The sequence below is a fragment of the Xenia sp. Carnegie-2017 genome, unplaced genomic scaffold (genome assembly GCF_021976095.1).
Source record: "Xenia sp. Carnegie-2017 unplaced genomic scaffold, XeniaSp_v1 HiC_scaffold_14, whole genome shotgun sequence".
NCBI lineage: Eukaryota > Metazoa > Cnidaria > Anthozoa > Malacalcyonacea > Xeniidae > Xenia > Xenia sp. Carnegie-2017.
In genome coordinates this window covers 45,942-116,328 of record NW_025813447.1, presented here as the reverse complement: position 1 = coordinate 116,328, position 70,387 = coordinate 45,942, and the positions used below count along the sequence as shown (strand labels likewise).

Below are 70,387 nucleotides of genomic sequence, written 5' to 3'. Positions count from 1 at the left end.
TATAGATCTAGGGGTTTGTACAAATAAATAATTGAAAATAAAAATTTAAACAGTACTTTCGGTAACTTATATTTTACAAATATATTATTATCATAACAAGAACTATGGAATGAGCTTTATGCAGGCTACAGCTATTAGATAAATTTTACATCTTACATATATTCTAGCCTAGTAATAACTTTAAGAGCCTGATTTATATATAAGAATCGAGTTGAGAGGTACATAGTTTGTAAGAACAGTCATCATTATCTTTTAATAATGACACTGTATTTTTTACACCTGTTCACATTGTATTAGTGAAATCTCCATCTTTCACATTATGTATGTAGTTCAGTACTTTTCTAGTTTCTTCTCTCTAATGACATTGGATCACTTATATGCTATTTCTGTGAAACTATTAAAAGCATCCCAACAAAGCCCAAAAACTCAAACAAGATTGAGTTCAATGTGATTTTCCTGTAGATTCTCCTTTAAACATTCACATAAGAATGGTAAGATTAATAGAAAAAAGACCAAAAAAAATCGCATGGATAAAGAATCATCATGCCATTCTTGATTTGCAGTTCAGCCATGTTAGTGGTCTGATACAGAAGAATACTTTATCAGAGTTATTGTTTGCAATAGCCGGCGTGCGCGAGCAACATTGTTTCGCAAATCTCAAGAGAATGATTGCAAGTCAAGAATATTTTAAATCTGGACTGCTTGCACAACGGATAAAAGATTATATTACTAGCCATTTGTTTCTAAAAAACGTATTTTAGCATATTGTAAAAAATAATTGAGAAACAATCATTTTCCAAGCATGAAAATAAAAAAAACGAAGAAAAATGTGGCGTCGGCTATATAAGTCTATAGTTGGTAAACAAAACATGTTTCACTTATGACGTCATAACTTACTAGCATCGCCACTTGAAAAGTTCGCACATTAGTTGCGTATTCAGCGGTAAAATTAACTAACTTCTACTCAACAGAAAATGCTTATTTAGTTAAAAGAAAAGCTTTTCTATTTCAACAGATAGTTATCGTTTGCTGATACAAAAATATTTTGATCAGACATGTTTACCAAAGTTTGACAGTATTTTGCAGCAGTGGCGAATCTAGGGTTAGTCAAAATAAATTACTGCTGTACAATTTGGAATATATTTATAATTCCAAAGCCCTTCAGAGACAAGTCCATTGGGGAATATATATTCTTTAGAAATTCAAAACCAATATTGCTTTTCTGAAAGTACTTTGAATTTAAAATTAAGCAGCTTCAATATATTTTGCTTGCTGCTGCTCGCTTGACTACCTCTAGATCCGCTACTGTTTTGCAGCACAAACGATTGCTGCCGGAGTTTTGCAGGAGATAAAAAAAATCCGGCTCCAGCATGCAAAAATAGCCTGAGCTCCTGCCTAACTCCGGTGCACAGCACTAGCTGCCAGGTAGATAAATCCAAGACAGATTTACTATAGTTTTTGGTGTTGTCTAAAAGCATTCACTTGACCAAGTCTTCGTGCCAGCAAAACGTAAACAAGGCAAGTCATCTATCTATTAACCGCTTGGAGCTGCATTATAAATCAGGAGGGAAGGAAAAAACTCTAGTGGAAGTTTTTAATCAAAATTTCCTTGTAGCATCCACGTTTTTTTGACAACAGGTTCCAGACCTTTTTCCGCAAACCGGTAATTTAATAGAACTCAATGGGCCCGTCTCATATGAACAGGCCTTAAAAGGTAGAAAAAAGAAGTTATGTCTTCATTTATCTCCCTCTTTAGTAAATTAAAATATCACCGGGAAATTGATAAAATCAACTAAATGAATTTATAACAAACTAATTAAGCTCTATTCATTGTTATTCAGTAAAAGGGAATGGTAAACCTCCAACTCTCCTGTGTGACAAAACTAAGATAGATTCCACAGGTCTTTTAGAAGCCTCTTGTCACAAATCACCTTCTCTGCAGCAATATATGCTTGTGAAGTAGGAGATAACCACTTCTTCTGCTTGTTTCTCTTTCGGTTAATTGTTGGTGGCAATATTGATGAAAATATGTGTTCCCTCTCTAGAAATGCTTGTCATTGGTTAAGGATAGACTTCTAATTTTCCACCAATTCTTCTGCATTCTTGTTACAACTTGCATAGCACTTTTCATTTAACCATGAAGTAACTTTTCATTCGTTGAAGGCAACTCTATAAATTCTGTACTATCCAAGGTGAATATCGAACTTAGGAAATTCTACAATCATAAGTACATATTTATCAAATCTTCGTTTTTCTCACTCGTTGAAATAAAAAGATTAAAATAGAATGCTTGCACAGTTTTAATATCCAATCATTAAAGCGTTTAAATTACATATAACATCATAAACTTAAACGCCGTATGTCAACAAAGCAACTTTCCTTGATTATTAGCCTTAACATAGATGAAAATTATAAAAATTAAAAATACGCTGGAAGAAAATTTTCAGAAATTGTACTCATCCTTGTTAAAATTTACTTGTATCAATGTTTTAAAACATCCAACTCTATGAAGTTAATCGTCAAAAATCTATATATCATTTGATGCACGCCAAATAAGGGTGTTTTCTTTTACAAATTATTGTCGAAACAAAAACATTTATCATAATAGTAGCAAAGTAGCTACATCTTAGGAGAAAGCTTATTATTCACAGATTCTAAAAATTATGATTACCCAACAAAACAACAAAATCACAAAAAATTTGTCACAGCAACAAGGTAGCTATAACAAGGTATAGAAAAGACTACTATCAAACTAAAGTTTCATCTTTATAAACTTCATTTAAAACAAATTAAGTGCAATGGTTTACTTTCACCAATTATGATGAAACTATCACAATCAGGGACACCTTAAACTCAGTAAGGCAATGGTGTCTTTGTCAATGTGAACGTAATTGGAAGTTACTTTTTTCCGTACAAATCTCTACCAAGAAATTTAAAAACATAAATCAAAACACAATCCGCTTATTGTAATCACAGCAAATGGAACGTTTTATAGTATAACTGTTTAATGTTTGTGATTAACCATTGATTGCAGTCAACTACATTTAAAAAAAAAACACAAGAGATTCTAAATTTGCACAACCGAATCAAACAAGGCGTTACCATGCAACAACTAATGAGAAGGACTTTATGTACATAGTATTGCATGTCACCAACTAACTTGTAACATTGGCTATTTCTTCAAGTCGAGATTTCTTTGCTGTAATCAAATTTTTTTTGTAATCATTCAGTTCTCCCTGTTTCTTTATCTACTTCATTCTATGTAGCTTGCCAAGTGAATTATGTGAATACTTTTTAAGAATTCTTTTCCTCATTTTTTGTAAAAATAGTGTTTCATTGTTTTATTTAAAATTACTTGAAACCTATTAGAAAATAAAATGCGAAAAATTACTTATTTACCTGATGGTGCCCTTCGTTTTTTCCCAATTTGGGATGGAGGATTGGGAATTTTGAATAGAGTTGGCTTACTCTGAGGATTTAATCTCTTTTTTTCCATGCTGGTGATTATGCAGTCCTCAAAATGATCTGCACACAGTTTACAATTCTTGTAAAGATATTCTGCACTTTTGCGCAAAAGATCTTCACGACGACAATTGTTTACCCATTCATTTGATCTAAAATACAAAGAAATGCTTAAAAACTTTATTGCCCATGCATTATTAAATAAAACATCCTTAAGACTTGCAAACAAAAAGTACCCTTACCTCTCCATATCCTTTGGAAACCGAAAATAAATTAAATCAGGACGAGTTCGTTTGCTTTGTGTGCAGTTGATGGCAGCACAATGAGTTCTTGGCCCACCCTTTAGTTTGTTCTCTTTTGCCATGAAATATTTGTGTATGAATGACACACAGAGAGTAGCACATAAAAACCTTGCAACAACTGTATAGCTTTCCAGCACAAAATGAGTGATGGTCCTGGTTACTAATTAAACATGCAAATTTGCACAGCAAAAACTTTCCAAGTTTTCTATTAAAAAATGAGTTAAAAAACAACTTTATTGTTAAACATATACAGATTTGACAAACAAGATGAAATTACAAAGTTTCATTTACAATGATGCAGATGCAATGCAAAATAACAAGTTAAAAAACTTGAATTCAAACATCAAACATAGAAGTACTTTAATGTTTTATAAAGATAGTCATCCACATTCTAAAATAACTGCGTCTTCATCACAACAGCATTCTTCGTGTACAGTAGGTCATGTAATTTCTGCTATTTAGTAATAAATCATTGACCATTCTATTATGAAAATCTATTGTAGAAAATAAAAAGAAAAATAATAAGGCAAAATACATTATAAAATACCTTTATTAGTCCTAAACGACAAATCTACTGGGAAATTGTGTTGAGTTCTAGTTACTCGCCATATCTCTTTCTTAGTATACTCTATACCTTCTGATTGTGTAGTGTATGTTGTTACGGTTTCTCGATGTTCTTGTAGCTGAAAAAGTACTTCAAAAAGTACTAAATAAGTATTATAAATAAGGTGATAAATAAATAAGTACTTTCAAAAAGTATATGTTTAGTCAGTACTGTAAGTGATGCATTTTGCCGAGTCCCAGTCAATGTTGTGCTTTGTGATTCGGTGATGTTCGGCAATGTGATTAGTTTTGTCTTGTTTCTTAGTAGCTCGTTTGTGCTCAGTAAGTCTTATGTTTAAGTTCCTGCCAGTTTCCCCGATATAGGAGGCGTGGCAGTCGGAGCAGTTTATTTTGTAAACTGCACCTTGTCGTTCGTTGGGTTGTTCTTTGTCCTTTATGTTCGTTAGTACTTGTCGTAACGTTGTGATTGGTTTATGTGCGACACGTATGTTGTATGGTCGTAAGATACGCGAGATAGTCTCAGACGTACCTTTGATGTAAGGTATCGTTGCTGTTGTCACTGAGTTGTTCGTTTCGTTGGGTTCGTTGGGTTTGTAAGTGTTGCGTTTGATAAAGTCAGAGTTATAGTTGTTTTGTCAAAACACGTTTGAGATAGTTGTTTTCGTTTTGTAGAGCGTCCGGTGAATCACATATGATTTGTGCACGTCTTGTTAATGTTCTGATTGTGGTGGCTTTGTGTGATGTAGGGTTGTAAGATGATTGGTCTAGTAGTCGGTCAGTATGTGTTGGCTTGCGATAAACTGTTGTTCCTAGTTTTGATTGTCATGTTTTACCAAACAGTCGAGAAAAGGAAGAGTTCCGTTTTCTTCGACATCTTTGGTAAATTGTATGTGGCTGTTCTGTTTGTTGATGTGAGTATGGAAGTCATCAATCTCGTCTGCATGTAGTGCTGTGATTGTGTCATCTACGTAGCGAAACCAAAAAGGTAGTGCATGTTTGTAAGTCATGAGTGCCCGTTCCTCTATAGATTGCATTACAATTTCAGCAACTACAACAGAAACGGGCGAGCCCATTGCTGTCCCATGTAATTGTTTGTAGTGTGTTCCTTTGTATTGGAAGTAAGTCGAGGTGAGGCAGAGCTCTAGTAACTCCATAATGTCTTCTGTCGGTAATGGCAGTACGTCCGTGGTGTTTGTAATGAGGGTTTTTGTACAAGTAAGTGCCAGATTAAGTGGAATACTGGTGAACAGTGATTTCACATCAAAAGACACTAGTATATAGTTGTCTGGTATTTGTATAGTGCACAGTTTTTTAATGAAAGTTTCAGTGGATTGTAGCTTGTGTTTTGATTTGTTTGTAAGTGGTTGCAGTATGTTAGTCAAGTACTTTGAAAGTTCGTAAGTAGGCGAACCACAGAATGATACAATTGGTCGCATGGGTATTTGTGGTTTGTGAAGTTTTGGTAGTCCGTATAGTCTGGGTGGTCGTGGTACTGAACATCTGAGTCGATAGTAAATACGTTCAGATATAATGTTAGATTTTCTCATAGAGAAGATCTTGCTGTTAAGTTTGCGTACTAGTGATGGTGTTGGGTCTCGTTTGAGTTGTTCGTACGTTTGTCTGTCGTTAACAAGTGCGTCCATTTTGTTAAAGTAATCATTCCTGTCCATGACCACAGTCACGCGTCCTTTGTCTGCTGGTAAAATGACGATGTTGTTGTCGTGTTTTAGTCGTTTGAGTGCTTGTTGTTCGTCTTTTGTCAAGTTGTTGTCACGTATAGAGGACGATTGTAAAGTGGAGGCTATCCTGCTTCTGATCTCGTCTTTTGTTGTCTCTGACAAGTCTCTTTGATACGCTAGGACAGCCTCGACACTTGATACTATCGTCTCAGTCGGGATTTGTCTAGGTGTTATGGAATGTTTTAGTCCGTAAGATAGTAGTCGCGTTTCAGTTTCGTCTAATGGCGGGAAGAAATATTCCTCACCCAGTTATCGTCATGTTTATGTCTTGCACGTGTTTTAGTTTGTTTTAAACGTTCAAGTTTTGTTGTTGTTTGATTTGGTGTTGTGTCTCTGTCTTGTTTGCTCGTTTCTCTGCAATAGTTTGTATGGTAGAAAGTAAAGTATCACTTACTGTCGTTGGTATGAGTTCCTTCAGTTTGTTCAGTCTTTGTTCTTGTTGTTTGATGTAATAGTTGATTCGTCTGTGACAGTCGTTAATCCGTGCTCGTATCAGTCGTCTGCTGGTGGATTTGACAATCTGAATAGCCTCTTGTGTGTTCAACGGAGACTTAATTCTAAGTCCTGCCGGAACGAGACCAAAATCCTTGCAGCGGTGGTTGAACCAGAGTTGTTGGCGTATGCGTCTGACGTTGCTTGCAAAACGTATGTAGTCGTTAGCAAGTTGTTCGCTCTGTCGTCCAAATGATCGTAATAAAGTAAATGGTTTGAACCCGGGAGTATCGTTATATGTTTGTAAATGATGATCGTCCAGGTTAATAAAGTCCTGAGAAGGACTGTTTTTGATGTTTTTGACTGACGTTTCGACAACTTTACTGGTATTCGCTTTTTGTTGTTGTTGACTGACGTTTCGACAACCTTAGCGGTAGTCATCTTCAGAGTCAAATGAGGAGTAAACGTCAGGTTAGCCGTATTTGTTGTCTGGTTCTTACGTCATTGTATTGTGTGTACAGGAAATGTGCAGGAAATGTGTATTGTCATTGTAGATTAGTGTGAAGTGAAATATTTTATTTTTAGTTGTGATGTGTGATTTAGTTGTGACGTTTTTAGTTGTAGTGTGTGGGTGTCAATTGTGTATTGTCATTGTGAATTAGTTTGAAGTGTAATGTTTTTAGTTGATCGTTTGTTTGTATTGTGAATAAGTCGTTTGTAAGGTGCCGGTAATTGCTGTGATCTGTTCAGGGGGGTTTGTTCCAAGTTGGTATACCAACTTTCTAATGTAAGCCGTTGTCTATAGTCAGTACTGTAAGTGATGCATTTTGCCGAGTCCCAGTCAATGTTGTGCTTTGTGATTCGGTGATGTTCGGCAATGTGATTAGTTTTGTCTTGTTTCTTAGTAGCTCGTTTGTGCTCAGTAAGTCTTATGTTTAAGTTCCTGCCAGTTTCCCCGATATAGGAGGCGTGGCAGTCGGAGCAGTTTATTTTGTAAACTGCACCTTGTCGTTCGTTGGGTTGTTCTTTGTCCTTTATGTTCGTTAGTACTTGTCGTAATGTTGTGATTGGTTTATGTGCGACACGTATGTTGTCTGGTCGTAAGATACGCGAGATAGTCTCAGACGTACCTTTGATGTAAGGTATCGTTGCTGTTGTCACTGAGTTGTTCGTTTCGTTGGGTTCGTTGGGTTTGTAAGTGTTGCGTTTGATAAAGTCAGAGTTATAGTTGTTTTTGTCAAAAGCACGTTTGAGATAGTTGTTTTCGTTTTGTAGAGCGTCCGGTGAATCACATATGATTTGTGCACGTCTTGTTAATGTTCTGATTGTGGTGGCTTTGTGTGATGTAGGGTTGTAAGATGATTGGTCCAGACTATACGGACTACCAAAACTTCACAAACCACAAATACCCATGCGACCAATTGTATCATTCTGTGGTTCGCCTACTTACGAACTTTCAAAGTACTTGACTAACATACCAAAACCACTTCACAAACAAATCAAAACACAAGCTACAATCCACTGAAACTTTCATTAAAACTGTGCACTATACAAATACCAGACAACTATATACTAGTGTCTTTTGATGTGAAATCACTGTTCACCAGTATTTCACTTAATCTGGCACTTACTTGTACAAAAACCCTCATTACAAACACCACGGACGTACTGCCATTACCGACAGAAGACATTATGGAGTTACTAGAGCTCTGCCTCACCTCGACTTACTTCCAATACAAAGGAACACACTACAAACAATTACATGGGACAGCAATGGACTCGCCCGTTTCTGTTGTAGTTGCTGAAATTGTAATGCAATCTATAGAGGAACGGGCACTCATGACTTACAAACATGCACTACCTTTTTGTTTCGCTACGTAGATGACACAATCACAGCACTACATGCAGACGAGATTGATGACTTCCATACTCACATCAACAAACAGAACAGCCACATACAATTACCAAAGATGTCGAAGAAAACGGAACTCTTCCTTTTCTCGACTGTTTGGTAAACATGACAATCAAAAACTAGAACAACAGTTTATCGCAAGCCAACACATACTGACCGACTACTAGACCAATCATCTTACAACCCTACATCACACAAAGCCACCACAATCAGAACATTAACAAGACGTGCACAAATCATATGTGATTCACCGGACGCTCTACAAAACGAAAACAACTATCTCAAACGTGTTTTGACAAAACAACTATAACTCTGACTTTATCAAACGCAACACTTACAAACCCAACGAACCCAACGAAACGAACAACTCAGTGACAACAGCAACGATACCTTACATCAAAGGTACGTCTGAGACTATCTCGCGTATCTTACGACCATACAACATACGTGCACATAAACCAATCACAACATTACGACAAGTACTAACGAACATAAAGGACAAAGAACAACCCAACGAACGACAAGGTGCAGTTTACAAAATAAACTGCTCCGACTGCCACGCCTCCTATATCGGGGAAACTGGCAGGAACTTAAACATAAGACTTACTGAGCACAAACGAGCTACTAAGAAACAAGACAAAACTAATCACATTGCCGAACATCACCGAATCACAAAGCACAACATTGACTGGGACTCGGCAAAATGCATCACTTACAGTACTGACTATAGACAACGGCTTACATTAGAAAGTTGGTATACCAACTTGGAACAAACCCCCCTGAACAGATCACAGCAATTACCGGCACCTTACAAACGACTTATTCACAATACAAACAAACGATCAACTAAAAACATTACACTTCAAACTAATTCACAATGACAATACACAATTGACACCCACACACTACAACTAAAAACGTCACAACTAAATCACACATCACAACTAAAAATAAAATATTTCACTTCACACTAATCTACAATGACAATACACATTTCCTGCACATTTCCTGTACACACAATACAATGACGTAAGAACCAGACAACAAATACGGCTAACCTGACGTTTACTCCTCATTTGACTCTGAAGATGACTACCGCTAAGGTTGTCGAAACGTCAGTCAACAACATCAAAAACAGTCCTTCTCAGGACTTTATTAACCTGGACGATCATCATTTACAAACATATAACGATACTCCCGGGTTCAAACCATTTACTTTATTATATAAATAACTATTTTATAACATTGAAAATTTGTAATCCAGGCATTTAATATATGAAAGATAAAAGTTTCTCCGGATTTTAAGTGATTTTTATTGAGCTTTCGACTCGTTGCTTCGAGCCTTCATCAGAATGAGGATATTTATTTACACGTGCTTTTAGCTTGGAGACGTTTAGAGACGTTTGGAGACGTGTAAACAAATATCCTCATTCTGATGAAGGCTCGAAGCAACGAGTCGAAAGTTCAATAAAAATCACTTAAAATCTGGAGAAACTTTTATCTTTTATATAAATAACTATTTTATATAAATCCCTCATTACTTGTAATTTAATGTCTGGTGATGCCTTGAGAGTCAAGATAAACGTAATCCTTAGATTTGATTGCATGAAAAGTGGCCAAATGTTTGTCATCGTTTACCACAGAAAATATGGGAACTCAAATTAGCTGGATTTGCCTTGTTGGACTTTGCATGCCTATCCTTTGCCAGAACCTAGAACAAATTTTCTGCATAAATCCCATTTACGTAATTCACATACAAACAATGTATATATTACGTTGTAGTAGTGTGCAATGGGAAAAATTGAAATTTTGTTGCTTTATGTCTTCGAAGAGTAAACGAATAATAACAAGTGATATATTGCAAGGAAGAAAGTGTCACTTTCGCTTGAAAAGCATTTTTCATGAAATATCAGCTTCCTCCTGAAAAGTATTTTTCTATGAGATATCATTTCCATTAGCTGCAAACTCAGTCGACGATCATTTTTATAAACAATGTATCATCTTTGATATACTGGCGATTATTTAAACTTTCCAATGGCATGAAGAGTGGTGATCCAGAAGCGATATTCATATCTGACTTTGGTCGTTGAAATGAGGAACTTTGAGGATCTGAATGAAAAGCATCAATCATGTGATCACCATTTCCTTGATCCATTAACATCATTGTGATCTTCTTTTGAAATGGCCATGATTGTAGCGCATCGTAATCACCTAGGAATAATAAAAAAACTATTAAAACAAAAAATACACAAACAAAAACTAATTAAATGACTTGTCTTCGTAAATAAAGTAAGTTCAGATGGCATTTTCGAACACCAACGTTACTAGACACAAAAGTTTGCATAGTTCCCGAAGTTTTGGATAAATTATAGTTTAGTTAACAGGTAGGAATGACGCAATTGCACAAACAAATTTCCAAAACGTTGTTAAACCGTTTTATCGGTATTAATAAGTAATGTCACTTGCTTATACAATTCAAATCTTGAGTTTAAAAGACGATGTTTTTTTGAGTGATATTTTGTATTTTTTTTATAAGTTAAAGAATACGTAAAGACCAATATCAATTTTAACTCGCGAATTAATGTTAAAAGTTTAGAAGATTAAGAATTTTATCAAGATAATCGTCTTTCATGATCAAGGAGTTTTATACTAGAAACACTGATATTCCACCAGAATGAACATGACAAAAGTGTACTGGGCAGATTTTCAGTTAAGATATATGAGGTTGTTTGGTTCATTGATATGTCTAAGAAGTTTCTCGTCGCAGATAAAAGAGATGCAAAGAGTAGTTCAAAGTAAATGACTTGAGGCTTTGAACATTTGACGCAAGTTACAATCAAGGACCATAGGCATTTTACTATTGACAACTGTTCCCTCAAATGCATGTGTTTTGAGGAGATTAATGTAGAGTTTATATGAAATGCAGGATTTTTCTTGGAAAAGTTACGTTATTTTTAAGCCTTTACTGGCTTAGCTGGGTTCTATCGCCAGTTTGGTTTGAGATCATTTCGTGAATGTTGTCATATAACAATGATGGAAGAGAAAGGATTTAAAAAGTAACAAACTGTTTTATCAGTCAGATTCATGAAGCTCGCAAATCGTATAATTCAAAGTAATTAAACATGATTACATGATAAGTTAACAACAAACTTTAAGCGAAATACACTTAATTTACTTACTTCTGTCACGAGCTTTGTAATTTACATCGAAAAACCACAATATTACTCATAAAACCTTTCCTTAATGTGGCTTTTGCGCCAAAACATAACAACTAAAATCCATCTGTCAAACAGATATGTTACGTAATATTACGTAAGCTATGTAAATACCCTCCCCCACCACCAAGTTTGTGTTCTTTAAATGTTCGAAAGGTAACCTTTAATTTTCCTCGTAACCCTCTGCTGGTAATAGTACCACGATCTTAGTGAAAGGCCTTTCGTAAGTTGACGAATTCACTATCCGTCCAATGACCTATTTTCCAAGCACAGCATTTATATCTTGCACTATAACTACATCGTCTACCCGAACGTTTCTTTTCTCCGTAGTCCATTTCTTTTTAGGTATCAGTGACGGAAAGACATCTCTTGACCAACATTTCTAGAAACTATTTATAATCTTCTGGACAAATTCCACTCAATGTCGAGGGTTTTCAGTTTCCAAGAACGGACCCTGTAGTATTGATGAGGATGATCCACCGAGAAGGATGTCATTTGGACGCAAATACGCTCCGTCATCGGGATCATTTGGGAGTCTTCCGAGAGGTCGTGAATTCATTAAATTTGCGGACTCCAACAAACACGTGTGGAACTTGTGTGCGCTCTCTTTGCACTTTTTACTAACGACTCCACACAGGTTAATCGGTGCCTCTTGTGTTGTTTGCGGGCGTTTATCTGGGTCAAGTTTTTTCAAGAGGTCCCCTGCGCCTGGATCATCACGTTGCAGTCGTGCAGGGGCTTAAGTACTTCACTGAAGGAAAACTAAGAATGATCCAAACCCGGTCTCCGAACTTCGATGTCGAACTCTCGGAACCACACCTCGAAACTCACTTCTCTTACTAATCTTTGGGCTTGGTCGACAGAACGCACTGACTCACAGATGTCATCCATGTATGTATTATCCGTGATGACTTTCGATGCTTCAGGGTGATCTTTTCCAACTTCTTTGGCAGTTTTTCGAAGTGCTGTCAATGGCATAGCTGGAGCTGGCTTGTCGCCAAATGTCAGTACTATTTTTACATATACGTCAGGCTAACGTTCAACTTCCATGTCTCTCCAGAGATAACGACGAACATGTTGGCCTTGTTCTGGTATAAGTATCCTATGATACATTTAGGAAACATCGGCAATGATCGCGACTTCATTTTCTCTGAAACGCAACAGGACCCCAAATAGATTTATTCAGAAGATCCGGAGCTTTCATCCAGTAATCATTTAGCCTATGCCACTGATATGTTGAAGATGAGTTGAATACGATTCTAACTGGCGTAGATTTCTTCTCAGGTTTTACGACTTCATGGTGTGAAATGTAGTGCACACGTCCTTTGTGGGACTGCAACTCTTCTTTAGTCAACCTCCGCGAAAAATTCATTTCCTTCATTTTTTTGCATTTGTCGATTATAGGCTATTGCACCATCTGGAATTTTCGCTAAACGACGCTCAGTGGCCTCCAGCTTGATCTTTGCTTGTTTCTTGTTGTCCGGTAGTTCAGACGGATCCTTAATCCAAGGATATGGAATAAGCCACTGTTTACCGACTTTTCGACACGAGTCTTCAAAGATCTTTGCTTCGCATTCATCCATAGAGCTCACTTTGACTGCTTTACATGAACATCGTTTTCCTTCTACGCCCATTGCCTCAGTCGTCCAAAAGTCTGTCATGTCGATAGGCTCTCTTGACATGAAACTCTTGACATGAAAGACTTGGCTGACTTCGGTTCCCACTGTTCTACCCACTACAAAAACAACCCATCCCATTGGTGATTTCCTTGCAATCAGCTTGCCAATTACGTTCGTTCCCAGTATGCAGCTTTTGGTGGTCTGGTGGTTTTCTTCTGATTTTTCTTCTATCAAGACCAAACCTGAGTTCTATACTTTCCAGCTTGACATTTACCATGTCATTACTGATATATGGTACACCATATGAGTGTATTGGTTGATGTGTAACAATGGGTGGTGAAAGAACTTGCATTGACTTCCATTTACCATTTCACTGCATTGGCGCCTGCGCGAGCAAGTGTAGGCATTATGACTTCTACCAGGTGGTTTTAAATAGACGAAAACACATCGCTTTTCTTGAGCTAGATTGAAGTGTTCTTTTGGATTTATCTCCAGAAATCTTTCACACTGATCGATCCAATGTTCAAAAGTCTCACACAGCAAGAATTTGTGACTAGAGCTAATATTTTCTTGAATATGCTTTACTTTTACTTCGTATGAGACTTAATACTAAGTCTTGCCGAAACGAGACACAAATCCTTGCAGCGGTGGTTGAACAAGAGTTGTAGGCGTATGCGTCTGACGTTGCTTGCAAAATGTATGTAGTCGTTAGCAAGTTGTTCGCTCTGTCGTCTAAATGATCGTAATAAAGTAAATGGTTTGAACCCGGGAGTATCGTTACATGTTTGTAAATGCAGATCGTCCAGGTTGGTATAGTCCTGAGAACGACTGTTTTTGTTGTTGTTGACTGACGTTTCGACAACCTTAGCGGTAGTCATCTTCACAGTCAAATGAGGATTAAACGTCAGGTTAGCCGTATTTGTTATCTTGTTCTTACGTCATTGTATTGTGTGTACAGGAAATGTGTATTGTCATTGTGAATTAGTGTGAAGTGAAATATTTTATTTTTAGTTGTGATGTGTGATTTAGGTGTGATGTTTTTAGTTGTAATGTGTGGGTGTAAATTGTGTATTGTCATTGTGAATTAGTGTGAAGTGTAATGTACACGTCTTGTTAACGTTCTGATTGTGGTGGCTTTGTGTGATGTAGGGTTATAAGATGATTCGTCTAGTAGTCGGTCAGTATGTGTTGGCTTGCGATAAACTGTTATTCGTAGTTTTTCATTGTCATGTTTAACCAAACAGTCGAGAAAAGGAACAGTTCCGTTTTCTTCGACATCTTTGTAAATTGTATGTGGCTGTTCTGTTTGTTGATGTGAGTGTGAAAGTCATCAATCTCGTCTGCATGTAGTACTGTGATTGTGTCATCTACGTAACGGAACCAAAAAGGTAGTGCATGTTTGTAAGTCGTGAGTGCCCGTTCCTCTATAGATTGCATTACAATTTCAGCAACTACAACAGAAACGGGTGAGCCCAATGCTGTTCCATGTAATTGTTTGTAGTGCGCACCTTTGTTCTGGAAGGCGAGGTGAGGCAGAGCTCCAGTAGCTCCATAATGTCTTCTGTCGGTAATGGCAGTACGTCCGTGGTGTTTGTAATGAGGGTTTTTCTACAAGTGCCAGATTAAGTGGAATACTGGTGAACAGTGATTTCACATCAAAAGACACCAGTATATAGTTGTCCGGTATTTGTATAGTGCACAGTTTTTTAATGAAAGTTTCAGTGGATTGTAGCTTGTGTTTTGATTTGCTTGTAAGTGGTTGCAGTATGTCAGTCAAGTACTTTGAGAGTTCGTAAGTAGGCGAACCACAGAATGATACAATTGGTCGCATGGGTATTTGTGGTTTATGAAGTTTTGGTAGTCCGTATAGTCTGGGTGGTCGTGGTACTGAACATCTAAGTACGTTCAGATATAATGTTAGATTTTCTCATAAAGAAGATCTTGCTATTAAGTTTGCGTACTAGTGATGGTGTTGGGTCTCGTTTGAGTTGTCCGTACATTTGTCTGTCGTTAACAATGGTGTTCATTTTGTCGAAGTAATTATTCCTGTCCATGACCACAGTCACTCGTCATTTGTCTGATGGTAAAATGACGATGTTGTTGTCGTGTTGTAGTCGTTTGAGTGCTTGTTCTTCGTCCTTAGTCATGTTGTTGTCACGTATAGAGGAAGATTGTAAAGCGGAGGCTACCTTGCTTCTGATATCGTCTTTGGTTGTCTCTGACAAGTCTCTTTGATACGGTAGGACAGCCTCGACACTTGATACTATCGTTTCAGTCGGGATTCGTCTAGGTGTTATGGAATGTTCGCTCTGTCGTCCAAATGATCGTATTAAAGTAAATGGTTTGAACCCGGGAGTATCGTTACATGTTTGTAGATGTAGATCGTCCAGGTTGGTATAGTCCTGAGAACGACAGTTTTTGTTGTTGTTGACTGACGTTTCGACAACCTTAGCGGTATTCATCTTCAGAGTCAAATGAGGAGTAAACGTCAGGTTAGCCGTGTTTGTACTGGAAGTAAGTCGAGGTGAGGCAGAGCTCCAGTAGCTCCATAATGTCTTCTGTCGGTAATGGCAGTACTTCCGTGGTGTTTGTAATGAGGGGTTTTCTACAAGTGCCAGATTAAGTGGAATACTGGTGAACAGTGATTTCACATCAAAAGACACCAGTATATAGTTGTCCGGTATTTGTATAGTGCTCAGTTTTTTAATGAAAGTTTCAGTGGATTGTAGCTTGTGCTTTGATTTGCTTGTAAGTGGTTGCAGTATGTCAGTCAAGTACCTCGAGAGTTCGTAAGTAGGCGAACCACAGAATGATACAATTGGTCGAAATGGTATTTGTGGTTTGTGAAGTTTGGGTAGTCTGTATAGTCTGGGTCTCGTTTGAGTTGTTCGTACGTTTGTCTGTCGTTAACAAGGGTGTCCATTTTCTTGAAGTAATCATTCCTGTCCATGACCACAGTCACACGTCTTTTGTGTGATGGTAAAATGAAGATGTTGTTGTCGTATTTTAGTCGTTTGAGTGCTTGTTCTTCGTCCTTAGTCAAGTTGTTGTCACGTATAGAGGAAGATTGTAAAGCGGAGGCTACCCTGCTTCTGATCTCGTGTTTGGTTGTCTCTGACAAGTCTCTCTGATACGCTAGGACAGCCTCGACACTTGATACTATCGTCTCAGTAGGATTCGTCTAGGTGTTATGGAATGTTTTAGTCCGTAAGATAGTAGTCGTGTTTCAATTTCGATTAATGAGCGGGAAGAAATATTTCTCACCCAGTTATTGTCATGTTTATGTCTTGCACGTGTTTTATTGCGTTTTAAACGTTCAAGTTTTTGTTGTGTTGATTTGGTGTTGTGTCTCTGTCTTGTTTGCTCCTTTCTCTGCAATAGTTTGTATCGTAGAAAGTAAAGTATCACTTACTGTCGTTGGTATGAGTTCCTTCATCTTGTTCAGTCTTTGTTCTTGTTCCTTCATGTAATCAATGATTCGTGCGTGACAGTCGTTAATCCGTGCTCGTATCAGTTGTCTGCTGGTAGATTTGACAATATGAATAGCCTCTTGTGTGTTCAACAGGGACTTAATTCTAAGTCCTGCCGGAACGAGACCAAAATTTTCGCAGCGTTGGTTGAACCAGAGTTGTTGGAGTATGCGTCTGACGTTGCTTGCAAAACGAATGTAGTCGTTAGCAAGTTGTTCGCTCTGTCGTCCAAATGATCGTAATAAAGTAAATGGCTTGAACCCGTGAGTATCGTTACATGTTTGTAAATGTAGATCGTCCAGGTTGGTATAGTCCTGAGAACGACTGTTTTTGTTGTTGTTGACTGACGTTTCGACAACTTTACTGGTATTCGCTTTTTGTTGTTGTTGACTGACGTTTCGACAACCTTAGTGGTATTCATCTTCAGAGTCAAATGAGGAGTAAACGTCAGGTTAGCCGTGTTTGTACTGGAAGTAAGTCGAGGTGAGGCAGAGCTCCAGTAGCTCCATAATGTCTTCTGTTGGTAATGGCAGTAGGTGTTTGTAATGAAGGTTTTTCTACAAGTAAGTGCCAGATTAAGTGGAATACTGGTGAACAGTGATTTCACATCAAAAGACACTAGTATATAGTTGTCCTGTATTTGTATAGTGCTCAGTTTTTTAATAAAAGTTTCAGTGGATTGTAGCTTGTGTTTTGATTTGCTTGTAAGTGGTTGCAGTATGTCAGTCAAGTACTTCGAGAGTTCGTAAGTAGGCGAACCACAAAATGATACAATTGGTCGCATGGGTATTTGTGGTTTGTGAAGTTTTGGTAGTCCGTATAGTCTGGGTGGTCGTGGTACTGAACATCTAAGTCGATAGTAAATACGCTCAGATATAATGTTAGATTTTCTCATAGAGAAGATCTTGCTGTTATGTTTGCCTACAAGTGATGGTGTTGGGTTTCGTTTGAATTGTTCTTACTCGCCTGAGTTGGCATCTTGTTTAATCTTAGATTATTACATAGATATTGTAAAAAAGTAAATGGTTTGAAACCGGGAGTATCGCTACATGTTTCTAAATGTATATCGTCCAGGTTGGTATAGTCCTGTTATTGTTGTTGTTGACTGACGTTACTACAACCTTAGCGGTAGTCATCTTCAGAGTCATTTGACGAGAAAATATTGAAATGTAACCCGCAACACAAGGCCCCCGACAAACTTAAGGCGGTAGAGATTAAAAATACTGAAATGCTTTTACCTTTCATGACAACAAAGAACAAAGATAAATGAGTTCCCTTTCCAAAACCATCACCATTCATATAGATCTTAGCACACATCTTGTAACCATATTGAGAACTGTAGAATGGTGCACTGTACAATACTGTTTTGATACCATTAATGGCGTCCTGTCTTTTCCTATTGTAGTTATCTATTTTCCAAAGTAACGTACCATTGTAGCTGTGTATGGCTTTATTCGACCCCAGTGCACGCGAGCCACGTTGCGCTTCAAGGTCCGTAATCTTCACCGTGTTTCTAGCTAGTGATTCATCAATTTGATCTAAGCACTCACGATATCGTAGTAAAGTTGAGGAATTTTCTCTCACTTGTCGTTCGAGAGTTGGAATTTTATCACGCATCGAAGAAACCTCTAATGACGAGTTGGCATTATTACTATCGTTATCACCACGAGCCTCGAGACTCTCAATCCTTCTTTCAAGACCTGTAAGTTTACCCACTAACATAACAAATTTCTCTGAAAGATTTGCACGAACAGCAGTAACTTGGTCAGCCATGTTTTGAACAGCAGTGGTAAACTCTGGACGTGGTACATATTTACTTAACTGTGTAACAAATGCCATAACATATCGTAACAGGAGGCTCACATGATCAATTAGATTGTCATTCAAATGTTGTCGGATCTCCTTCGTTTTATAGTCTGTGAAAAAGACAAAGATAATACCAACATATTCCTCACACAAAATTACAAATTAGCTACAATAAATCGATGTTTCAAAACAAATATAATTAAATATAAATATTGAAATATAGTTAAATCTAATAAAATTATAACAACCAGGGTGTTAATAAAATCAAGTATGCGAACTTGTAATTCAACAGTACAAATGTAGAATCATGTCAAGGATTCTTGATGAAAATTTTGTTTAGAAACAGTTTCAAAGTTGAATACTTCAGTGCGGACATGTGATAACAAATCACTTTATATTCTCTTACTTTATCAGGGTTACATCCAATAGCTTGAAATTCACATTTAGTCGGCACTTCATCACAGGTCGTACTTTGATGTTGTTCAATATCTTTCCTTGGTATCTTTTTCTTACAATATTTACAAACCACAGGATAATACTCACACACATTTTCCATGTGATCCTAAATGTTAAATGAAGTAAACAAAAACTTAGAAAGTAAAATACGGTATAATGTCTTGAAATATAGAAAGATGGTTGGTAAAAATGATAGACAAAAATATAATGACGTTTAAAGTCATACAATTTTATAAATATTGAAACAAGAGAAAAGCGCTCATTTAATTTACTCCTGTATTTTTGTGCAAACAGTCCAACGATATGACCCAACGGGTATAAATACATCGTAATGAATACAGATTAGCACTTTTGGCTATATCTCAATTCTATTTTCCTTTAATCCGCCTGAGAATATTCCGCATACCTTAAGTAAAGCATACGGGACATCTTTACCACAATATTCACATTTTACATTGCGATATTCACATTCATTCTTCAAATGTTCACCAAGGAGAGAGCGAGGTAACTGAATGTTACACTGCTTATGTACGCAGCTGATGAGCGCATGCTCACAAACTTGATAATGACCCTGACAAAAAAAATTAATAAGTAAAAATACCAAACTTTTTTAATAAATTTATCAACTCACTTCCAATTCTTCGTAGGAGCCAAACCATTCACATTGTTCAGAAGGACAATGTAAACGAATACTTTTCAACTCACGTTTCGTAAAAGCATCAGGGAAAACCTGTATATAAGTTTCATAGAAGTTCAAAGATTGGTGTAATAATTGCATATTAGTAGATGAAGAATATTTTGAGAATGGAAGAATATTTTACAGGAGTTTCTCAATCAACAATTGATAAAGCTGTATGGAAGTTTCCTTTTAAAACTTTAGAATATTTTCCCCTACATCATTTCGGCTCAATTTTTCTTGATCTTCAGGACATTTTAGATCAGGATCTCTACAGATTAAAAGAACATGAAAATAAGTAGAAAAAATGTTAAATGTAAAACAGAGATCATGTTGAGAAACCGAACAGACAATCTTCGGTAAACTGCTTGAACTATGATGAACGTAAATTTAGGTTCTAATTATCATGTTTAAATGAAGTATAACAAGTAAAAACGAACGCTGCTGACATCCTCGATGTCAGACTTTTGGGATACGTCGTGTATAAATGAAATGTAAGATACCACATAGAGATAAAAAATCACGACGCCTAGATAAGAGAAACTACATAGGGGCATTTAAATTTTGCAATTTAGGATATATGATCACACTCATGCTATATCAGGATATATCATCAGCTCATACTTGTGGTTGGAACACACGATACAACATTGGATGAGATACAACATTGCAAATAATCTATTTAATCGACAACTTTAAACCACACTTTCAGTTGATAGTTTTGATAGAAAATTATCTTACCCAAGTATAATGTTAATACAAGATTGACAAAACAAGTGTCCACACATTGTCTGCATTGGATTGACAAGGAGGAGATGACTACAAATATACTTCGCGTTGATTTTTTCTCGATCTTCATCACGTATTTTGATTCCAGGCATCTTGGATGAGGGTAAATCTCCTCACACTGCAGAAAAGAGAGCACTCCATGTTATTGTTTGTTACTATTTGTATAATAAAATAGAGACTTTGTCGTGCTTTTCATTTAGCAGATGTTGACACCTGAGGAGTAGTCTGCCGAAATGCATTGTGTGGTTTAGTTTCATAACAGTTTTTTTAGAACTATTGGGTTAGTTTTCTGTGCTTAAAACAGTTCTTTTAAGAACTATTGACTTATTACTTTTGCCATTCACCATGGTATTTGCGATCTTCAAAACAATTTACTATCCGTGTCCAAGTGCTTTTAAGCATGCAGTGTCATTTTAGAGCGCAAGCAATTCTTTTAGCTGTGTCATTCTAGAGATTCAACACAGAAAATTGACATGGTACGACCAAACTTGCAGGCTGGCTGCCCCACTGCATGCACGACGCACCGAGCAGATGCGAAAGCGTCGACATTCACTCTCGATTGATCTGTTCTCGAGTTTTGTTTTAAATTTTGGAATACTCTCCAGATGATTCGAAAGCGTCGACATTCGCTCTCGATTGATCTGCCTATCGAGTTTTCTCAAAAATGTTCTTCATTTGCACAAGCCAGTGCAAACATGAGACATATCTTTTATTATTTAAGTTAACTGTCTTCGCAATACTTTATTTTGGAGTAGGATAAAGTAAACCGGATGTTCAGTTCCCCCAAAAGTCGAGTACTACAGTTAGCATCTCAATAATCAGCGTTAAATTTGCGAGCAAGTTAGTGCACCTCACGTTACAGTAAGTATTAGCCAACATTTAACAAAATTTTATGAGGTCAAAAATCACACAACAATTCGATACACAACTGTTTTGTCAGCATATAAGCAATTATATGATTTACAAAGCAAGACAATATTCGCGGGAAGATTCCTCGTGTGACTTCCTAGGTAATTTACCAATGCAAGGTGTTTGATTTACTAAGCTCTGTAAAACTGTTTAACACCTCATTCACTCTATTTAGCACTAATCATTTGGATGGTTAGGTGTTAAATGGTTTGACACAGGTGTGGTCTGGGTGCCAAATATCTGTATATCTGTTTATTGAGTCGAGATTAGGATTCATGTTTATGATGTCCTAAGTTGACCACACCATCAGATCTCAATTAACACCTTTATACCAATAAGGTGGTTGTACGTTGGACATAAAGAGAACAAAATAAAAAAAGCATCTTAACCCCTTTGGTGCATGCATTTGTTCGCTGCGAGCTCCATCGTGTTCGGTGATTGTTGCTTCGAAGCAACACCATGCAGCAAAGGGTTATTTCAACAAAAGTCGCTTGCAGCCTCATCTGTAGTAGACTGCAGCCCTCACAAGACAGCTGCCGTATGTATTTTGTCGCGCGTGTTATGTGTTGAGGTGCAAGACTTTGGTGCACGTACACATCACGTACGCCACTGTTTCTTATTCCATTGACCCTTCGCTTCATGAATTTTTGCGCCGACCGAGCTCCTTCGTGTTCGGTGATTGTTGCTCTGAAGCAACGCCATGCAGCAAAGGGTTAAGTTTTACTGTTTTAGCATTACGGTTTACTGTTATGTGCTCCATGTAGGTATTGATTGTCAAGTCTATGCTTCAAATGTCTGTCGCTAACAAGCTGTTCCCATTTGAAATATACAGGCATGTAAAATTGCGTGATCGCAGTATATTACTTTTTCTTATAGAACTTGATTGGATAACTTTACAAACAATACACTGGCAAGACATGCAAAAAGCTAATGTTTCTAATATAATTCACAATGCTTTTGCCGTCTTGTTCCGCCATGTTGATTTTTCAATTAATGCAAACCCCAACTGTGTTACACAGCAATCTATAGTTTGAAGACCTTCGCAAACATCAACAGCCGTAAAATTACTGATATAGAGAAGACATGTTGTTCATTTGTTATATTGCCATAGATTGGTCGAAGAATGGCCTATATTTTCGAAAAATATCAGCCTTGGCGGTAGGTTATTTTATTTTAAAACTACACATCTTACGAACGCTTAGAATACAAAAATATAATAAAAGATAACCGCTATTCGTGAATCGTAAACATTTCGAGAGTTTCACATGGCAACTGTAAGACATGATCATTTCAAATCTTTAACGCTCTGAATTTTCGCGTTTTTCATACAAAAAAATCCATGAAAAGGATTTCTAAGAAATAAGCTCTTGCTCTGTCACAGTGTTATCCAGTAAAATATGTTTCACATAGGAAGAAAGCGCCTACAATACATTATTGGCGAAAGAACCATGTCTTTTACCAGCAACCTACTCCTTCCTTTAGTAAGTTAGTATAATAATATAATATAAATAGTAATCGTTTGAGAAAAACGACGATTTTTTTGAGAGCAAACATGTTTCGACATTATCAGAATGCCATCTTCAGTGCAGAATGGTTAGTGTTAGGTAATATGATACGTAATATGATATAAATACATTAATTACAATGAATAGGATTATGATTCAGTTACTAAATATAAAATATTTACAAAAAAGGAAAAGAAAAATAAGTATTAAGAACTTATAACAAAAAATATTATTATAAAGTAAATATAGTGTTGTAGTGGTGAACTTGGATATTTAAATCGGGATTAGTTTTATTAATGTGTAGAGCTTCCTTGATTTTGAGTGAGAAAGTGGATTGATCAGTGTCGATGATTTTAAAACAGGAAGGTGAGAATTTGATTTTACATGAAGGAGAGGCTTGAAGATGTTTGTAGATAGTGGAGTTTTTGTCTGTGTGAGTATGTTCCTTTATCCTGGTAGATAATTGGCGAGAAGTTTCACCAATATAGCGGGAATTACATCCCGCACATGAAAATTGATAAACTACCATAGATTTGGAAAGTTCGGGAAGTGGGTCTTTAAACGAAAATAAAGATTTTATTTTAAAAGGTGTGAAAATAAGTTTAACGTCAATGTCAGTGCAGTAGCGTTTAATGATTTGTGTGAGTTTGCGTTGTGTGTCGTGAGTAATCACCTATGTAAGGTAGTTTGAAATAACGTTTATTGTCAGGTTGTTGTATATCGTCAGTGTTAGTTGTGGAGTTAGATGAGTCAGTGCTTTTCTTGTTGTCCAAATAGTGTTGTATAGTGTTGTTGATGAAATGAAAAGGAAAAGAATTACGTTGGAGAGTGAATATTAGTTTCTTTAGATCACGTTGAAAGCCGATATCTGTGTTGTTAAGTTTCTGTGCTCTGTCGGTCAGTGTTCGTATCAGTCCAATTTTGTAATTTAATGGTGTGAAACTAAAAAAGTTAGTCAGTAGTCCTGTATATGTTGGTTTGTGGTACGTAGAGGTCATACAGTTTTCATGTGATTTAGTTAGTAAGATGTCCAGAAAGGGTAACTGATTGTCTTGTTCGGTTTCGTATGTAAAGTTTATGCTTGGATGTTGTTTGTTGATGTATTCGTAAAAGAGTAATGCTTCGTCTTTGTTATGAAAATACAAAAATGTCATCAACGTATCTGCGGTAAAATAAAGGTTTGTTGTTGCTGTAGTTATTTAACCAGTTTCGTTCGTGAAAACCCATGAAAATGTTGGCTAGAATGGGTGCCAAGGGTGAGCCCATACTTACCCCGTCAATTTGGTCGTAGTACTTACCGTTAAATAAAAAGTGAGTCTCGGCCGTAGTGATTTTAAACAATAGTTTTAGTTCTGTTCTGCTCATTTTGAATGTAGGGTTGTTGGTAAAAATTAAATCAATAGCAATGTCTATGGTTTCAGTCAGTGGTATGTTGGTAAAAAGGCTTTCAACGTCAAAAGAAATAAAGAATTTGTCATGTGGAGCGTTAGTGTTAAAGGTCACCTGAAATGCTTGATATAACTTTGCTTCATATGAAAGCTTAGCTAATGATTAGCCTATTCGCCAAATTTGAAAGTCCAATGTTTTATATTTTATGAGATATGGTCTTCTGAATTCATGACATTGACGATTTCCGAAGGCCGAATTCAAATAGCGCGAGCGAATTTGAATTACCAAGCTGGGGCGAGTTTGACGTAATAGTTGCCATTGCATGTTTTTGCTCAGTGCAGCCAGTAGCAGTAAAATTAAATTTCGCCAATTTTCTTTTTGTTGTTGCTGCTACTATTAATGCGTGTTTATCTCGATGTCTTCAACGGAGGAAGAAGTCGAATTTGACATCGAATATATTGCTACGGAGGTCCAGCCTTACATGTTTGAACCGCTAGCTAGTAGCAATAATGTTGAAACTGACGAAGATCTGTCTTCGTCGTCGTCAACGGACAGCTCATCTGACGAATATACTCACAGGATTGGAAATACAAACTGGTGCGTTGCTTTTTTTCATGATTAACATTTCAGATCGCGTCATAAAATTCTTTTCTTTATTTTAATGGCAGGTGTGAGTGTGGACACTGTGTGGCGATGACAACCGGCCGGGAAAGCATTTGTTGCCATGAGGAACCGAAGACAGACCCTAAAATTCATGGTGACCATTTATGCATCACAGAAGAACAAGAGTTTCACATGGTCTGCATCAACGAAACAGTCGTTAGAACAGCTATGGTTGTATTCGTTCACGATCACGGGGCAATACCAGACGCTCCAGAAACCGAGTCAGTTTCAGCTTTTGATATCTCCTCATATATCGACAATAATTTGCTTATGTTTGATTTTGTTTTGTTTCCCAGAACTTTGCGTTACACTGCCTATAGGCAATGGACAGCATGGATACATGGAAAGCTTGGCAAGAAATATCGACTTCCTATACCATCCTGTGCTGTTAAAGAAATAAGGAAAGCATTTCCTTCACCTTCTGGCATATATAAAGGCTTTGAATATGCACAGCATTTATAAATACCTGTGAGTGTTAGACTTCAGTTTATTTAAGATTGAATCGTGAAGTATGTTGTTGCACTGCTGTTACTTTATCAACTTTTCAACTCTACTAGTCAGTGGATCTGGTATTTTTTGTTGTCTTTCTGTTGCAATTGCTTGGTTTAAACTGGAATTAGCATGTCTGCACCTTATCACTTCCTCCATTAGTTGTTTCACATAGTCTGTAAAACAGGGGGAGAAGAATTAAACTGAGAAGTGCAAGAAATGTACCATCAGTAGAACAATTATTTGGCTTTTGAGTGCTAAAACTTGTCCTTACCATAAGTACTATCAATTTTAACACCTTTGATGACTCCACATGACTGTCTTGATTTGGGGTGAGACACTTTCCACATTAATTCCCATTTTCTTTTTACGCCTTTGTTCTTTACTTCCATTTTCATTGAAATGGAGAGCAGCAATCAGTAATCTAAAAATTTAATTTTACTTTTAGTGTGCCACCTTGCAATCATTTTCAGTATGAAAACAACATTGTTTATTGTTTGTTTACCTAGCTTGCATTGCCTTGTAAAAGAAATGTGTATGCTTTGGTGCATATAGTATAACAACTCGATGAAAACCTTCAAGAGCTGATGTTTGTTTCTCATGGCTGAGCTTCCCAATATCTTTCATGAGATACCTGCTTTCAACAATCGATGCCAATTCAGTAAATGCTCTAGATCCTTGGAAAAAAGATAGAAAATTTTATGGTGCCCATTTATGTCATATGTTGACAAATAACACCACATTGTGGCATTGGCTGGCAATTGAAGTTTGTTGATAAAGAAAGTATCAATTACTGTAAATAACTATTATGTCTTATACCAGAGCATTTAGGATTAATTTGTACCTTTCTTTATCCATAAGCGAGGCTCAAGAGTACCATGCTCACATTTTGGAAATAATTCACTATGACCATCATGAATGTTGCAAATGTGATTCAGCAATGATAGCCATTTAGCCTTAAGTAGTTTCTCATCACCACCACTACTTGCAGCACACCAGTAGACATGGTTAGATATTGACTGTGCCCAATCAAGTAGCAATCTACATCCACTCTTCTTACCGGCTGCCATTACCTTTTTTGATACCTGTAGAAAAAATAGACACTGTACATTGGTTAAAAATTGTAATGCAAAACATAGCAATAATTGATCAAAATATCATGAAATTAAATGCAATTAGAAAAATTCTAAAACCTCTTAATCACTTGGTAATTTATGATTATAAAGATACTCTTTGATCAAATCAGGAAGTACTTTATTTTAAGACCCATTGCTGTACTTTGAGCAGCTTTTGGTAGCCTTAATTTTACCTTTGCCACATGCCAAACATCAAAATAGTGCTTCACTCCTGGCTGTTGGGTTTTCATGTATTTTTTAACTTGGCAATGCCTGTCTGTGATAAGATGACTCACTTGAAGATTGTGTGACTGAATAAGTTTAAAAGATCTTTTCAGTCCTTCCAATTCCATTGCCCCTGAATTTGCAACTTCATTTGACTGTAATAGATATATTAATGTAAATAAAATCATACAGTGTTTGGGATATGTATGTCTGCAAGTATGCATGTATGTTGGTGTATATCACATGATTTAGTTACACACATTGTATTCATGTTGTATAAGTACATATTACACATTTCCTAAAATGTGTTTGCATACAATACTGTTTTGAATACAATACTATAAACTAATGAATTGAGCTAGTTACCTGAACTAATTGTGTGTCTAGAATTTTATTGCTTTCTAAATCCATGCAGCTGTATGAGCAATATTTTGCACAATAGCCTGGTGATAGGAAATCATCATTGTCGTTTTCATCTACGGATAAACTACCTTCCGTTTGAGTGCTTCTTGCATTTGTCGTGATAATTTCGGTTTCTGTCCCTGTGCAACGGAATAACATAATTAAGGAAACACTTTTCAAAATGTTTATTTTCCGCTGAGTTCATGTAAAAAACTAACCTTGAGACGTCACTTGTGCATTCGTTTGAGTGCGTTTGCTTTTTGCTTTGACTGGGATTTTATATCAGATTGACACTTTACATGTCTGCGTTTCTACATCATCAAGCAACAGTTTAGGCTTTTGCACAAAACAAAACTGCATTGCATTCCCTTACCACTTTGTCAGTTTGTGTTCCATTGTCACTTAGGTTACATTTATCTCTTGAGTCCAGTTGTCCACTCAAAAAAAACGAACATGCTTTTGATGTATTTTCGTCCTCGTCAGGCTGTTCAATATTTTCACGGAGTTCTCAAGAGCTTCGTTTATTATCTGAATTGTATATGCGTTTTTTTAAAGTAATGCATTATAATTACATTAAAAACTGCTTGGCTACAAGACTTTACCTCTAATTTCCTGCGCTTTGCATACGCGTTTCTAGTTGCCTCCGGTTTCCGTTTATCACCAACTTTCGACCTCGAATAGTCGAAGATCGTTGGTATTGCGTCTTTCTTTAACCTTAACCTGGTTGGTCGCCATCCTAAAGATTTCAGGAGTCCGGGGTTTTGGACAAAACAGCAGGCTTCAAAGTGTGCCGAACAGAGCTTTGACCTTTCGAAGGATTCCAATCTTTCCTTTTCACCTTATCGACCCATGCTTGGCGTAAAGGATTTTAGCGGGAAACTGAAAACCCAACTTTTTCCGCCTTAGATTGGTTCTTAGAAGAACCGTTTTGCAGTTAAATGCCACACAGTAAACCATCTTAAAATAGCCGATCAAAATCAAACTTTATTTATGAATTCATATTTGCCGCTTTCTCGCGCGAAATGTCAATGGCAACTATTACGTCACGCCGAGTACTTTCCGACGATAAACCGACGGAATATTTTTTACTTCTATTCAAATAAAACACAAATTCACACGTTGATATCTCTTGAAATAATCGTGGGATTGTTTTCAAATTTTCTTTGAATAGTCTACGCAATATATACATTTTATATGTCAAATAAACAGAAATATGAATTTTGCATTTCAGGTGACCTTTAAAAGATAAAAAATCATCGACAAAACTAAAAGAATCTTTAGCAGAATGGTCATTAGGTATTAGGGGTTGGAGTAAAGAGCTGAGGTATTTGGCTAATTTATAGTTATACGAATTGATTGAAGAATTTATAGGTCTGATAGGAGGTATGTCATTGATATTGTTTAATTTATGAAGTTTAGGTAAACCATATAATCGAGCTGGCTGTGAACCTCTAGGTACATTTCTTGAAATGATTTTTCGTTAATAGAGTTCTTTTCTTTAACTTACGTAGCAGTCGTTGTAACTTGGCTTCAAATTGTGATCATGATCGAGTGGTTTGAACTTAGATAAATTGTTAATTATAGTGAGGCAAGAGTTACTGTATACCTGACGATCCATAATGACTACACCATTGCCTTTGTCAGGTTTAAGAACAATGATTTTGTCATTATTACGAATGTTCCTTAGAATTTTATGTTTCTTCAGGTCTTTAGGAGTTGGATGGTAGGAAGTTGTACGTGTGTGCCAAGTGACCAAGTTCCGTTTTAGTATTGAATAGTCCTCTTGTTTGATAAGTTTATTTCTTAATGAATAGTGGATCTGTTCGAATGTTGCCAGAATGTCGGAGGAGTGGATTTTGAGGTTTGATGCTGAAATTGAGACCGTTTTTAGAGCGTTAAGTTCTTCTTCACTAAGCTTTACAGATGATAGGTTGGTGACAGTGTCTTTATGAGAATGGTATAGCCTTGTTTTTGGTCAAATTATTTAGTTTCTTACGGTGCTTGAATATTTTGTTTAGTTGTTTGTCGACATTCTTTTGGAGGGCTTTATTCAAGATATGCCAGTCAATTGCTAAAGTTTTGATTCCATCCATATTTACTTTATAATAATATTTTTGTTATGTTCTATACTTATTTTTCTTTCCTTTTGTAAATATTTTATATTTAGTAACTGAATCATAATCCTATTCATTGTAATTAATGTATTTATATCATATTACATCATATTACCTAACACTAACCATTCTGAAAATGAAGATGGCTTTTCTGATAATGTCGAACATGTTTGCTCTCAAAAAATCGTCGTTTTTCTCAAGTGTTTTAAAATTGCTGCTAATTAGAAATTATGGTAATATTATCTTACGATCAGCACAAAATTATCATGGAAAGGTTTCCTGTCGGTTTTCGAAATTATGAAAAGCTTATTAACTAAGAAAACGCAAGGCTGAACTTGATGTCGCCTTCTTAAAGATTGCAATTCACGGAGTTTTCCAAAGTTCCTGTGTTTTCCACTCGCCTAATGTTGACAATCGAGATACATACCACATTCGAAAGCGTTTACTACGAACTACGATAGCGAAGAGATCTAAAGAACTACGGACACTGAATAGGGACCTGACGAACAAAACAGAAGAAATCAAAAGCTTTCTTAACCCAATTGACTGGCATATCTTGAATAAAGCCCTCAAAAAGAATGTCGACAAACAACTAAACAAAATATTTTCGACACACCGTAAGAAACTAAATAATTTGACCAAAACAAGGCTACCATTCACTCATAAAGACACTCACCAACCTATCATCTGTAAAGCTTAGTGAAGATGAACTTAACGCTCTAAAAACGGTCTCAATTTCAGCATCAAACCTCCAAAATCCACTCTCCGACATTCTGGCAACATTCGAACGAATCCACTATTCATTAAGAAATAAACTTATCAAACAAGAGGACTATTCAATACTAAAACGGAACTTGGTCACTTGGCACACACGTACGTAACTTCCTACCATCCAACTCCTAAAGACCTGAAGAAACATAAAATTCTAAGGAACATTCGTAATAATGACAAAATCATTGTTCTTAAACCTGACAAAGGCAATGGTGTAGTCATTATGGATCGTCAGGTATACATTAACTCTTGCCTCACTATAATTAACAATTTATCTAAGTTCAAACCACTCGATCATGATCCTACAATTTCCCGTGAAGCCAAGTTACAACGACTGCTACGTAAGTTAAAGAAAAAGAACTCTATTAACGAAAAATCATTTCAAGAAATGTACCCTAGAGGTTCACAGCCAGCTCGATTATATGGTTTACCTAAACTTCATAAATTAAACAATATCAATGACATACCTCCTATCAGACCTATAAATTCTTCAATCAATTCGTATAACTATAAATTAGCCAAATACCTCAGCTCTTTACTCCAACCCCTAATACCTAATGACCATTCTGCTAAAGATTCTTTTAGTTTTGTCGATGATTTTTTATCTTTTAACACTAACGCTCCACATGACAAATTCTTTATTTCTTTTGACGTTGAAAGCCTTTTACCAACATACCACTGACTGAAACCATAGACATTGCTATTGATTTAATTTTTACCAACAACCCTACATTCAAAATGAGCAGAACAGAACTAAAACTATTGTTTAAAATCACTACGGCCGAGACTCATTTTTTATTTAACGGTAAGTACTACGACCAAATTGACGGGGTAAGTATGGGCTCACCCTTGGCACCCATTCTAGCCAACATTTTCATGGGTTTTCACGAACGAAACTGGTTAAATAACTACAGCAACAACAAACCTTTATTTTACCGCAGATACGTTGATGACATTTTTTGTATTTTTCATAACAAAGACGAAGCATTACTCTTTACGAATACATCAACAAACAACATCCAAGCATAAACTTTACATACGAAACCGAACAAGACAATCAGTTACCCTTTCTGACATCTTACTAACTAAATCACATGAAAACTGTATGACCTCTACGTACCACAAACCAACATATACAGGACTACTGACTAACTTTTTAGTTTCACACCATTAAATTACAAAATTGGACTGATACGAACACTGACCGACAGAGCACGGAAACTTAACAACACAGATATCGGCTTTCAACGTGATTTAAAGAAACTAATATTCACTCTCCAACGTAATTCTTTTCCTTTTCATTTCATCAACAACACTATACAACACTATTTGGACAACAAGAAAAGCACTGACTCATCTAACTCCACAACTAACACTAACGATATACAACAACCTGACAATAAACGTTATTTCAAACTACCTTACATAGGTGATTACTCACGACACACACAACGCAAACTCACACAAATCATTAAACGCTACTGCACTGACATTGACGTTAAACTTATTTTCACACCTTTTAAAATAAAATCTTTATTTTCGTTTAAAGACCCACTTCCCGAACTTTCCAAATCTATGGTAGTTTATCAATTTTCATGTGCGGGATGTAATTCCCGCTATATTGGTGAAACTTCTCGCCAATTATCTACCAGGATAAAGGAACATACTCACACAGACAAAAACTCCACTATCTACAAACATCTTCAAGCCTCTCCTTCATGTAAAACAAATTCTCACCTTCCTGTTTTAAAATCATCGACACTGATCAATCCACTTTCTCACTCAAAATCAAGGAAGCTCTACACATTAATAAAACTAATCCCGATTTAAATATCCAAGTTCACCACTACAACACTATATTTACTTTATAATAATATTTTTTGTTATAAGTTCTTAATACTTATTTTTCTTTTCCTTTTTTGTAAATATTTTATATTTAGTAACTGAATCATAATCCTATTCATTGTAATTAATGTATTTATATCATATTACGTATCATATTACCTAACACTAACCATTCTGCACTGAAGATGGCATTCTGATAATGTCGAAACATGTTTGCTCTCAAAAAAATCGTCGTTTTTCTCAAGTGTTTTTTAAAATTGCTGCTAATTAGAAATTAATCGTTTGAATCGGTTGCGAAAATCAAACTCAATGGAGATTCGTACGATGACGTAGATATAAACAATGTTTTTACAATCGAAGGTATCTAAAACTATAGAATTTCTATGTGCGAAAGATTCTTTATTTTTGTCTTATGACGTTTAAATTCTATCGAACAGTAATGTTTGAAAACTACACAATCTAAAAACTTCGCATGAACAATGAAAATACCATAGAGTCGATTGTTTACTAATATGCATTTTATAAACTTGAGACTGTTTAATGTAGGTTGTATTCAATATATTTACAATACATAATAATAACACTGCCAATATTTTTGCTCACCTTCAAATACATTTTCCCCAGGAGTAACAGATTTCAAGGGGGTAACACAAACCACTGTTAAAACGCTTATAGCGAAGAATAGAGATCACAAACTCTTGTCTGAGCATTGAAATTTTTGTCTCCAAGACGCCATGTTGAGAGGTCTCGTTCAACGTGGCATCATATCGACATTTATAGTGAAATATCGGTTTTTCGTATTTATCGTTCTTACTATGGCGCTTTAACACTTAGAAATGCATAATGCGTTATGCAAGACTTTTTCTTTACTTTTTTTTTGTTAAATATTATTGATAACTTGGGTGTATAACTTTTTATGTACAATATCTGTTAGACGTATACATAATTGATTGTTTCAACATCGAATAACTGAATAAGGGTTCAATACTTCTAGTTCTTGAACTACTTAGATGTTTGGTAAAAAATATTTAATGAAAAATACAATATAAGCCTTAAGAATTTTATTTTTACCACAATATAATAGTACTTCTAAGTGAAATTTTCCAGAGGCTTTCTCTCAATATGGCAGTCACACCGGAAGTCAAATGTATTTCTTGGAGAAAATACACTTGTCTCAAATAGATTGGATAACGCATCAAACTGTAAAAATTGAAACCGAAAGTAAATTTCCAAATGGAAGTAAGGAATCTGAATGGAAGTTGGGGACCCACTTTTCTAGGGATTTGTATTACAGAATCGCAGTTTTTCCAATATATTGCCTTTTACGCGTTTCTGATATGGTCAATTTTTTATCGCAACTATAGGATGTGGAAAATATTTAAACAAAAAGCTTGTGTTAATTCCACTTCACAACGCTGTGAAACTTGGTGTGAACAACTTCGATAATGCGCAAGTTTGCTCTAAGTTTAAGGCGGACGACTCTTAACAGAAAATCGATTCCACATACAGAGTTAATGATCAGGTTTTACAACATTGTTAAATTGAAATAACCGAAAAATTTCGTCCAAATTATTCTCCACATCCTTCAATAGTTGTGATAAGAAAAAGTGTGCGATCAAAAAAGCGTCAAAACTTTAATTCTGTAATACAAATCTATAGAAAAGTGAGTCCCCAACTTCGATTCGGGCAGATTTACTTCCGGCTTCAATTTTTACTAGAAATTTTGAAAAATCATGTTGAGTGAGACCTCTGTGTGATTTCTATTATGGCTAGCTGATCCAGGGTAAGAAAAAATAAATTATGGGCGGTAATTTTAAATTGAAAATATCTCTAAAACAATGCCATTGGTTATGAAGTCGCTACTGGAAATTGAATCATTAGCAGAAAGAACTGAATAGCTTATAGTGCAAGTAAAACGAAAATTGTGTTATCATTTTATATTTTCATTGTATTTTTATTTTCATTTTAACTTTAATAAATTCGAAATATCACTATATCTTATTTTGTGCTTTCTTTGATCGCAAATAATGAGCTAAAGATGGAAATTATTTTCGGAATTTGTTTCGTGTTACGTATATAATTTTTAAAACGACAGTGGACGTTTTAAAACAATTCATCTACACAACCAGTGACTTTATACTGCGTAACTGTCGTTGCAAATTTATAAATATCCTTCCTTTTTGTGACAACTTTTGAAAGAAATACTAATGGAGTATTTTATATAATTAACACTTTACAACGAGTGAAGCTCAGTCCATTTGATGTAACTTATCAACAAATATTCTTGATTATTTCATTTCTCATTATGCAATGTGACGTCACTATTTGTGTAATACGGTCATTTCAAAACTTCGACATCTTAAGAAATACGAAGTCTACTGTCATGTTCTCTTCAATGAAAATGTTCTCTTCAATAAAAATGTCAATTTAAATAAGCAAAAGTCTCGTTTTACTAAAACTTTGAAATACAACTATGATCAAAATGACATTGTCATGAGTGTAGTGAGCCACAAATACAATTTCTTTTAATCTCTTTACGCAAATCTCAGTCTGTTAAACACTCTATAACCTAATTGAATTTTGGTCGTATGTTTCCACTTGTTTGATATAATTTTGTTTTACTCTGTTTTCTAACATAATATTTTAATGCTATACTAACCTTTGAGAAAGTCTTAATCTGTTGCCAAACATTTAAACTTTAGACTTTCGCTTCATTGGAATCTGCAAATGATAAACAGTAACTGTAGCAATATTACCGTAGAGTCAGCATCCTACTTTCGAAATAAGTGGCTTCATAGAGTGGCTACTAACAGGGGAGCGCTAAGTTTCGAATTGTTGTCTTTAGCATCGGTTGACTCTAAATCCACGCTTTATAAAACGATATTTTTTTGATTTGTTTGAATATGTAAAGTTGCCATAGTTAACACAAATGCACACATAAACAATTTCACCGTCAGCTACTTTGCATCGTAAAATATAATTCTTAGTTTAAATAGAAAGTTTGAAAGTAGTGTACAGTACTCCTTCTTCCATCTAACAATAAGCGTTACTAGCTCTACTAAATGCTTCCATTATTGCGCCTGGTATTTTCAAAAAAAATCTCAACTAAAAAGTAGCACAAAAAATAAACCTCCACCCTCTATCCTCCCCTTTCAGTAAAATGAAAAAATCACGGGTCAATCCCGCGATGAAATCAACAAATGCTAATTAAGATTTATTTTTTGTTACAAGCATTTACTCGTATACAATTTACGACTAAATGATCACTTGATTAATATTGAAATTTCAGACAAAATTAACGTCATGTTTAAACTATCACCACAGAATAATGATTATACAGAAGGGTCACTCAGGTGTACAACGTGTCCTCATGTAGGCCATTATTCCAGCCAGATGATTAGGATTTCTCACTGGTTTCCAACCGTTAAAATTAAAAGACGTCAATACTTAATAATGAATTCAAGAATATTTTGACTTAAGAAATGACTTTGGATCATTTTGAAGGTTGGGAAACAGTCAAAACCCCTAATCATCTGGCTGGAATAATGGCGGCCACCATGCGCGGCACGACATGCGCGAGGACAAAAACGTCAAAGGTTCCGACACGAGTGACTCTTCTGTATATTCTTATTCTGTGCTATCATGTTTAAATTATTATGAAGCATGTGTCGCGTAATTTAGTATGCGCGAGCAATTTTACGTGAAAGTTTGTTATAGACTAGCCTCTTTTTGGACATTCTCCGTTCCAATACTCCCAGAGTTTAAAGGTAGTAAAAAACCCGGGGGAGCTAAATAGAGAAAATACGTCCAGGTGGTTAAATACGGTAACTAAAACCTGTATGATGTTGCTCTGATCGTGAAAACACCGTACTCAGAGTTTACATAATCTAAAATTGGTGACTTTCAAAACAACAGATAAAAACATTAAAAAAGTTTTTCCTATTTTTTTTGACAATAAATTTGCTATGCATTAAATCTTTATGATCCATCTTGTCAGAGGGGTGCTAAAGCTCACCCCCACCACCCCCGGTCAGTTGACATCCCTACACTCATTTGGTTCACCCTTGATGTCAAGTTCAACTTTGCTAAATATGTTAAACATACAATGCTCATATTTTAGATACATTTTTCATTAACATGTTTACCATAGAAATCAAATATATTTTAAACTCAATAATTCATTCATATGTAACATTAAAAAATCAACTGCTGTATTCTGCAACAATTACTGCTGTCCTTCAAATTGAGTGCAAAGAAGTCAGTTATACTAAATGGATCAACTATGACCGGTATTTGCCAGTCTCAATCAAATTAACTGCAAATTTACTAGCAAATCAAAAATATGAAACAATGTCCATCCATATTTAGATGTAAAACTGTAAATTACACATTTTTATTGTCAAGTATATAACCAATAGATATTTTTGCAAAATTCTCATTGTTTGATATTAAAAATCACAGTTGAGAGCAGAACATGAGAGTATATCAGAGCAAAATGTTTAGCAAAGCCTCAGCAACATGTCTTAAAAATAAAGTCTAATTCTTCACTAAAAATTTCACTCTAGCTCAGAGAGAAAACAAAGAAAAATCTCAATGGGAATTTAAAGGGAAATATAGTTCCACCTCAAACTAAATTATCATCATATTGCAATAGGTTTTGATAATTAACATGCACTGGACTTCAATATCATTTTAAAAAAATGCCATGAAGCACAATGTGTAATATTTCGTCTTTATTCCAAAGACATCATCAGACTTATGGTTTACAATGCAGGCTGCGAAACTTTTATATATTTACAAGCGGAAATGGCAGTTATGTAATTAGAGAACTATAGGACTAAAATATACTAACATTAAAATAGAGATAGTTTCTTACAAGCTTTAAGACCACTATTAAGTTGTGGCATATCGCGTTTTATCAAAAGTGCTTCTAAGATGAGAAGTTGATTAGGATTATTATTTTTACAGTGATATAATATTTTGGTGTTACTAGGAATCAAGTTACAAGGATTGAGTGGCAGGTGTGTGAGATCGAGGTCGGAATCAGCGTCAGGAAGTGAGAAAAGGTGTGAGATGTAGTTGGCGTCTGGACAAATGAGTAAATGTTGTGAGATGGCACTAGAATTATTGTAATTAGTAGCATGTTGGGTTAGTCTTGTGTGTAGGTTTCGTTCAGTTTTGCCAATGTATGTATGACCACAGCCTGGACATTTAAATTCATATATAACATTGGCTTTAGAGAGTTCCGGAATTTTGTCCTTTTTGGCACAGAAAATTGATGTCTTTTTTGTTTCATATATAACTATAGGTTTGATGGGAATTTTTAGCTACGGCGAATTTTACGAAGAAGATTGAAAACTAAACGTTCACCCTGTTTGCCTAGATATGGTATTCTAATGAAAATCTTACGAAGGTCATTCTCAGTATTTTGTTTAGAGGGGTTATTTTTAGCTATGATTTTGGTTTTGAGTTTGTGAATCAAGAATTTCCGGACTGTAAAGGCGGATCTCCACTAGACGATTTTTATGACGATCGTCTTAAAAATTCGCTGCGCCACATGCGCAGTAGGAAATAAAATCGTCATTCAATAAATCAAGCGCTCGACGAAAAGTAGAAACGGTTTCTACTTTTCGTCGAGCGCTTGACGATCGTCAAATTGAACCAATGAAATTTCATTCCGTGAAACTAATTATCTCTAAAGTCAAAATGGCTGCCACCAGTGGAGAAAACGAATTCCAACTAAACGATACAAATCCTGTAGAAAATATTCCGTCAGAGATTCAAATACTTGCATCTCCGAGGAATATCTCAGTGGTGCAACATTTTGTTGATCAAAATGTGGTGCAAGATGTTGAGAGCTCGATAAGGAAATGTTTTGCAAGCTCTCCGAGACTATAGTTGCTTGTGGGATACAAGCAATATAAACTACAAAAATAGGACCATGAAACTTAATGCATGGAAATCTTTGTCTCGAATGTTCCAGCGAGAAGGTAAGTGTTCTAAATTAATGGAGGACTTCAAGAAACTTGAGAATTTCACTTGTGTTGTTTGGTTATTGTGATGTAACATGTTAAACATGCTAAAGTGGACAGGAAAACTTCTCGACGTTTCTGCGTAAGGGTGTTCGTCTCACCATTTCGTTTGACTGTGTCCTTGACTATATGTGTTATTTCGTATTTTATGTCAACTCTAACAAAATTTGTTTCTTGCCCTTTTTTCAGTTCCATACCTTCAGAAAATTTTTAAGAACCTTAAAGATTCTCTAAAAAAATGCCTTGATAGGAGACGAGCATTGTCTAAATCTGGGGCAGCTGCTTCGACACTTCCAACATGCAAATATTTTGAGGTTATGAGATTTCTTCATGAGAAAACAAGCAATTTGAAACTCACAGCAATGTGGATCTTGAAATCCAAACAATACCAGAGAACATATTGGACATATCCTCATCACAATCTCCAGGACCTAGTCAGCCTTCTTCAAGCTGTTCAAGCAATCAGATGAGGCAAAATATGGTAAAAGAAAACGTCCTAATTCTAACGATCAACTAGACCCATTTCTTGACCATGTGAAGAGTATGGACCAGAAAATGGTAAATTATTTAGAAGGATTGTCAGGTAGAAGAGAAATGAAGATAAGGATGAAGCAGAGTTATTTTGTATGAGTCTTGTTCCAGTTTTAAGAGATATGGAAAAAAAGCAACTCAGACAAGCTAAATTAAAAATTCAACAGCTTTTGTATGATTTACAATATTCAGATAGCTAAAGAAAATTGTTGTAGAACTTCACATATCGCATTAAAATTAATAACATACTCTCACTTATACAAGATACATGCCTTCCAATGAATACAGATATATAGCAAGTGAAATCATTTATTTTAAAATTATAGCTTAAACATGTATTGCTAACTACATAAGTGAAAACCCTTCGTATGAAAACCCATCACATCACTAATGCTCATATTGAATATAAATAGCTTTAAATTTGTTTTTATTTTGAACACCTTACTATTTGCCACTGCCAGTCAACTGCTCCTTCATTATTAAAATAATCGGCAAATTGTTCACGAACCCACTTAGCTTCTGCACCATAGTTATTTGATGCACCAACATCTGTAATGTCACCCAATCCATTCATACAATTTGCATCTTGTCGCGACTCACCAGGGTTAAACTCATTACCCATTTGCCCATCTTGATCAGCAAATGATGGCGGGCAGTATAGATTTGAATCGTCATCTTCATTTATGCTCATAAGGAAGTTATGCAATGCCACAACAGCTTTAGTTATGGCAATCACATTATCAACTTTGGCAACTATAGGCCTATGAAACACACAAAACCGACTAGCACATATACCAAAAGCATTTTCAATGACACGTCTGGCTCTGCTTAGCCTGTAATTGAAAATTAGTTTCCTCTCAGACAGGTTTGAAAAAGGATAGGGCTTCATCATGTGGCGTTTTAGGCCAAATGCATCATCCCCTACAAATACGTGGGGTAGTACTTTCGTTGAATGGGTAATCTTGCCATCTGTGGGCATGTTGAGAAGCTTGTTTTCAATAGCATAGCCAAGATTGCTGTTGGCATACACGCTGCCATCACTTTGCCGCCCACTATCACCAATATCAACCAGTGTGAATTTATACTTTGCATCACTAACTCCCAACAAAACAATGCTATGAGTCTTTTTGTAATTAAAAAAACTCGATGCCTGTCCAGCAGGAGCAAACATCTGCACATGCTTTCCATCAATTGCTCCCAGCATATTAGGAATCGCGCCATGTCGCATGAGGAATATGACGTCATATCACCAAAACGGAAGTAACATTTGACGTAATTTCACCGTATTGTCGCACACGTGCGCCTCGCAAAAAGTTGTAACGTCGCAGACATTTTGTCGAATTGTCGCGCAAGATAATTGGCTATCTAATAACACGTGGTTAGTCATTTGTGTTTGTCTCAGCATATGTTTATTACAAATATGAAAAAATATTAAATCATGGATGCATTCGAAGAAAGATTAGCGGAATAAGTTAGGAAATACCCTCATATATATAAGACTCGTCCAGAAGGGATTATAAAGACCTACAAAAAACTACGAATTCATGGAAGGAAATCGCGAAAAGCTCGAAACAAATGATGCTGTTTGCAGACAAAAATGGAAGAAAATACGGGACCGATTTACGAAAGCCAAAAAGCGTTTAAATTCGAAGAGTGGCAATCCTGGCGAAAAAATTATACCTGCTATTGTCATTAGCGGTGTCGTGGTTGTCTAGCATTTTAGCAGAAATGAATTCATTTGATTCACAAAGAATTTTAACAATGCTGCCAATGCACCACTTGATATAAATGTCAACATAATTTTGAATTTGTATGCAGATTTCGCGCGGTTGTCGCATGGGTTGTCGCGTTTACTATAAATGCTTTATTTGATTGTCGGATGGCGCGTGCCCATACATTGCACAAACCAGAGAGTCGCGCGACACATGGCCTTAAGAGGGAAACCATTCCATGACATAAAAGACTGGAGTGTTTGAATTTGTTTTTTGAATAATGTTTGGTTAGAGCAAATCTTACATGCGCGAAAAAATAGGGAATTGATCCAAGTAGTTTTGCGGTTGAAAGGTTCGAAACTTGAAAAATGTGTATATTGGCCAGTATGAGTTGTTTTACGGAATATATTGATGTCATTATTTGTTATTTTGAGGTCTAGAAAGTGGACATGTGAGTCAGAAAAATCATCAAAAGTAAATTTAAGATTTTTATCAAAACTATTAAATTTGGCAAGAACATGAGGAATGTCAGAATGTCGCATAAGAACAAGAGTATCATCAACATAACGTCGGTAAAACTTAAAGTGCCTATGACATGTTTTCAAAAACGCAATATTATAATAGTTTAGATGATTTTAAGAACATTTGCAATATATTTTATAATTGAAAAATTTCATCTTCGTGAATTTTGGATGGCTCTAAGTTGGTTATTTATTGCTTGTCCGTGATGTCAAAAGACCTAGGGCGAGAACTTGGAAAAACGCCGGATCTGACGTCACATCGGGAACACGCTTTTCCCGAACAAAGAAAACACATTATAGTATATAATACTACGGATTCGAAATTTATTACAACTTGAGTCGAACAAAAAGTGTTTTAAATTGTGCGCATCAGGAATATTAAAAATGGCCTCGAGCTCTTCTGATTCCATTGAACAAAATGAATCAGATAATGATTCAATGTTAAACTACATGATGGAATCTGAAGAAAGTTTGATTACCACGGATAATCAAAGTGACTCTCTGATGTCTCTGAACAGTCTATTGAATCACAAATGCTGCCTTATCAAGATGAACCTGTTGCTGATGAAGAATGGGTTCAAAATTATCATGACGGATAACGTGAACGTCAAAATTTGTTGGAAACTCTGCGTAGTAGATTCAACAATCGTGTGACTTTGGAGCAGTGGTGAGTGTATTTATTCCTTTTTAAAATATTTACAAGTTACGGGCCATAATTCACTTCACACAAAGTCAGCGATTATTGTGCTGCGTTTTTTGTTAGCATTGTCAATTTAAACTAGTAGTTATATTGCAACATGAACAAATGCTACTTTGTATTTGTAGGTGCATTTGTGGTAATTGCAGAACTAATCTGCTTCAAAATGAGAAAGAAAGTCAATGTTGCCAAGAGCTCGACGAATGCATAGAGTCCTTAAAGAATGAAATGGTGCTGGATGAATTGAAAATTGTCCCAAAATGCATTACACTTCATCCAGCATTCAATTCAGTGTGTCTGGATATTTGGTCATTAAGAATGTCAGGCCCAAAATTCAGAAAAATAGATGGAAGAAAATATGTGAAGCATGATGATGAGAACAGGTACATACCTGTATGCTTTCATTTAGTTCAATTAAATTGTTTCATGTAATAACTTATGACAAAGATTTATTTTGCAAATTTAGATATTTGAGAAGTGTTGCATATCGAGAATTTACCCAGCTGGTGCATGGCTACTTAGGGAATAAACGGATACCACTACCTGCTTGTGCCTATCATGCAATAAGGACTCGATTTGTGGGAAAAGATTTTCAGGGTTATGATGATGAAGAATTTGAGGATAAATAATTTACTACTTATATGCCAATGATTCACCCTCATTTTGATTCTTGTTTTGTGGACAGTCCAGGACCTGTTGGTGACCTTTCATTGGTTTCCCACAAGTTCGACAGTGTGGACGAAGTTCTTGTTATATTAATGGTATTTTCTGACATTGTTAATGGGACTAAAATATTATAATTTTGAGATTGTAATATTAGACATCATAACTGTAAGTAATTAATAAAGTATGTTTTAGTCATACCGCTGGTGGTGGTACATTTTCAACTACCATTTTTTGACGATTGATCTTTTTTTTAATTGCCTCTGCTTTTGATTGTCTAACAAACATGGTATGCATTGGTGCAGGAGACATATTTGACAGTTCTTCAGATGCTTGGTTGCTTCCTTAGGTTGCTATCACTTGCTGCATAAACACTGCAACAGAAACAACCCTTATCATATATCAATGAGGACTGCTATCTAGCATGTAGTAACATAAAGAGTTTTACCATTTTCCATCTGAATAATCTGTATCACTGCCTTCTTCACTTGATGTTACATTTGCTGAAAGTTCATCCTCAGCTTCTCATCTGTATTGGAATCTTGTGATTCTTGATCCCCAGAGTCACTATCCATGTGCTCCATTATCTTCATCAATTATATCAGAATGATGAGCAGCATCATAGATGTTATTTTCTGAACATGATCTGAAAACATAACTTAATTCGCCAATTTACATAATCATTTTAGTTTATATATAGCTCATTAAATTTGATCAGTATTCCCTAACTGATACAATTTATTATATTTTCACCTAATATTGATTACATTATACAATAGCATACCAAATCTCATTTGAGCTTTATAAAACAGCATCTTTCTCTTCATTTGGAGCAGCTTGCTAGTCAGTTTCACACAGTTTTGACATTTCAGTGGCAATGTTCGATCCACTTGTCATTTGCATTTACCCACTCCTTCAAATAAACCACACTTTCTTAATTTTAAAGTACAAGGTGTATAATAATATTTTTACAAAATACTTTTAGTTTGAATATTAAATATTTCTTAAAAGGGGAACTTGAATTTACACTTGTGGTAAACTGCTCTAATGAAACAGCATTGATAATAGCCCAATCAGTGTATTTGCTAAGCAGTTATTAATGTAGGGTAAATTGTTCGCAAAGAAATATTGTCATTGTTGGAAGACGTAACTCTATTCATTTCAATTTCATTCAAAGTGAGCTAATCAAACTTACATGTGCTGATTTGCCAGATCTTTGAGTGGTCCATGAAAACTGTTATCAGTTTCATCAATGAAAGTCATAGTGTCTGTTTGCATACATTCATCTGTATTTTCAGCAGATACATTATTTAAAGAAGTGCAAGGCTGAGAAGATTCTATATTTTGGAAATTGCTTCCTTCTTGACTCACGCTGCACTCTTCGTAATTTGTACACCGAGCGTGAAATACCTATATCAATAGTTTTGTGAAATTACTTCCTAAGTTAGCAACACATAAATGAAAGGAGAACCTTAAATAGATTTTTTATATGTAAAACTCACAATGCGACGACGATCTCGTTCTGATAACACGGTTTCTGTTTCATTAAGCTTTGAAGGCCAGACACATATGCCAATATTATCCCTCTTAAGTGTGGGAGCTACAAGCAGTGGTGTATCCGAATTACTCACTCCCATCTCACCAGTAAAGCGACACACAAATCATCCTCTTTAAAATGCTTAGAGCAAACTTCGGAAGACGCAGAAGGTACCCAATTTTTCGTTTTCTTTTGACAAAATCAACCCAAGCTTTTCTACGTTTCTTAGCTTCTGGTCTGGTATCATTCACAAATGGGATTCTATGGAGAGCAATCCCCTTCTTCGAATTTGATGTGTTTGAACATCCAAACACGACGCATCTGTGTGGCATCTTACCGGAAAATTTTTTTAGCAAACTTCTTAAAAAATATATCTTTTAGTGTTTGCTATAATACTAACGTTATAGAATAGCAGAAACAATGATCTAGTACCCATTCTACTAGATACCTGACTCAGCCAAATTTGTATAGTAATGAGTGAGGCAAATTTCTACGCGGCCGCCATTTGCAAAGGTGGCAAAAGCACAATGGCGGCATATAAAAACATTAAGTCTGTGCTGAGAGAAATCGACTTTGAGAGCGTTTTTATGATGCTGTTCTACTGAAGTTGCATTAAAAATGGTGAGTAATTTCTTTAACATTGTTAAAATGTGTAAAATTTTTAAATACTTGAGATAGAGCGGTCTTAATGTGTATTTTGCGACCATAAACTTAAGGCTGAGAGTTACATAAGTATGAACTACTAATCGTGAGTATTTATTAATTTACATCTTCTTTGCTGTTCTCTATGCTTTTATCGTAAACCAAAACATATTTACAGAAAAAAGCGACAAAATCGCATAACAGCTATCCAGAACTTTGATTTGAACACAACGTTTACGGTTTATATGAATTATTTTACCTGAACAACATAATTTTAGATCTATTAACAATATGACTGCATCGTTGTAAAATGCGCTTATTTTCACTATTTACAATAAACCACTATTAATTATTTTTTAGGATTTACATTTCCTTGGTTGTGGTGTGGATGTTCATCGAAGTCGACTAGATTCCTTGAAATAAAACAGCTTCGTAGATTGCTGGCGAACACCAATTTTGTTTTTGTGGAGGATATCTTTATTATATTGCTTACCATAGGTCGAAAGTCGTAAATGGATGTATTTTTCAATGATCTGTTTGATAAGCTGTGATGAATGTAGATCTTCAGTTATTGCTTCGTGATCAACATTATGCTCGTTGAGTTCAGGAAACAAGCTCTTTTCTGCAAGCTCTTGGTTAATAAGATGAACCATTATAGTCTTCAAGTTTCTCCTGCTGGAAATTTTTTGTCTTTTTGAACGAGTTTCATGAATGAGGACTTGAAAAGCTCTTTCAGATGCAAATATTATTTTGGTCACACCATTAGAAGGCAGAACAAGACCACCACGATGAAAGATAAAGATGTAGTAGTTTGGAAGTGTGAATAATTATGATCATGAACTGATGATGATTTTTTTGACTTAAGCAAAAGAGCTCTTGCACATTCAGTACAGGTGATTCTATTGATTATCTTTTTTACAACAAACCCAGCAATATATCCAAGTATTGCTTCTTTGTATGATGACAGTGAACATGATTCTAATCCAGAAATTAAACTACTGACATATTGTGTGTCCTTTGGTGTCATCTCTTCTACTTCAAAGGCTGGAGCATTTCTTTTATTCCATTTTAATGAAAAAATAGAACCTGCAGATTCATTTTTGAAAGTCAAACAGTTTGCATTCTTGGAACCAATGATGGAATTTCTTAAAAGAATTTTTCGTAGACTGGACTTAAATTGTACAATATCTGGATTATTGTTGAAGCCATTCTTACCACGTATGCATGCAAACAGCAGCTCAAGGTGGTCTTGGGACATTTTGTATGTCAGAATGTATTTGAAAGGATCATGTTCCCTTGTAAGGAACATGACTTTCCTCGAGCAAATCTATTTTAGCTTTTTTAGCGCTTGGTGATGATGTTTCTGTCTCTCTTTTGGCAGGAGGCTTTCTTTTTGACTTTTTAGATAGTAGTCTCTCCGGAAAAGCGAACACTGAAGGTATCGCGTCTAAGTTTAACTTGCGTTTATAGGCATTTTCAGTGTTATAATCATCGTGCAAAAAATGATCGCTGCAAAGAAAGCTGTTTGCGTTTGGGGTAAAGTTTTTTCGTTTCATAGCAATGACCCATCTTTTACAGAGGTCCTTATTTTCAATGGGAAATTTGTGAAAAGCTATGTTACTCTCTTTCAAAAAGCGATTTGTACATCCATACGCGGCGCACGATTTGACCATCGAAAAATCGAAAATTACGCGCTTTGCAGCTAAAATGTGCTTCTTGAACGTTGTTTTAGAGTTGAGGATGTTATACCTGTGTTTGTTTTTAAGATTGATTGCTTTCAACGTTTTTCAACCATATATTTGAGTCAGTTTGACATGTAAACTATACTACCGTATATTGCGTGTTATGTTTTTTGCCACCTTTCAAGATGGCGCCCGCGAATAAAATTTGCCTCACCGTGACAACGGCAGTTAGATATCTAGAGGATTGGGTATAAGCAGTGAACTCGACATTTGAATAACTGGAATGATAACCGAAGCCAAAAATTGAAGCCAAAAAAATATTTGTCGTCATCATTCGTCATCACACGTCAGGCTCTAGTCTCTCGCGTGTTCATTTTAATTTTTTTAAATCATTTGTCCCTTGGTAATGGTAGAGTTCGGATCTTGATCAGAGCGTAAAAATAACGAAATTTTGGAATGAAAAGGTTCACGGAAAGTGAATCAAAGTGATAAATCGAGAAGCAGGGTGAGGTGAACTTAGTCGATCTGCTTTTACGCTGCGGTTTTCCTTTAAAACATATCAAAGTCTTTAAAGATATTCAATTACTGATATCGAGATGACAACCATTTAGTATTTCAAGCACTATCAAAATCGATGAAAGATACAATCGCTCTGTAAAAAGTAAAATGCGAGTTATAGACTCAACATTTTTTATGAACCTGGATATTCAAGTTTCTTTTTTCTTCGGAAAAACAGATCTTTAAATCCATTGAAACGACAAAAAAAGACAAACACTGTCTGACACCGTTTGAAAATTTACCTTCCGACGAAAGAAAAATTTATGCTTGAATATTTCCTCGTCATATTTTCTTATTGTATTGCCTTTTTAGCATAAAGTGTAATTTTCAGTTGGCTTTTCCTCGTTACAAGTTGTAAGTTACAACGAACTCACTGTAGTAAAGTTTTAGCTGTAAAAAATAACCTTTTGCGAAGAGTTGGCCTAGTGTGTTGTTTGCCCTAGTGTGTTGTCTTGATGTTGTTTATATGTTTATGCTTTTGCAGTTTGTATTCAAATTTATAGTGGCCGTGTATGTTTGGCACTCAGGGGAATGAAACTGACGTACAAACCGCGTGAATATTCGACTTTGAAGGACTGGAACTGACGTACAAACCGCACAAGAGACTAGGACTTTGGCTTCAATTTATATATATAAAATGTATTGTAGTTATCATTCCAGATATATATATATGGAGTTCACTGGGTATAAGTCATTGAGCAGAAATGCGTTCCCGATGTGACGTCACACTGGCCATTTGTCATTATTAATTACCAGTCTTTTTACTCTCACGGTCAATATGAAGAAATGTTCAAAATCCGCAACTTTAAGGTGCTCAAACTCCACAAAGATGAATTTTTCAATTATAAAATATATTGCAAATGTTCTTGAAATCATCTAAACTATTATAATATCATCGTTTCGAAAACATGTCATAGGCACTTTAAGGACACCTGAGTTGATCAAATCATTGACAATAATGTTTTCAAACTCAGTGAGAATTATATTAGCTAAAAATATAATAGAATAGAGAAAGACATACCGACGTTCTTATAAAACACCAACTCAGTTCGTTTATTTAAGCTAGTGTTAAAGTATCGTCAGCAGCAGCAACAGAAGATGGATCGTGACTAAAACACCACACGAGTACATACGAGTACATACGAATACATACGAGTACATACGAGTAACATACGAGTACATACGAGTAACATACGAGTATTTTCTGGTCAACAAATGATAAACAACACAATTTCTTCAATACATTGATATTTGCGTTTATTTTCCTTGTATTTGTGTGGACTTTGGGGCAACCATTCGATGGATTTATATACTGAAAAGGTATTTTACTTTCATACTACATTCATTTGTATGTTTTAGTTGAATTTGTTATAGATATTTTGTCGATGCAATTTGCCAGTATTTGAGCGCTTTTTGACACACTTTCACCTAGGAAATACATATTTATGAAAGCGATTATACATTCATTTTGGTCTTTAAGATACTGATTTTTCAGTTAAAAGACTGAATTATATCAGCTAGAACTTTAAAAACATTAAAAGTAAGCTGAAATTGTACGCATAATATGATACGTAACACAGTGCAACTCTCATTTGATTCAAATATATATAATGTACATTTATTTCATATAGCACGTTTTGAAAGCATTATTTATACGTTGTTTATTTAATCGCTTTCATAAATATGTATTTCCTTGGTGAAAGTGTGTCAAAAATCGCTCAAATACTGGCAAATTACATCGACAAAATATCTATAACAAATTCAACTAAAACATACAAATGAATGTAGTATGAAAGTAAAATACCTTTTCAGTATTTAAATCCATCGAATGGTTGCCCCAAAGTCCACACAAATACAAGGAAAAATAAACGCAAATATCAATGTATTGAAGAAATTGTGTTGTTTATCATTTGTTGACCAGAAAATAGTCGTATGTCACTCGTATGTACTCGTATGTTACTCGTATGTACTTGTATGTTACTCGTATGTACTCGTATGTTACTCGTATGTACTCGTATGTACTCGTATGTTACTCGTATGTACTCGTATGTACTCGTGTGGTGTTTTAGTCACGATCCAGAAGATGAACCAGTTTGTCCAATAAATATCATTGTGAAATAAGACTCTGCAAGAAATTAGTAAACCACTTCAAAATTCCCAGACATCAATAAAAACAGCAAAGACAGTTTGGACAATCATTACAAGTTTAACAAATACACAATGAATTTGGTACGAAATATGTTCACAAATAACTCATACATCTACATTACTGATCATAAACAAATATGAACATTATGATACCGTGTTAAAAATGCTGAAATTTTGAACGTTGAGAGTTAACGTGAAGCAGCGACAACCAAATGCAATGAAGTGGAAATTTCTAACGAAGCAAATATACTGTTTGAATTCAAAATAATAGAAACTTCTAAGCAACGGAAATGCAAACAGTGGGAGCTTCCCACATTAAAATGGGAAAGCCCCGATGGAAAGAAAAACCTGCTTTTGAATTTTGCTCGATTTGAGTGGAATATTGATCATAACCCGAATCATGGGAACATAATTAATTTAAAAGTAAGCCACTATTTATCGAATGTTTTCGATTGTGAATGACTAATTTGCTTGACTAAAACTTTTGTGGGAGTTCCCTAAGAAATGTTGGGAATTACCCTACAGAACCACTCTTGTCAAATAATACTTCAAAAAGCTTACACAACTGTATAAAATCAAATCTTAAAATAACAAAGCATTTTGAAAAATACAAATAAATAAAACAATCAGACATATACAAAATCAACTTTTTCAATCACACAACACGCTATCATTAAGGCCCTGTTCACACGATACCGGATTATTTTTCATACCGGATAGGCCTTGTATTGCGTTCATACGGCTCCGCTGAAATCCGATACGCTTTATATCGTTTTACCCGGTATCATAATGTTCATATTTGTTTATGATCAGTAATGTAGATATATATTGCACACGACGCTAAAGCGCAAATACATGACGATAAAGAGCAAATACACGACGTTAGCAACAACAAAAAGTCAAAATGGCTGCTCGAGAGAGTCATTCGATTTCTGAGCGACATCCATCTGTGTACTGTGATAATGAAACTTGTAGTCCTCTTATTGTACGTTGTGGTCGAAATGACTGTGGCGCTGAAAAATGCAATGGAGAGATGTATCATTGTCCTTTGTGTCCTCCTGAAAAATTTTCAAAAGAAATTCCATCAAGAGTAAAAGAACACTTTAAAAGCGTCCACTGGGAAAACAGGATTCATGAATTTGAAGGTAAAATGTGCTTATTTCTGCGTAGGTTTAATACATAACCCACGTCAATGAGCGAAACGCACAAAGAACTTTGGATTAAATCACAAGTATTGATTAAATCATGAAGAATTTAGGTAATTTTAATAAATAATTTGAGAAATTGGGTTTAAACTTATAAAATATTTAGTTTTCTAAACTGCATCATCACAGCTGAAGATAGGTACTCTCAATTATAAATGAAAACCACATGCTTTTAACAGAAACTAACTTTGTGCTGTGCTATTTCCTAAAATAGAAAAGCATTATTAACCTATCTTATATTTATTGAATATCATTTGATTGTATGCTCATCTAGTTAATATTGTATTCGTCTCACTATATATCCATAATATCCTATCATTTCCATATTCTTTCTTTACTATTTCTTGTTTTTTTTATGTAAGGTTTTGACATTCTGAGGTGTAAGCTGTCATGTACTTTTGCATCCAAACGACATGGCTCAGATGTCAAGCATTTCAAAGATGTTTCGCACTATCACTGTTTTGGATGTAATTCTGGATTCAAGCGTCGCAATGAAGCAATTCGACATATAAGAAGTGCACATGATTTACAGCTTTCTGTTGTAGAGTTTGGTTCGGGGAAACAACAATGTTCTCAAAGTCAACTTTCTCCACATAAAGTAGCCCAACAGCAAGTACCTCAAAACCTACCATTTGAGCAGCAAATGCATCAAACTCAGTTCCCTCAAGTTCAGCAGCATCAGCTGGAGCACCAAGTGACCACTCAGCATCTCACACAGCTGCAAACACAGCAACAACAAGAGCAATTTCTACATATGCTATCTGAGGAAACACACCAACAAAGCAGCACAAACATAGAAATGTCTGAGGTTCAACAATATCAGGAGTTTTCTTACATGCCTGCTCAGTCTCGTTCAATGCGACAACAACCACCCAGAGTTAAATGTCCTTTCCCGACTGTAAACGAATTTCATCCAAATTCCCTTTCAAGCCACATAAAGACCAAACATGCTGCTGATAAAAGAAAGAAAATATCTTCAATGAGGTACTTGAATGGAATATGTGTTGACTCGACAAATGGGGTTTATCTTGTGAGGAAACAACTTAGTGGAACAGATCATCCCATTCATTGTCAATTTAAAACCACAAACTCTCCTTCTATTGCATGTAGTGTTGATACATGTCGTCAACTTAGCGAAACTGCTTCAAGAAGTGGTCAAGCAAATTTTCTTTGTGATCATGTGCAGTCTACATATTTTATTGGGACGTCAACTGTTGTTGATCATTTAAGAGAAGATTCTCTTGATTATATAGTGAACACTTTGAAATGGTTGAAATTTGAACGGAGGTCTGAATGTCTGCAGTGGCAGAAACAAGCTAATGACAAGAATACCCCACTTGTTGTTCAGATGCCTGTCACACCTGATTCCTCCAATCGTTTCTTTCATTTTTCTGTGTTTGCAAATGTTAAACGGGATCATTACTGGTCATTTTGCAAACGAGTAATTGTATCATATGACAATGAAACTTCATCATTTCATTGCAAATGCTGCCCATCTCGTCGTTCCTGCATGCATAAATGCATTGTTAAGTGGGCAATTGGACAGTGGCATCCCTCTGTTGTTGGCACCACCCACCAATTGATGATGAAATTGGTGAAGATTTAAGTTTACCAGAACCAGAAGATAATGCTGTTGAAGACGTTCTACTTGAAAATCAAAATCAAATTTCCCTATCTGGCAGCTTTTTTTATCCTCCTTCTGGAGATGTGGCTGCAAAGTTTGTTGAATACCTGTTTGCTGAAAAGAAAATCCCTTCACACCTTCCTTTGACATTAACTGTGGAAAAGGAACAATTTGCTAAAAGGTAACTGTTTATTTAAATCGAACAAAGCAACCTTTTATTATTGCATTGTCTTCACTCCAACGAAAATATTCTCCAACGGTTTAGTTCCTTATTGAAAATGACATTCTTTCCATTAACTAAAACAGCAAAAAGATTTATTGTTTGTATTGACATTGTCTTGTCTCCTAGTTACCTTCCTGTAGAAACCATCTGTTTTATTGTAAATCACCACTAACTGAGCCACACTGTGTAACAAGAAATGCAAAGTTGGTAACTATGAAAGGGATTATTGAAGGTTTGTCATTAATATGAAACAGCGTGTATATATCATCGATTTAAATCTCGAACTTTAGATAAGACATTGAGTTGAAGATAAACCCAAAATGTACAGTTACACATTTTATGGATTGTTTTGTATAGTTACCAGAGTGCTCAAACCTATAACGGTGAGCTTTGCATAGGGCGAAAGCGTTGAACGTGTCATATGGACTCTCTACGTAGTCTGTGGAAAATGCTCAAACTATGCATGAGCAGAAAGCGTATTATACAATGTATACATATATGTGTGTGTATCTTTTCTTTGTTCTTCCAGGAATTTCGCTGTTTGCAAAGTTTTGTGTCGAGTGCAAGATACCGTACAGATACCAGGAGTATTCAGCTGGTGTTCACAATTTTAATGACAACTGGCTTTTAAGTTTGGGAATATGTGATATGATCAGAAAACATCTTCAGGTATGTTATTTTAAAGCATTTAAGAACCACTTGTCACTATTCCTTCCTCTCTTTTCTCTTGATGTAAATTTTTTAACTGGGTGATGGCCTTAACCAAACTGTGCATCATCCATATTGTACCACCCACTCCCCAATTTTGCATGTTGATAGTTAAGAAAAACAAGGAAGGGATATTAATAACCAGGTATGCATGCTATAAATGAGCATGTATTGTATGAAAAATATAGGTTCACAACGCTGTCAGTCGCACTGTTGAGGCAATTGAAAACTGGCTGCAGTTGCGACCATTTCAGTTACCACGTGGTCAAATGATGAACGCGTATCTTCACTTTGAAGCTCTCTCAGATCATGACTATGGGTTTTCTTGTGTTTTGTGTGGACACTTTCCTCCCTGTTAACTCTAGATGTAGACAAGAAAGGAATCTTTGAACTAGCGGGTAAATTTGACTGATAATTTGGCAAACTTTTTTTATGAGTGGTTTTTGTTACATACTTTTACATTGTCATTTTTTAGGTTTGTTGACTTGAATTTTGATTTTGTTAACTTGTATTCATTTGCATTGTAGTTAGTGAACTTCAGTTGCCAGACCCCGAATCCGATGCTCCTGCAGATGAAGTGGACGCTGAAAAGTACTGGCAACAAGTGAACTGTGGGATCTTATACAGAGGAGTATTGAGAGGTACGTACGTGCTACAATGTTTATGTACTCACTGCACGTGAAAGTTTAACGTTTTTTCTTACATAATTTATTTTTTGGTTTATTTTTGTTTACAAATCCGGTTTATTTTGTTTACAAATCCTTATGATTGATTTGTTTGATGTGCACGTAGCGTATACACCATCTGGTGTGTTTGAATTATGATAATGCTTGTAGTTTTTCAATTGTTTGTAGGTACTGAAAAAACCCTTTAGAAATCAAGCCTTCATATAAGTTTTGGGCCCCATATATTGGCCCAAAATGCAGAAGAGGAAGGAAACTTTTTAATACCGAATACATGAAAGCGTATCATAAACAAAACCTAACATCAGCTGGGGCTACATCTGATGAATGTTCAATTGAAAAGCTCATGGATTTGTTCTGTGAAGGAAAAGTGCGTATTGCTATTAATTATTAGGCTGTGTAGAAACTTTTGGGATGAGTTGGTTTACATAAAAGTCATTCTCTGTGTACTTTTAGGTACCTGTTATAAGAGAAATGGCCAGAAGTTTAAATGTGAGCGACAAGGGGTCGAAACTTGATATAATTAACCGTATAAAATCTGTTTTGAATATCGAAGAAACGTTTCTTAAACTTTTCTCAAAGATGTGGGTGGTTCAGGTAAGGTTAACTTGAAATTGTTTCACAAAGACGACGATTTTCGTAAAGCATTATGTATTGTGCTTCTTACCTTTATTCCTACCTACATACGTTTTATACATTAATCTTTTGTGGATATTGGTGTGTTAGCTTACAAAAAATTCATCAAATGGTTTCCTTTTCGGGCAAAAGGTTCAGGTTCAATTCCTGTCTGATGACGTATGTGAGTTAGATATAACAAAAACATCATAGTTTTGTACTTTTATGTGTTAAATTTGTTGATATATTGAGTGCACATTGTGTGAGAAGACAGCAAACTTAGCAAATTCATTATTATAATTTCAAATGGATAAATAATTTTATTTTTGGCACAGGCGGTTGGTTGGGAATGACGTGTCCACATGGAGTATGCTATGGTCTGAAATGGCTATTGCGACAAGAAGGACCACGAGATCATGTGGACATGCTTATGAATCTCGCTGCTGTTCCGAATGTTACCATATTGGATATGGCAAACATGATTGTAGCTCATGCAAGGAACAGAGGATACGACGTTTTCATCCATTCCAAGGTCGTGTTGCTGAATATAGCCTGGAAAATATCAGACGAGCTAATAGTGGTGAGCTAGAGATAGACTGGCCTTGGTTTCCAAACGGAGAAAGATGCGACTTGTCAACTGTCGTACAAAGGTCGGATGGTGAGCAGCTTCTGTGTAATCCCTCAACTAGATCTTCTGATCATTACTGCCTGTTTGATCAATTTCACGAGAAAAATTCCACGAACCCAGCCGATTGCTTGCGAAGAGTGTCTTGCGTTAACCAACTTGCCGGGAAGATCAATTCAGAAACTGCTGAACAACTCAACAACAGACGAAACCGTGATAATTACTTCACAACATCTTTGACAGCTCACAATTCCGTCTTCATGGAGCGATTGGCAACTCATTTTAGTAATGAGAAATTAAACCAACGTATCATAAATACTCATCGCAAGCAGGTAAGTGAGTGTTTTATTCTTTATTTTTAATGGAGTCTAAGTGATGTTGCCTTTTCCAGTTGCCGGAATAATCTTTTAAAATGTATGAAATCTTCTGTCTCTTCACAGTTTGGAATGGCTATGAGTTTTAACTCCTTCGGTCAACTTATAAGTAGAAATGAAGATGATGGGACCGAGCAGGCATCACAACCAAAACGCGTCCGTTTGTCGACTGAAAGTCTTTCAACAGCTAACAGACCTGCCACAAGTAGCACTGGAACACTAAATGATGCTTGTGATGAGTTGACACACGTTGCTGAGAAAATGAATCCCTCAGCTACAAGCAGCTACGACCTTGTTATAGACTAGTTGTGACCTCGTCAGTCGTCATCAAAGCTTAAGTGATATTTGACATAAAGGAAGCTCAATTTCTGTTTGGTTGTTCACAGCTTGGCAAAGAACATTGTAACAAGTCGAATTCCAAAGTCGAATTCCATTACCATCTGTAGATCTAATTTCAATATATATACTTATTCATATAGAACTGATGTCCAATGCCTGAACACTAAATTCAAATTTCTTTCAAGCATTTCATCAAATTTTCTCAAATTCTTATATAATTCATAAAACATCTAATTATACCTAATGTGAAAATTTTATGTAAAATAAAGACGTCCTTCGATGTGAACTGATATCTTTATACTATACGTTATACTATATATATAGTGTATACATAAACAATTTTTGCGCATTGCTGTAACCTTTAAAATGAGCACTACAGGAATCGAACCCATATACTAGAAACAGCTAGCAAACCATTATGCTCGTTTAAAGGACAACAACAAACTTTTTCTGTTTTTCCATCAAATTTTATCACGTTATTGATTGTTCTTAGTCTCCTTGATTGATCACAAACGCAAACTACTGCAAAATACAAATAGCTGATATTAATGTTCGAGGCATATAAGAATATTATCCCAATTTTAACGCAACCTGGGCACATTCACTTCTTCATTCAGGCCATGCAGTAAAACTTATTTTAAATGACAACTTTTCCCAGAACTGTTTCACCCCGAATGATAGGTCCCAAAGAAATTATGGATTTATCCACACTTGTTTTGAAAGGGATACGTTGCTCTAGTTTGGGTGAGATGTCAGTGAGCACTTGTTGCTGTAGAATCTCAAGTTTTTCTGTTGAATTCTGTTACCTTTTCATGGTGATTGGGAGAATACTGGAAGAGTGCTCCATCAAACACTCAACGATATTAGTAGAACATCTAAAACATTCAGATGCATTAGACGATAAACGTTCGACACAAAAATAGCACAATTCGTTGCACGTTTGGCTCTGGTTCGTCCAGACCATTTGTTGTTTGTTACAACTCGTTGTAAAATAAGCAAATCAAACATATGATAATTAAATGGATTCAATAGACTCTTGAATGCTTTGCCGAACTACTTAAGAGGCAATATTATTATCCAATAATATAATTAGAAAATAGTTTATGACGTTAATGATAGAAGAACATGGAAATCTACATGTATGTCTTATGTCTAATAGGAAATCTCTATAGAACTGTCCATTGAAAATCTTGTTGTTTTAATGTTTTTCATATTACGTTTAAAGGACTGCTGTAATTGGAGAAAGTTCCTAGCCAATTGGTAGTAATCTATGTTACTTTCTGGTGAATATGTTGGGAGATTGGTGTCATACTTTATGGACATAGTAACGTTTTTTTACAAAACATTGAAATTTCTGGTGCAATCTTATATCATGTTTGGATCAATTGTTTCCTTTGGACAATTAATGAGTCGTGACATTCTACAATTTTTAAAACTGCTGAAAAGTGCTAATTCAACTTACTTTTCAGTTTTCTGCGTTTTTTTGCGATGCTCATTTTCTAACGGCTTATTACGATTCCTGGACTAATCGCAATAAAACGTGTATGTAAGCGTTAATGAACAAAAAATACAAAATTGAGTCAACTAAATGCAGTAAATTCTTTCTGAACCGTATTGAACATACTTGTACTTATTTACGGCACTCTAAGGAAACAGTGTGTTTTGTGGTTGAGAAACGCTGATGCATATTGCTCAGGAAAAAAGCTAAGGCAACAACAGCCAATGGTTTCGAGGCGAAAACGTAAGAGCACACAGGATTTTACCGTTAAAAGAATCATTAAATTAGTTAGTGCTGCATTCAATGTAGTAATCAGAAATTTTTATCTACCACAAATGTCACTAAATCAACGTCAGTTTTGCAAGCAAATCTTCACACTTGGCTTGGACAAATAACTGGAAACAGTGGCGGATCCAGTGTACCTCAAAATAAATTATAGCTCCTCAATTTGATATTCAAATTACATTCAGAAAAAACTATTGGTTTTGAATTTCTAAAGAATATAATTTTGCCAATGAATTTGCCTCTAAGATATATTGGATAAATGAACTTAACGTTGCGGTTTAACGATAAAATGGATCTATTAGCTGCTTTCGTTGAAAAGAACAGTTTCTCTCACTTCTTTCCACATATCACGTTGACACGTCATGGAAGTGCCAAATATTTTGTATTACTTTATCTCAAAATTTCTTTTAAATAAGATTCAATATGTACTAGTACGAAACCCTATGTAATGTACTTTTTAAAGTTATGGAACAATTATCTTTATAATATTGCCTTATGTTTTCTAACTTGCAGTACATCACATTGTATTTTTATCTCAATTTCAAAAAGTTGCCCGACTAGACGAACGACGGATGTCACTCCCCTGCCATACCCCCTCCCCCTTCCCAAGAAGTTTCAACCGTGTAGGACGATTAGATTACAAAATTGTATCTTTGAGTTGTTATATCATTGAAATTATAAGATAATATCTACAGAAACAGGCATGCACATGCAGCCAACAACTTCAACAGTTTTTAGAGGACACTAAAAGGTTATGCACCAGAGTTTATGAGTTTTAGAGGTTATGCACCCTCTCCGACAACACAGACATGAGACAATAAGGCCTGTCTTATACTTCACATTTTACATGAGTCAAATGCATTCAAAACAAAAGATAATGAGGAATTTCATCTCATTTTCTTTTATCTTTAATGCATTTGACGCATGTAAAATACAGTCATTAAACAATAAAGTCATTAAACAATACATTCATTGAACAATATACTCATTAAACAATACAGTCATTAAACAATACAGTAATTAAACAATACAGTCATGCTTGTCAGCCAATGGTAGCCCAGATCCCCCCGTAGCACAACGTGTATTTTGGGCTTTGACCGAAGGTGCTTGTGCCACTGCTTTGCTCAAGGCTGGTGGCGAAGATGCTTTATATGCTCTGCAAACCGTATCAATTGCATCTGGGTTGCCATACCTCGCTATTCTTCTTCTTATGTGCGTTTCTATTTGGCGTTGTGTTAAAGAGGAATTTGGTGATGTTAGTCCAGATTCAGCGAAGTTTAATGTCAGTTTATTTGATGTGCTAGATAACCCAACTGTTATTTCGCTGAAACGATTCGTGATAACAGTTGTTGCACCTTGGTTACCAGCAGGACGAGCTACTAAAAAGTTTTACAAAAGAAGTGGTTGGTCCTTCATGGCAATTATGGCATCATTGTTTTATGCTTGGATTTTATGTGAAATTCTTCATTTTGTCGACTCGGCTTTGCCTTATGTTGGTCGCATTTTTCTTTGTGGTTTTTTCGCTTACGTTACAGGAATACGCTCGTCCATACGACAAGAGGAGGAAATTCCAGGAAGTTTGCTGTCTGACGCATGCACAGTGGTATTTGTGTACTTCTTAGCAGTTGATCAAATGGAGAAGCATGTGCTGATCGGGGAAAAGCAAAACAAAGAGGATCCCAATGTTCCATTGGATAATCAAAAGATGGATATAATCCTGGAAAATCCCAAAACTAAAGTTAACGAATCAACGACGTTTGTTTGAAATGTTTGTTGACGAATGTTGTGACGATTGCGTTTCTAAAATTTTATGTGTTCATGTACCTCAGGAGCGTCCTCCAATGATTGTTTCGATTTATGATTTAAGATGTTGAAAGTCATGTAAAATTAATTATTTAGTTTGGTGTTTCTCGAAATGATTCCCTCAGTTATTTAATAGTTAAATAAAAATTTACAGTTGTTGTTCAAAATTTGTGTTATGTTCGAGTACATTGGAATGAAGAGTGTTTTGTAGTTAGAGATTCTGACTATAATCAACCCCACCCCTCCCTGCCCCACTGGGAAGCCAGATTGAGCTGAAACGATGTATTGAATATGTATGATTATTCGTGGACGGAGGGAACCTATTTACATCGTTAGGTTACTTCCACAAGACTTCTCGGTGATTTTTTTTGTAACTTAGACGGTAAATCATCTCAAACAAGTCACAACTTCATTTATATTCATCCAGTTTTCTACTAGTCGATTTTCGCCTACTGTAACAACGTCATACCGACAGTTTTAGAAACTACTTCTGTGATTTCAAAATATCAGCGTTAAATACCACTGAAGCTTCAAAATTAAAACCGTTTTTTGAGATTTTTATTTCATGCAAAATTTGTTAATTACCTTCCCTGTCACAGACTTGCGTAGCTTTTGACGTCCAGATATTTTTTATATGAAATTAAGTCGGCTGATAGAATAGCATAAAACAAAAAGAAGTGTCTAAGTCCTACTTCAAAGAAGTTTGTGCACATTGGTAAAAAGCGTATTTAACTGCATGTGTTTATAGTATTGCCCCTCCACACCAAAACGAAAAGTTTACCCAAGACATAATCATAAGGAATTGCTGAAAATTGTGTCTGTATCACGAACAAAACCGTCACTCAAAAGTTTATTTTTTTGTTTTCGATTCAAGTTCAATCTAATTGTTACATGTCACATGTTGTCGAAGTTCCTGGGTTACTCCATATTCATTTAATGCCCGAGGGACTATAACATTTAAATAATCATTAATGCATATTCGGCTGTAGCAACGTTCAACAATATATGACAAATCTAGAAAGTAAATAAAGATACAAGGACAAAAGCTAAATCCAATTATTGTGGTACAGTAATAAATCATTGAACATTCATCAAACAACAACACTATCATTTGTTTGTGTTGTTTGAAATGATATGATGATATAAACCATTGCAACAGTGGAAATTTTATGTTTTTCATTTTCATTAGTAGTCATCTGTTTGGTTGGATTGATGATTTTCAGTATTTTGTTATAAATCTATTTTGAAATAATTGTATGAAGCAAGGAAAAGTTCACTTAAAAATATTTTAATTATTTCTGTCGCTACAAGTGTATGCAAATTTAGTTTGTAAATACCAATAAATACCTTGTTATTACCTAGCTATTCATGATATTCTAATCATGTGCACATCTTATTTAGTTATGAAGGTACATTTAAATTGGTCAAATGTTTCAACCATTTTTCACCTCTATATTTTTTCCTAATTAGCTTAATAAGAAACTTTTGAAGCAATCGTGTCTCACATAATTCTCTATAATAAAGTTCACTGTGTGTGTGGGGGGGGGGGCGGGTTGTGCCGACCAAAATTTTCCGAATAAAAATCCAAACATACTGACATTATCTTGTGACAAATAAGATTGACATTATAATGTTAATCTTATTTGTCACACCACGGATCAATACTCATTTATTTTGAATGTGGAAAAGTATGCATTGCTTCAGTTATTAATGTTTCATACGTCGAGCACATTATTGTTCTCACTTCTCTACTACGTTGTCAAATTCAATTTGATCAATGAGATCCTTTTCAATTATAAGAAATATTAGACTAAACAGCCTAGAATCGCTTATTGAATTACGGGGACTACTGCAGTTTAGCGGAAACCTTAGACCCAAACCCTAACAAATTCTCTTCCATAATTCATTAAATACCAGGAAAGACAATCCTGCAGTTAATTTGGCATTACGAATTTACCAACCAGTCATAGTCTAATATTTTAGAACCAGGCTAAACAAAAAGGCACAAAGCGAAATCAATAAATGCAATTATGCCATTTACCTAACTTTTATTTTTTCGCATGTGAAATATATGAAGACAAACTGAATAAGATCCAATTTTCCAATTTAGTCCAGCTGTTAATGACAAAAAAACACCTAACCCTTCACTTTTATGATACAAGTATGAAACTTTCTCACATTCTTACTATGCCTAGTAACACAAAATTTTGATATAGGGCCAGCCCATATTTTACATTTAAAACGAGTTCTGCGAATGTCGTGTTTGATGACGTCATCGGTAGTAAAAAAAAATAAAGTTCAGAGAAATCTGCAATTTCCCTGTGTATTCTTATACAACAGCTAAAGACGATGGAAAAACTATATTACAACTTTTTCTTTTGGGCAATACTTTCCCAAATATTGTGCATGGAATATTCTGAGAAGTGTTGAGTCAGCACTTTTATATATATTATATAAAAAAAACCAAAGAACCTGCCGTCTTTGCCTTGAAGAAAGGCTACTTATCCTGAAAGGACGTAAAAAGAACATTTTAAATAAACGTTCCGATATGTTTAGTGCATGCCGTCATGTAACTTAACACCTTTTAGTCGATGTATATAGTCAGCAAATAAAATATTATCTGTCAGTGGCCTGAAGATCGCCCTACGGCGTGAAACCTGAGTAGCGACAGCAAACAATTGTCCATTTTATTTTAGTTCATTTTATATATATATATATATAGTGTATAACAATGTGCCCTCCCGGCTTTCACCATAGTGCAATGATAAATCGTATCGAAACAATGAAGAACATTCAATTAAGTTTCTTTAAGATTTATTACCTTACTTGTGTTAGCATTCAGAATACTTACTCATTCTATCCTTTAACATTTCAGGTTTTTAGCACTTTTTGTCACTTCATTGTTTTGAAACGCTTGAAAACAATCACCTAATTGATTGTCAGCTCGTGCATAAAAATCGTACGCACTGACTAACCACAAAGTAATCTATTATTATGTCCTTACTTGTTCTTGTTGTAAAACTTTGCTTTAAGATTGTAATGACGTGTGTCGAGGATTCCGCTCCTCAGCTGGTTCACTAACACTCTTCGTTTCGAACCTTTTATTTTACAAGCTAAACAAGCTACACAAGTACATCACTGGTGTATTTTTACGCTATCTATTAGAGTTAATTATTTACATGTTATTTATACTATGGGTAATTACATAAGTCGAGCTTTCCTTTACGTCATTAGCAGTACTCACTCTTTCATTGCGTTTCAATTTCTCACGCATTGCAACAAAAAAGAAGAAGAAACTAAGCAAACAAAGAACTTACAATATGTACTTAAAACAAGGAAATGTTAAAGTGAAACTAACATAAAGAATGATAGCACAGCGCTATAACCAACAACTACAAACAATAACGACCTTGTCTAACAACATTTGAGAAATTAACCTTCCACTCCTCTTCCTTGTAAACCAGACAAGTCTGCTCAAAAGCAGAGAGTCTTATACGCTACAAGTCCCGGGCTTGTGACCGGTATAGCAGGTCTAACATAGTTACGACATTTTCGAAACTAACATAGTTACGACAATTTCATTGCTAAGCTAAAAAGAATGCAATATCCCACACAACGTGCGCATATTTTGCGTGCTCAATTTAAAAAAGTGCTGAGTCAGCACTTTTAAAACACTTTTAATGTAGAATATTTCAGAATGTATTGCTCAAAAGCAAAAGTTGTAATATAGTTTTTCTATCGTCTTTAGCTGTTGTATTAAAATATACAGAGAAATTGCAGATTTCTATGAACTTTATGTTTTTTACTACCGACGACGTCATCAAACACGACATTCGCAGAACTCGTTTTAAATGTAAAATATGGGCTGGCCCTATATCAAAATTTTGTGTTACTAGGCATAGTAAGAATGTGAGAAAGTTTCATACTTGTATCATTCAAGTGAAGAATTTTGTCATTAACAGCTGGACTAATTATAGCGTAATGTAATAAACTTGGGGTGCTGCACCCTCAGTAACCCCTTCGGTACGGCCCCACTGATCTGATAATAGACTGGATATAGCTTCTACAGGTAGCAAAAGTGAAGCCTAATTATATATGCAAGATGCACTTCCGGGTACCACGGCGAGATACAAATTACTATAGAAATGTATGGCGGATAACGTTTACAAACATGGATTTTCGAATATTTAAGACCTTTCGCGACTCCTTACTAACCTCAAGTATTAGTCATGAAAAAAACAGGTTATACGAATCGATTTGACATCAAAATGATTCCTATAGCTGTAAATTATCGACGTTAGTGTTGATTTAAAAGTTGTACATGCGAGAATGTATTTTGTCCCATCGTTGCCAATGCAAGATAGTTCACTGCTCGCTTTCCAATTTCTGAGGCATTTATGATCTAGTATACGTTTCAGTTCTTTAGAAATGAGGTGAGTTACTTTTTTTATCATTCTTTCTTTATGTTGAGAGATTGTTGACATTTTATTTTTGCTGTAACTTCATTTTTTCATGAGCACTACTACTGTTACTGTACTTAGCACTACTACTAAGTACAACTGACGCTTAAACAAGACAAGTTTATTCAGTTTCTTTCGCACTTTATCTTTAGTTTCTATTTCTGTAGTTGTTTTTCTCAAATGGTATACTCGCACTTTGCGCTTAATTCTTTAAAGAAGTATGATTTTCATTGACATTAAAATCTAACAAATGCGTTCTACACACATTAGGACACTTTAGTAAACTGCTTTTGAAACATCAAGGTAATGTAGCCAGCCAGGTATGAATTTGCAGGCCCTTTAAGAGTGCAAAAGCTGGGTGCATTGTTTAATCTTTATAATCATCTTGGTTTTGGTTTGTCCCTTAAGCAAATTTAAATTATTAACAGCAACATAAGACTGTGTCCACAGTTTATAATTATAAGTGTATCCAATTGTATCCAGTATATCAGTTTCACATTGTCTTGTGCTAATTCCTTTACAGCCATGAATACTGCTTCTCAGCAACAGTTTATTGTCTATAGCTGTAAATTGGTCAACTGTTCGATTATTAAAGTCACACTTCACAAGTGAAATAAAGCTCTTGTCTTTCTTATTACTACAAGACTGATGATCAAACTATTGCTGAAAAGGATTCTAATGTCAACTGCAATTCATATTTATACCATCCCTAACTACATTCATATCTTAAGAATAATTTTAATCTTTTTGGAAAAATATTTAAGGCATTAATATTACATTCATACTAACTATGATCTTCTGGAATTTGCTTAGCACTTAGAAGAGGAAAATGAAATTTACTGAATGTAAAAAGGCAGTAATATCGTACATGGCTGGCTATATTGCCCAGATTGTGCAAAAGAAAATAAACTCTCCTGTTTGTCATGAAGCAGTCGGTTCAAGAAACCATAAAAATGAGTCTGCTTTCTTGACTTTAAAATACAGGGGTAAATTGTTTAAGCCAACAGCAAGTGTTATAGTAATATGCAATGAAACAGAGAGGTGCTTTCAGAGAATGTTGGCAGCTACAAATGGAAATTTACCGCAAGGGAAAGGAATTCCTGATAATATTGCTGTCTGTATTAAATGGTATAGATTTGAGGACAACATTCAAGGATCTCGACGCACACATGTTGAATACTTCTGTTCACGAAAATCATATTTACTCATTAAGACCATATCTAAATGTTACAGCAAGGTGCGAGTATACCATTTGAGAAAAACAACTACAGAAATAGAAACTAAAGATAAAGTGCGATAGAAACTGAATAAACTTGTCTTGTTTAAGCATCAGTAGTACTTTGCTCATGAAAAAATGAAGTTACAGCAAAAATAAAATGTCAACAATCTCTCAACATAAAGAAAGAATGATAAAAAAAGTAACTCACCTCATTTCTAAAGAACTGAAACGTATACTAGATCATAAATGCCTCAGAAATTGGAAAGCGAGCAGTGAACTATCTTGCATTGGCAACGATGGGACAAAATACATTCTCGCATGTACAACTTTTAAATCAACACTAACGTCGATAATTTACAGCTATAGGAATCATTTTGATGTCAAATCGATTCGTATAACCTGTTTTTTTCATGACTAATACTTGAGGTTAGTAAGGAGTCGCGAAAGGTCTTAAATATTCGAAAATCCATGTTTGTAAACGTTATCCGCCATACATTTCTATAGTAATTTGTATCTCGCCGTGGTACCCGGAAGTGAATTTTGCATATATAATTAGGCTTCACTTTTGATACCTATAGAAGCTATATCCAGTCTATTATCAGATCAGTGTACGGCCCTGACAATTGAAACCAATTGCAACCAATAAGTCAATCTATGACTGCAACAGATCAGCTTGCACAGTGGTGAAATGTAATATAAACATGTTGTTGTTGAGTTCTATAAGAATAGAACTTACAGGTCTTATAGAACTCAATGGTTGTTATTTGTAATATGTTGTTATTACAGTTCAATGGCATGGCAGCAACTGCTACTACCGCTGATTAAACATTCGTGGGCGCGGAAGTTAAGTATATTTTATACTGACAAAGTATTGTTAAAAAATTGTGTAATTTAGCATGTTGGTTTGGAGTACTCGTACTCCAGAGAGAAAATTCACGATTAAAAGAAAGTGGAATAGGTAAATACCTGTCAAGAATAAGTAACTATAATCATTATAGTGTTATATGTAATGGTTGGTGTTATACTTATAGTATATAATGCAATTTGACTAGAATAATACATGTCTTTAGACGACAAAAGCAAATACATGTTACTCCAGACTTTCATGGGGGATTTCTCACACTCATATAACGTGATAAACTGTATTAAATGTTTTAAAAGAGAATTTGTGATTGTCAATATGTCCTTTTGTAGTAGTTTTTAAAAAATGTACACTAGTCATAAGTCATTCCCTACATCCAATTTGGACAAGCTCTAGGTTTTTTTGACTCATTGTTAGCTTTAGTTTAGATTCCTCTCATAGAACTTATACACCAATGGCCAAAATGGCCACAATTTGAAAAAAACTACATTTGATGTATCAAGCATGAAATGAAATACATGGAATACATCTTCCTATTAAAATTATTAAATATGCTGCTTAAGTAAATTTGAGCAACTCTTTGATTTTGTGGTTCTAGATTCCATGGCTAATGATGAGTACCCACTAAGCCATGTTTTCTGTACTAAGTGTCAGAGAATTTTCTTATGGGAAATCAAAAATTTAAAATATTCATTGTAGAACCATTTTAGTTCATCAATGAAAGCAACTATAATTACTGGCCCATTGCTTCTTATGGAATTTGGTTATTGCATATAAATAAAGCAATAACGGCTTTGCACAAATGAAATTTGAAAATTAAGTGTCATCTCAACATATATATCTTTATATCGCAAAGACAGTATCAACAAGGAAGATAAAGACCTTGCTTCCACAGATATCACTCAGGTATACACGTATAATAAACTGATTATAAAATGGAACTAGAAAATATTATTTTGAATTGTTCTTTGGCCATTTTTATTGTATTTGCTGTAGTTTCAATTGAATTACTCTTTTGTAATCAAAATGTGATGTATGACTTCAATAAAAACTCTAGAAATATCCCTTTAATTTACCACTTGAACATTTGATGAATTTATTTTGATATATTTTGTGCATGGGTAAAACAATGCTTTATTTTTCAAATTACTAGCTATATACAGTCTTCATCCCAATGATGTGAACAATAGATTAACAATTGGAAATAATATCTACACATTAGAAATTAAAAACAAAGGTTGCATGTCAAAACTGTGGAACTTTTTTTTGGTTCGTTTGGTGTTACACTAGGGTTGGAAATAGAAAAAATATGTGTGTTTCAATCCCAATCTGTCATGCTATATCCTTTACTCTGCATGTTTGTTTCAATCCCAATCTGTCATGCTATATCCTTTACTCTGCATGTTTGTTCTAATCCCAACCTGTCATGCTATATCCTTTACTCTGCATGTTTGTTTCAATCCCAACCTGTCATGCTATATCCTTCACTCTGCATGTTTGTTTCAAATCCCATCCTGTCATGCTGTATCCTTTCACTCTGAATGTTTGTTTCAACCTCAACCTGTGGTGCTATATCCTTCACTCTGCATGTTTGTTTCAATCCCAACCTGTCATGCTATATCCTTTACTCTGCATGTGTGTTGCAATCGTAATCATTCACGCTCGCTATATATTCCACATTGCGGTACAATCCCGCATGAATGTTTCACATTTTTAGATTGACAAGGCCCTGGGTCATGGTGCATCGATTGAGCTGGAGCTTCTATTGGTCAGGTAACTAGAGCTGACATCATAACGCTGTGACCTCGCAAGCGCTTAACGACGAGGTCGTGAACGCATATTTCCATATGATTGCCGAGCGTAGTAAAAAAAATGGAGTTAGCGTTCATGCTTTTAATACATTAACAATTACATGATTACATGATCATAATCATGATCAGTTTTGGACATGTGCTGTAAAGGATAACGTAAATTATTGTTTTGTATATGTATTGCTGTTGTTTCTAATTTAGGAAGTAGCTGTGCTATGTGAATTACAATGCCAAAATTGTTTAAAACTTGAAAAGAGAACGTCGTTACAGGAACTTATGGTTTGGGGCAAAGCATAAGCTTCAGTGTAGCAGAACTTATGCAAGCAGTTCTAATATGGATATGCTTGCAGTGGGTAAGTGTTTTTTAAGATAATACGCCTGTTAATTTTATTTCATGTATGATTCTAGGTCAAGAGAAGATTTGCCAACGTAATAGGATCAGCCATGTTTAATAACCTCAATTTCTACAATACTACCAACTGTTTCTGTATGCACCCTGGAAAATTATTGACGTTAATTACTAAGAAATATGGACTTAATCAACCTTGTGTAGCTGCGCATTACTGAAGTATCTTATTTCATAGATGAGTATGACAACAACAGCAGCAATGAAGAATCATCAACTAGTAGCATCAACATTGCTCCTCCAGGGTATGTTGAAGATATATATCAAGTGTTGTGCTCTGCACTCATTGATGAGGAAACATTGAGAAAAGCCAAAGGTGATCTTTTACAAATGACTCCATTGCCAATGAATTCCATGTTGGAAAAGCAATCAAAAAGTGAAGCTATCTCAAAAAAAGCAATAAGACAAAGCATGCCAGCTGTACATTTCCCCCCAACTAAGCCAGGTTTTACAAAAAGGCATAACTTGCTTTCAGTTAATTTGAATCTTTTTTTTTTTGGAACTGACTCACTTTATTGTTTGATATAGCTGAAGTATCACCTGTCCAAGAAATAATCACTAATCAGAGAAATGAGAGAGCAGTACCTCGATGCACTGTGTGCAAGAATTGGATGAAAGGCCATAAGAATATAATGAACTGTCCAAAAAACCGAAAGTAACCAGTTTTTTAGGACCTGGTGGTATGAGCCCAGTTAGTTGGGATTCAGTGAAGTGTGAATTGACTGCATGGAAAGAATAAAGAGAAAGGAATTGTAATTTTGTATGTTTTGTATAACAAGTATAAGTGTGAATCGAAGATGCAATATATCAAGAGTGGCTTAAATCATTTCACACTTCACTGAATCCCTACTAGCTGGGCTCATGCAAACAGCACCTAAAATAATATAGAATGTAATGCTATTTTACAAATTGTCCTCTTCATACCCTGCAAAGTGTTTATTTATTTTTAAATTAAAAGTTTTTCGAATAACATATTAAGCACAAGTGGAATTCTTTTGTCTCGAAGAATGCCATGTACCATTCTTGTAAATTGTCTATGTGCAACAACTCGAAAAAACCTGAAAAGGCATAATACAAAAGGTTCATTAAGAGGTAGGAGTCCATAAAATACAAATTTTGCAAGTGTGGATTCATAGATAACCCAGACAGAAACATTTAACTATTAATTCTAACAAACCTTTGCTCCAAGAATCCTTTATGATATCTAACTCCATCTCGTCTTTGGTAAAGATTGGCAGCTAAATTTAAAGCCCATCGATTAAGGCAAATGGCATCAAATCCTGGATGTCTGTTATGCATTTTGCTGCCTTCCCACTCGGATACCACCATATGATTTGCATTTCAATCATGCATTGGTACTGTGGCAACATCTACATTCTTTGATTAACCAAGAGAGGAACACGGCAGTTACCACACTGCACCTACGAAAGTTATCTGTCAAAAGCTTCGGAAACAATAAATAAAACAAATTTTCCAACTTTTCTTACCAAGAATCAAGAGGAACTTCATTTTGCATTCTGCGTTCGATCTTCTGTTTGGCGTCTTTCTTCTTCTGTGTGTTTTAGTGTTATTTATTTATTTGTATGAGCTGTTAAATATTATCTGGTTTTAAGAAAAGGACAGAATAAGAATCGCAAGGAAATGACAACGATTGACGCTATTTTAAGCGATAAAATTCAAAACAAACAGAAAACCGTAAAGACGTAAATGTGCTCAATGTGTTCCTTTGTTTTCCTTATTTTATTCGTCGTACTTCCATAAGCAACGCAGGTGTAAGGCATAACCTACATTTTTCATAACCTTACATTTTCTTCAAAATAAAACCTTTTTGAGAAATCCTTATGAAAACTTTTGCGCAGAGTCGCTGACGCCACGCATAAGAGAGGATTTGTTTGTTTTTCTTTAACAATATTTACGTCAATTTTTAAATGCATTTTTCTCAATATCAGAGAGTTAAATCTTTTCGAAACTTTCCAAACTGACGAATTTTATATTGTTTTAACTATTTCTTGATGTTTGACATCTTGAATTTACGCAGAACTTTCAATAACACAGAAAAAGCAGCACAATTGCACAAAATGCACGGTTTTTCAGAAAGTCAATGCGTATTGCCATGGTTTTCCACATATTTTTGAAACTTCTGCCTAGTGTACTATGGAAACATTAAATTTGTATATTATAATTCTGATTTCAATTACTGCTTCTAAATTTTTACGGTAAAGTAACGTATTATATTTTTGTTTTTCACATAATGTTTTGGCTATATTAGAAATAGAAGCATCAGAGCGGCAAACGACATTCGTTAGTATAGTACTGTAACATATTTCAATATGCAATTTCATACAACTTGTTTGACTGTTTATAAACAGTTTGGTGCAACTGTCTCTCTTAAAAGATGAAGTAAATCTTGTAAAAGCCCAAAAAGAATTGAAAAAGTTTGCTTCTCCTACATTAAAATCAACTGGAAATATATCATGATAGCTATATAGGTATGTAGTTTTTTCAGTTATTTTGGTAGGATTAATTCTTAGTCAGGGGCGGATCTAGGATTTTTCAAACATCAGTCATAAAACGTCGGAGGCGCTCCGCACCTGGGGGGGTCTGAGGCATTCTCCCCTGAGAAATTTTGAATTTCAGAACCTCTAAAATGCCATTTCAGCGTTTTAGAGCAATACAAAATGTATTTTGTGGCATCGTTTTTCGTAAAAACAACACATTTTGCTTACGTTTTTTCAAAAAATGAAGTGAACAATACTTGAATGTTTTGCCAAATATTTAGGCTCATTATCATGCCAAATATATGGCTCATTAGCATGTCTAGGAACGTAAAATTTATTTTACAATAATGCTATTCAAAAACAGATATAGTCTTTAAAAATTTCTACCAAGTTGTCAGGCATAGACCCCTAGAGACCCCCATTCAAACCTCTATGTAATAAGTTAAGTTAGAAATTTGGTACTACAAGTGACAGTTCATAGATATAGAAAAGCTCAGACTTCAAACCATGCAAGTTTATTGTAACCCTTTACCCATCTCCACATCAGTGCCAGCAAA

At 35.3% G+C, this 70,387-nt stretch overlaps 8 protein-coding genes and 2 long non-coding RNA genes across 12 annotated transcripts; 7 read left to right on the top strand and 3 right to left on the bottom strand.

Annotated features, from left to right (window-relative positions):
- Positions 1-3,144: 3,144 nt before the first annotated feature.
- LOC124434398 (52 kDa repressor of the inhibitor of the protein kinase-like) lies at positions 3,145-4,419 on the bottom strand. Of its 2 annotated transcripts, XR_006944764.1 has the most exons (3): positions 4,312-4,419; positions 3,705-4,245; positions 3,145-3,614 (listed from the first exon to the last, which is right to left on the bottom strand). XR_006944764.1 is itself a non-coding variant. In XM_046984290.1 (2 exons), exons 1-2 carry the CDS (start codon positions 3,824-3,826, stop codon positions 3,392-3,394), a joined length of 345 nt encoding a protein of 114 aa, XP_046840246.1. In that variant the 5' UTR covers positions 3,827-4,303; the 3' UTR covers positions 3,145-3,391. The 2 variants fall into 2 exon arrangements, 1 of the variants encoding a protein (XP_046840246.1); XM_046984290.1 differs by lacking the exon at positions 4,312-4,419 and having other exon boundaries at positions 3,705-4,303.
- A 5,743-nt stretch (positions 4,420-10,162) lies between these two features.
- Positions 10,163-20,605, bottom strand: LOC124434095 (TNF receptor-associated factor 3-like). The gene is made up of 8 exons (XM_046983971.1): positions 20,395-20,605; positions 19,873-19,924; positions 19,609-19,707; positions 19,384-19,548; positions 18,928-19,083; positions 18,627-18,631; positions 17,954-18,573; positions 10,163-10,622 (listed from the first exon to the last, which is right to left on the bottom strand). The coding sequence occupies exons 1-8, from the start codon at positions 20,532-20,534 to the stop codon at positions 10,378-10,380; spliced, it is 1,482 nt and encodes a 493-aa protein (XP_046839927.1). The 5' UTR covers positions 20,535-20,605; the 3' UTR covers positions 10,163-10,377.
- Positions 20,606-24,604: 3,999 nt separating this feature from the next.
- Positions 24,605-26,085, top strand: LOC124434482 (P2X purinoceptor 7-like). The gene is made up of 4 exons (XM_046984381.1): positions 24,605-24,842; positions 24,914-25,129; positions 25,205-25,376; positions 25,907-26,085. Exons 1-3 carry the CDS (start codon positions 24,661-24,663, stop codon positions 25,368-25,370), a joined length of 564 nt encoding a protein of 187 aa, XP_046840337.1. The 5' UTR covers positions 24,605-24,660; the 3' UTR covers positions 25,371-25,376; positions 25,907-26,085.
- Positions 25,846-26,865, bottom strand: LOC124434094. Its single transcript, XM_046983970.1, has 3 exons — positions 26,809-26,865; positions 26,242-26,482; positions 25,846-26,074 (listed from the first exon to the last, which is right to left on the bottom strand). Exons 1-3 carry the CDS (start codon positions 26,863-26,865, stop codon positions 25,899-25,901), a joined length of 474 nt encoding a protein of 157 aa, XP_046839926.1. The 3' UTR covers positions 25,846-25,898.
- A 14,309-nt stretch (positions 26,866-41,174) lies between these two features.
- LOC124435062 lies at positions 41,175-42,223 on the top strand. The gene is made up of 2 exons (XM_046985010.1): positions 41,175-41,745; positions 41,829-42,223. Exons 1-2 carry the CDS (start codon positions 41,471-41,473, stop codon positions 41,989-41,991), a joined length of 438 nt encoding a protein of 145 aa, XP_046840966.1. The 5' UTR covers positions 41,175-41,470; the 3' UTR covers positions 41,992-42,223.
- A 1,537-nt stretch (positions 42,224-43,760) lies between these two features.
- On the top strand, positions 43,761-44,717 carry LOC124434541. Its single transcript, XR_006944816.1, has 2 exons — positions 43,761-44,183; positions 44,565-44,717. It is a non-coding gene; the product is annotated as an uncharacterized LOC124434541 (long non-coding RNA).
- Positions 44,718-49,414: 4,697 nt separating this feature from the next.
- On the top strand, positions 49,415-51,242 carry LOC124434072. The gene is made up of 3 exons (XM_046983935.1): positions 49,415-49,737; positions 50,160-51,084; positions 51,146-51,242. The coding sequence occupies exons 1-3, from the start codon at positions 49,497-49,499 to the stop codon at positions 51,240-51,242; spliced, it is 1,263 nt and encodes a 420-aa protein (XP_046839891.1). The 5' UTR covers positions 49,415-49,496.
- Positions 51,243-53,627: 2,385 nt separating this feature from the next.
- LOC124434540 lies at positions 53,628-55,227 on the top strand. Its single transcript, XM_046984430.1, has 3 exons — positions 53,628-53,632; positions 53,986-54,607; positions 54,716-55,227. Exons 2-3 carry the CDS (start codon positions 54,020-54,022, stop codon positions 54,953-54,955), a joined length of 828 nt encoding a protein of 275 aa, XP_046840386.1. The 5' UTR covers positions 53,628-53,632; positions 53,986-54,019; the 3' UTR covers positions 54,956-55,227.
- Positions 55,228-65,043: 9,816 nt separating this feature from the next.
- LOC124434252 lies at positions 65,044-66,870 on the top strand. The gene is made up of 3 exons (XR_006944724.1): positions 65,044-65,211; positions 65,972-66,021; positions 66,833-66,870. It is a non-coding gene; the product is annotated as an uncharacterized LOC124434252 (long non-coding RNA).
- Positions 66,871-67,191: 321 nt separating this feature from the next.
- On the top strand, positions 67,192-68,310 carry LOC124434248. 2 transcript variants are annotated; one of them, XM_046984134.1, is made up of 3 exons: positions 67,192-67,279; positions 67,511-67,648; positions 67,861-68,310. In XM_046984134.1, the coding sequence occupies exons 1-3, from the start codon at positions 67,261-67,263 to the stop codon at positions 67,989-67,991; spliced, it is 288 nt and encodes a 95-aa protein (XP_046840090.1). In that variant the 5' UTR covers positions 67,192-67,260; the 3' UTR covers positions 67,992-68,310. The 2 variants fall into 2 exon arrangements, with proteins under 2 accessions (XP_046840090.1, XP_046840089.1); XM_046984133.1 differs by having other exon boundaries at positions 67,511-67,777.
- Positions 68,311-70,387: the final 2,077 nt, after the last annotated feature.

Excerpts from the sequence above, each read along its gene's own strand:
- LOC124434398 (XM_046984290.1), bottom strand. The coding sequence starts at position 3,826 with ATGGCAAAAGAGAACAAACTAAAGGGTGGGCCAAGAACTCATTGTGCT. Across the intron at positions 3,615-3,704 it reads TTTCCAAAGGATATGGAGAG|ATCAAATGAATGGGTAAACA; the intron begins GTAAGGGTACTT and ends TTTGTATTTTAG.
- LOC124434095 (XM_046983971.1), bottom strand. The coding sequence starts at position 20,534 with ATGCCTGGAATCAAAATACGTGATGAAGATCGAGAAAAAATCAACGCG. Across the intron at positions 19,549-19,608 it reads GCTCCTACGAAGAATTGGAA|GGTCATTATCAAGTTTGTGA; the intron begins GTGAGTTGATAA and ends TTTTTTTGTCAG. Across the intron at positions 19,084-19,383 it reads TCCCGTATGCTTTACTTAAG|GATCACATGGAAAATGTGTG; the intron begins GTATGCGGAATA and ends TTTAACATTTAG.
- LOC124434482 (XM_046984381.1), top strand. The coding sequence starts at position 24,661 with ATGTCTTCAACGGAGGAAGAAGTCGAATTTGACATCGAATATATTGCT. Across the intron at positions 24,843-24,913 it reads AGGATTGGAAATACAAACTG|GTGTGAGTGTGGACACTGTG; the intron begins GTGCGTTGCTTT and ends TTTTAATGGCAG. Across the intron at positions 25,130-25,204 it reads CCAGACGCTCCAGAAACCGA|AACTTTGCGTTACACTGCCT; the intron begins GTCAGTTTCAGC and ends TTTGTTTCCCAG.
- LOC124434094 (XM_046983970.1), bottom strand. The coding sequence starts at position 26,865 with ATGGAATTGGAAGGACTGAAAAGATCTTTTAAACTTATTCAGTCACAC. Across the intron at positions 26,483-26,808 it reads TTCAGTCACACAATCTTCAA|GTATCAAAAAAGGTAATGGC; the intron begins GTGAGTCATCTT and ends TTTTTTCTACAG. Across the intron at positions 26,075-26,241 it reads TCGCTTATGGATAAAGAAAG|GATCTAGAGCATTTACTGAA; the intron begins GTACAAATTAAT and ends CTTTTTTCCAAG.
- LOC124435062 (XM_046985010.1), top strand. The coding sequence starts at position 41,471 with ATGCTACTTTGTATTTGTAGGTGCATTTGTGGTAATTGCAGAACTAAT. Across the intron at positions 41,746-41,828 it reads AAGCATGATGATGAGAACAG|ATATTTGAGAAGTGTTGCAT; the intron begins GTACATACCTGT and ends TTGCAAATTTAG.
- LOC124434072 (XM_046983935.1), top strand. The coding sequence starts at position 49,497 with ATGGCTGCTCGAGAGAGTCATTCGATTTCTGAGCGACATCCATCTGTG. Across the intron at positions 49,738-50,159 it reads CAGGATTCATGAATTTGAAG|GTTTTGACATTCTGAGGTGT; the intron begins GTAAAATGTGCT and ends TTTTTATGTAAG. Across the intron at positions 51,085-51,145 it reads TGGTTGAAATTTGAACGGAG|ATGCCTGTCACACCTGATTC; the intron begins GTCTGAATGTCT and ends CTTGTTGTTCAG.
- LOC124434540 (XM_046984430.1), top strand. The coding sequence starts at position 54,020 with ATGCTATGGTCTGAAATGGCTATTGCGACAAGAAGGACCACGAGATCA. Across the intron at positions 54,608-54,715 it reads TAAATACTCATCGCAAGCAG|TTTGGAATGGCTATGAGTTT; the intron begins GTAAGTGAGTGT and ends GTCTCTTCACAG.
- LOC124434248 (XM_046984133.1), top strand. Across the intron at positions 67,778-67,860 it reads TTTCCCCCCAACTAAGCCAG|CTGAAGTATCACCTGTCCAA; the intron begins GTTTTACAAAAA and ends TGTTTGATATAG.